The 60,948-nt window shown below is 47.9% G+C and overlaps 2 protein-coding genes across 3 annotated transcripts; one reads left to right on the top strand and one right to left on the bottom strand.

The window, feature by feature from the left end:
* Positions 1–1,269: 1,269 nt before the first annotated feature.
* Positions 1,270–6,351, bottom strand: Ccr8 (C-C motif chemokine receptor 8). The gene is made up of 2 exons (XM_052729924.1): positions 6,047–6,351; positions 1,270–4,199 (listed from the first exon to the last, which is right to left on the bottom strand). The coding sequence occupies exons 1-2, from the start codon at positions 6,081–6,083 to the stop codon at positions 3,124–3,126; spliced, it is 1,113 nt and encodes a 370-aa protein (XP_052585884.1). The 5' UTR covers positions 6,084–6,351; the 3' UTR covers positions 1,270–3,123.
* Positions 6,352–34,414: 28,063 nt separating this feature from the next.
* Positions 34,415–48,877, top strand: Cx3cr1 (C-X3-C motif chemokine receptor 1). 2 transcript variants are annotated; one of them, XM_052724355.1, is made up of 3 exons: positions 34,434–34,545; positions 42,503–42,639; positions 46,055–48,877. In XM_052724355.1, the coding sequence occupies exon 3, from the start codon at positions 46,064–46,066 to the stop codon at positions 47,132–47,134; it is 1,071 nt and encodes a 356-aa protein (XP_052580315.1). In that variant the 5' UTR covers positions 34,434–34,545; positions 42,503–42,639; positions 46,055–46,063; the 3' UTR covers positions 47,135–48,877. The 2 variants fall into 2 exon arrangements, with proteins under 2 accessions (XP_052580307.1, XP_052580315.1); XM_052724347.1 differs by lacking the exon at positions 42,503–42,639 and having other exon boundaries at positions 34,415–34,545.
* The last annotated feature ends 12,071 nt before the right edge of the window (positions 48,878–60,948 follow it).

Genomic DNA, 60,948 nt, shown 5'->3' with positions numbered 1-60,948 from the left:
GTGGCTGCTGCTGAAGCCCAACATGACAGAGACCTAATGGGTCTTCATGAAAAAACTACCCTTCTGATGCCAATGGAGATTAAGAGCCCAATATCGCCAGCTTTGGCAAGCATTAATGTAAGCCTAGGAACTGTAGCCATGAGATTGGATTCTCCAGAAGAACTGCCAGCCTAAGTCATGCTGGGATCAAGAAAAATGGGCCTTGGCGGTTCGTGTTCCTGGAGTTGTATCCATGCCAGTAGATGTTCACACACTCCAGAAGAGAATTTGACATTGCTGCTACCACTGTTGCTGTTATAGCAGTGGCGGCCACCGCTGCTACTGTGTCTGGGATTACCATTTCATAATTGCTTACTACAGCTAGCACAGTGGAGACCCTGGCAACAAAAGTAGCTACCACAGTTAGTTAATCTTCCATTCTATTGGGCATGATAAATTTAATTCAGTAGTTATATACATCTTGATTGGCTTTGAAAATTATAAATTTATAAACTCAAGTTTCAGTTGCTTTTGTGGTACTATCTTACAAGGACTCCAACATACAGTATGGCTCATTAAGGAAGGGAATGGCTCAGTTGCCTTTAGCCTACTGGCTATGGGTGAGATAGGACCTCTATTGGTCTTTTCTGTGTCGAACACACAGATTGTAAGCCCAGTGCCACTTTGAGATCTTTGGCAGCAGTTAATTCTGCAGCTCACACATGACTGAGCCTGTATGATAATGAGTATTCAGAGACGGGTAATGCCTGGGGGGCGCTCACCAACCTAAGACAGAGCACCTGTGGGGCCTGGGCAGGCATCTCCATGACGGGTAAGGTGACCTGCTGCTGTGCCACGCAACCCAAGTCAGAAGCTCATTATTTAATAAAAGGGGGACCTGTAAGTCCCTGACCCCCGTTTTGGGTAACTGTTGCCTTGCTTTTGGATCTTGACCTTGATATCCTCCCTATGCTAATTCCCTGCCAGGTTCCACCCTCCTGAATGCTTAAGGGAAGTTCCTTGTCTGTGTATCCTGAATAATGGGCGTTAACAGCTTAGATGCAAGATTGTAAACATCGGTAGCGAACTTCTGCCCTCTGGGGTTCTCCCATTGTGCTGTAAGCCTGTATTTAAGACCTCCTCCCTCCTTCCATAAATGACACTCGGCATTTAAAATTATATATATATATATATATATATATATATATATATATATATATATATATATATATATATATATAAAATTGAATGAAAAAAAAAGATTCATGCAACTCTTGGTGGACTGACATTTTCTTCATTAATGTGGCCACTGGTAGCTAGCTGCCCATGCTTCTGCAAAAAAGACCCATATCCCTGTAAGTTCACTGATTCATAAAAGCAACCTGAAGGAAGTAGACCAAAGTAGAGAGAGAAAGAGAGAGAATACAGAAGCCTTGAGCAGTGTGATCAGTCACTGTTATCTTCACAGAAGCCTTGAGCAGTGTGTTAGCTACCTGTTATCTTCATGTGTGAATGAAAACCAGATCTTGCATCATAAAATAATTCTCCAAAATTTTCAAAGAAATGAAATCTTAGATGCATGTTCTCTGGGAACGGTTGAAGTAGATACTGTATGAATGTTGTGATTTAAATGAGAATGGCCCCCAAAGGCTCATATGTCTGCATGCTTAGTCCCCAGTTGGTGGACTGTGTGGAAAAGACTAGGAGGTGTGGCCTTGTTGGAGGAGGTGTGTCACTGAGGTTTTAAAAGCCCATGCCAGGCCCACTTCTTTCTCTCTTTCTGCCTGCTGCCTTCAGAGCAGGATCTAAAGCTCCCAGCTACTTTTCCAGCACCGAGCCTCCCTTCCTGCTCCCCGGCTCCTCTCTGTGATGGTCATGATTCACCCTCTGAAACTATAAGCAACCCCAACTAAAGGCTTTCTTTTATGAGTGCTTTGGCCATGGCGTCTCTTCCCAGCAATAGAACAGTGACTGAGACAGAGGTGGAAGCCAGCTGCTCAGATTTCTGGCTAAGATCAAACTTAAAATGCATAAAATGCACCCCAAAAACAAAGTACTCAGAGGGAGCTTTGTAGCATTAAGTGAATATTTAGGTAATAGAAAACCGCACCCCAGGGAGCCCACAGAAAATAAAGCCCAAATGAAACAGATGAAAATAAAATAGAGATCAGTGGGCAGGAAGTGAGCGGAAGTCGCTGTGGCCAAAGGCTGGTTCCCTGCAAAGACTAACCAACTGATGTGTCCCCTAAAACTCACCTAGGAGAGAGACAAACCCACAAACGATCATATCAGGACCGGAAAGGGACATCCTCACACTGAAAAGATGTTCAACAAAATTAATTATGAAGATTTCATGCTAATGTATTTGTGAACTTAAACAGAACAACAAAATTCCTTACAAATCACAAGCAGGTAGAAAAGCTGAATTTACCAGTCTCTGTCTGGTAAATCAAATGCAAATCTTTGTACAAAAATCAAACCTTCAAAGAGGAAGTGATGCCTTTTTTTTTTTTTTTAACAGAAACTGTTTCAGAGAATAGATTTTAAAGGGAATATTTCTCAATACATTTTGAGAAACCAAACCTGGCCAGACCATTATAAAGTGAGAAAAATTACAAAACATTACTTCTCATGAACACAAGCACAAAAATCCCAAAACTAAGAGGTTACTTTTTTCAAGGAAAACAAAAGTACTTTATCTCTTTTAAAGAAGGATATGGTGGTGCACGCCTTTGATTCCAGCACTCGGGAGGCAGGCAGATCTCAGAATTTGAGGCCAGCCTGGTCTACAAGACAAGTTCCAGGACAGCCAAGGGTACACAGAGAAACCCTGTCTCGAAAAACCAAAAACCAAACAAACAAAGGGTGGTGCTCTAGCATTTAGGGAAAAACCAAACAAACAAAGGGTGGTGCTCTAGCATTTAGGGAAAAACCAAACAAACAAAGGGTGGTGCTCTAGCATTTAGGGAAAAACCAAACAAACAAAGGGTGGCGCTCTAGCATTTAGGAGGCTGAGGCAAAAGGGTTGAGAGTTCAAAGCCAGTGAGATTCTGCCTCGGTAAACCAGGAGAGGGAGGAGGAGAAGCGGGGGGCGGGGGAGGGAGATTGGGAAGAGTGATGGAGTTTGAACCTGTGCACACCCTCCTACAAGATGTAGTCCAGGGTAGAGGAGTGGGAAGAGCGCGGATGTGAAGACAGCTGCCTTTCCCACGCCCCCGCCGGCATTTGCCTCCCTATGTAGAAGAAGATGTGGCTGCAACTCTTTTGAAACACATCTTCTAGGTTCTTCTTAAACTTTTCTCCTATGAAGGCATAGATGACAGGGTTCACACAGCAGTGTGTGAAGGAGATGACTTCCGTGACATGGGTGGCCAGAGCCAGCCTCTGGCTCAGGGCACATCCGTCCAAGACATGCATGTCGTGCAGGGACGTGAGGAAGAGAACCACGTTGAACGGGACCCAGAAGAGCAAAGACGCAATGACGACGATGAGCACCAGCTTGACGGCCCTGGTGCTGCTGCGGTTCTGGCATCCCCGCAGCTGGTGCAGGATCTTGGTGTAGCAGAATAGAAGGATGGCAAAGGGGAGCAGCAGGCCCAAGGTGTTTACTTCAAAGTGAGCAAAGAGCTTCCACCTCAAAGACTGATTGTCATAAAATGGGAAACATTGTAGAATACCATCGTCAGAGGCCACTTGATAAAATACCAGCAATGGAATGGTGGCCGTGATGGCAATCAGCCACACCACCAGGCTCAGGGCTGTGCCCACTCTGGCCGTCCTCACTTTGATGGCATAGACGGCATGGACGATAGCCAGGTACCTGTCCACGCTCATGAGGGTGATGAAGAACATGCTGCTGAAAAAGCCAATATAATACAAGCCAGAGACCACTTTACACATGACGGTCCCAAACACCCACTGGTCCAGCAGGTAGTGAGTCTGAAAGGGGAACGAGAAGACAAAAAGCAGGTCCGAAATGGCCAGGTTCAGGAGGTAGATGTCTGTAATACTCCTCAGCTTCTTGCAGGCCACAAGGACCAGGATGACCAGGCTGTTTCCCAGAAGGCCCAGCACAAACAAGATGCAGTAGAAGATGGCAAGATGCAACCTGCTGCCTCGGAGGAGGAACTCTGTGTCACAGGGCATGGTGAAGACGTCAGGGTAGTAGTCGGTCATGGTGACATTGGGTTCCAGGGTGTAATCCATCGCGGCAGGAAGACCTGACCAAAGAGGCATAGGAGGGATGCTGAGGAGTGTGTTCACACGCTGAAGCCCTTAGCACTCCCCTCTCCCCTCTCTGGGGCTCAATATCAGGGTGTTAATGGGGCACACATGCTCTACCACCAAGCCGTATTCTCCCTAGACCCTGCTTCCTTTAGACAGGGCAACTTGCTACATAGCCCAGGCTGGCCTCCAGCCTCAGCCTCCCTGGTGCTGGTATTACAGGTCTGTACCATGTACCACCTTGCTTGGCTCCTCTCTCCCTCCCTCCCTCCCTTCCTTCCTCCGTCCCTTCCTCCCTCCCCTCTCCCTCCTCTCCCCCCTCCCTCACTCCCTTCTCCCTTATTTTAACTAATTTATTTATTTATTTGTTTTTATAATTTTGAGATTGAGTCTCACTATGTAGCCTTGGCTGCCTTAGAACTCCCTCTGTAGACCAGGCTGACCTCAACTCACAGAGCTCCGCCTGCCTCTGCTTCCCGAGTGCTGCGATGTGCCACTATGCCTGGCTTCTCTTCATGTTCTATATCCATAAACAATATACAGGCAGGATGTGGTGACACATGTCTTTAGTCCCAGCACTTGGGAGGCAGAGGCAAGTGAATCTATGAGTTCAAGGCCAGTCTGGTCTACATAGCGAGTTCCAGGACAGCCAGGACTACATAGAGAAACCCTGTCTCAAACAAAAAAATATATATGTATATACAAATATAATATTTGTGTATTAATTCATAAGTTACATAAATGGTTTTATATTTCACTTTGGATGTATCCCATGGTATCCATGAATTTAGTTCATTCTTTCATTGACCCCAGAAACAACTTAAAATGCAATAGGAAAAATGATCCCAGCTACACTAAATATGAAAAGCATCAGGTTTGCCAGAAGTAAACCTAATAAAGGCTATAATTCATCCCTAATCCAAACCAGGGCTGGAGAAGAGCCAGTTCTTTAAGGTGCTTGCTGGGCAAGTGTGGAGACCTCAGTTCAACCAAAACTTACGTGTTGTGGTGGGTCCCTGTGATCCCCGTTCTGGAGACAGAGACAGGCAGGTCTCTGAGGCTCTGGCCAGCCTGGCCTGCTTGGTGAGCACAAAGCCAACGAGAGATTCTATCTCAAGAAACCTGAGGGATGGCACCAAGGCTGACCTCTCACTGATATGGGCACACATGCATACGTATGCACATATTCAGGCACACACAAAACAGAACAATATAGAATAAAATTATAGGGCCTGGGGGTGTACCTCACTGGCAGAACAGACACTTAACAAGCACAAGGCCCTGGGTTCCATCCCCAACACCACTACACACAAATCTGAAAACTTCACTGGAAGAAGTGTGATTGAAAGGAAGCCTTCTGTGTAGAAGGGCTGACCCCCAGATCTTGTCTTGCCTGACTCTCCACTCTTTCTGTTGTTGTTGTTGTTTTGTTTTTCGAGACAGGGTCTCTCTGCGTTGTTTTTGGTGCCTGTCCTGGATCTCGCTCTGTAGACCAGGCTGGCCTCGAACTCACAGAGATCCGCCTGGCTCTGTCTCCCAAGTCCTGGGATTAAAGGCGAGCTTTCACTTCCTCCTGTGTCCTGGAGAGAGCAAGGGGCATGCGTGCTCCTCTCAGCCACCAAAACATAAACCCGAATATGGGCTCAGGCTTTGGAAACATTCAAATTTTTTAGAAATGATCTGGAAAATATTAGGCTTTTCCTGACCTCTCTCTAAGGAGGTAAAAGCACCCCTGCACTGCCTCTGTGCCCTCACCCCAGGACGGTTCTGAGGTTTCAGAGCTGCCCACTCTCCGTAGGCTGCATGTCTGCCATGTGTCGACTCCTCTGTCTCATTGGCTCACCTGTATGTCTTGCTTCAGCCAGTCTGAAGGGTGACATTCAGAACTATCTCTGGTTTTGGGGACAGTTCTGTTCAGCCTTCAGAGTGGTGGCATTGCAGGGATGCTGCTGCAGCGTGCCAGGGTGCTGCTGCAGCGTGCCAGGGTGCTGCTGCGGTGTGCTAGGCTGCAGGTGCTCTTCTACTTTCAAGCTTCGGTTGATTCTACCTCAGATCCGGGGCAGAGACAAACAGAGGTCATCAGACTCCTCAGAACGGTGACGTGGGGGTGAGGTGGGGGGAGGGATCTGTCCAGAACAGATGATTAAAATAACACCTGTAAAAGTGAAAAAGCCCTAAGGCTGTTCTCTAGAATAGAGCAGGAAAGAAAAGCCACCACTGTTAGGTCTCAAACCCTGGGACAAACGCTGGGGTGCCTGTGTAACATACCAAAGCAGACCTGGGTGTTCTCCCAGCATCCCTCATTCCCTACCTGTTCCAGGGTTTGGCTGGCATACCCCACCCTCTACCTTAACTCTCCAGCCCGGGGTTGGGCTGCCCTTCCCCCAGCTACCCTCCCTATATAACCAGCCATCTGGTCACCTGGTCTCTTTCCGTCTACTCTCCAGGCCAGTCTCTTTGCCCAGGCCTCCGCTCTTAGTGGGCAGCTGCTCTCCCCTCCCCCCCCCTTACCCCCGTCCCTTCCTCCCTCTCCTCATATGGCCCAGCTCAGGATCATGTCCACTCTGTCCCTTTGGTCAACAACAAACTCTGTCCTTCTCCATACCTAGGAATACCCTTGTCCTTTCCTTTTTTATTTCTTTTTTTTTATTCAACCACCACCACCAAAAACAAACAAAAAAACTACCACACCATATCGTTTATAATAGACTATTTAGAAAGCAGTTACAGACTTTAAATTAAAAAATACAAAAGCTGGGATGTAGCTAGAGTTTTTCTGCCTGGCCCACAGTCAGGACAAATCTCTCTCACCTGCCAGTCCCACAGCCGCTCAGACCCGACCAAGTAAACACAGAGACTTATATTGGTTACAAACTGTATGGCCGTGGCAGGCTTCTTGCTAACTGTTCTTACAGCTTTAATTAATCCATTTCCATAAATCTATACCTTGCCACATGGCTTGTGGCTTACCGGCATCTTCACATGCTGTTTATCATCGTGGCAGCTGGCAGTGTCTCTGACTCAGCCTTCCACTTCCCAGCTCTATTTTCCTCCTTGTCACACCTACACTTCCTGCCTAGCCACTGGCCAATCAGTGATTTATTTATTGACCAATCAGCAACACACTTGACATACAGACCATCCCACAGCACTGGGACATCGCTCAATTGGTAAAATGTTTGCTGTGTAAGCATGGAGACCCAGCTTTGTTCCCCAGGACCCAGGTTAAAAACATCAAGTGTGGTGGTACATGTCTGTAATCCCAGCGTTGGTGCAGACACAGCAGGAGCCCCAAGATTTGCCGCTCAGCCAGCTGAATTGTTCAGCTCCTGCCTCAGAAAAATGGAAGGTAGAGAGCAAACAAGAACGACACTGATGTCGGCCTCTGGCCTCCATGCACACACACACACACACACACAAAAAAAAAAAAAAACATCTTTTTTTTTCAAGACAGGGTTTCTCTGTGTAGCTTTTCACCTTTCCTGGAACTCACTCTGTAGCCCACGTTGGCCTCGAACTCACAGAGATCTGCCTGCCTCTGCCTCCCGGCACACATAATGTTTTTACAGCATTATGGCCCTCTAGTCCCAGACAACCCAAATAGCTGGAATTATAAATGTATGCTACCATGCCCCTAGGCTGCTTAATTCCACAGTGGCATCTGACTAGTCAACATCCGTCCTAACCCCTGTGCTCTCTTCTACGAAGCAACAATCGCTGGCTCTTCAGGGACAGAACATGTACCCAGGCCAGTGGGGTAACAGGCACCAGCTGGACGACAATGTCTTGCCTGGCCATCAAGAGCCAGGGACATAAACAGATCCTTGATCAGCCAAGCAGTGGTGGCACATGCCTTTAATCCCAGCACTCAGGAGGCAGAAGCAGGCGGATCTCTGTGAGTTCGAGGACAGCCTGGTCTGCAGAGTGAGATCCAGGACAGCCAGGGCTACAGAGAGAAAAACCAAAAACCAAACAAACAAAAAACAAAAAAACCAGACTGTCGATCAACCTACCCCGAGACAGACAGGTGACCCAAGAAGGCCACAGAGGCCTTGCCCATCTAGCTCACGTGCTGTAATGGATAACAAATGATAAGCTCTCCCCATCCTGCCAATCACAGATGAGGAGCAGCAGGGAAGGCGAAGAGAGGTGCTGGACTCGTGGGGTGGGGGTGGGGTGGGGGTGGGGTGGGGTGGGGTGGGGTGGGGGTGGGGTGGGGTGGGGTGGGGGCGGTTCTAACAGCCCACCTGGCAGGATCGGAATCGCTGAGGAGACAATGCTTCTGGACCTGTCTCTGAAAGATTTTCTAGGTGATATCAATTGAAGTGGGAACTCATCCTAAGTGTCCTGGGACCAAATGAAACAGACAAAAACAAAAACCCTTTCTTCCTGTCTTAGGGACCTTACTTTTCTGTTGCTGTGGTTAAATACCCCAACAAAGGCAACTGAACAAAGGCAACTGAAGGGAGACAGTGTGCACTGGGCTCACAGCCCTGGTTCAGTCAGTTCTACAGAGAGACCAGAAAGCCATGGTGACTGTGTTCACAGTCAGGAAGCCGAGAGCAATGCATGCTGGGTAAGTCACTTTCTCCTTTTTATCCAGTCCAGGATCCCAGTCAGGGAATGATGCCACCCAGTGTGGGTGTCTTCTCATCTGGATTAGCTAATCAAGGTAATTCCAGATCTCATCAAGTTAACAATGGAGATGAACCACCACACTTTCTTTTCTTTTTTTTTTTTTCTTCCTGAGCTGAGGACTGAACCCAGGGCCTTGCGCTTGCTAGGCAAGCACTCTACCACTGAGCTAAATCCCCAGCCCCTCCACACTTCCTAAAGTTGCTTTATGGGTTGTTTTGCCACAGCAAAGAGGAAAGCAGCTAATAAATACCAGTAACAAGGAAGGTAAGATGTTCCCTCAGATGGGTCACACTGTGCCTGTGTGTGTGTGTGTGTGTGTGTGTGTGTGTGTGTGTGTGCACGTGCCTGTGTGTCTGTGTGCGTGTGTCTGTGTGCACGTGCCTGTGTGTCTGTGTGCGTGTGTCTGTGTGCACGTGCCTGTGTGTCTGTGTGCGTGTGTCTGTGTGTGTGTGTGTGCCTGTGTCTGTGTGTCTGTGTGCATGTGTCTGTGTGTGTGTCTGTGTGTGTGTGTGTGTGTGTGCGTGTGTCTGTGTGTGTGTGTCTGTGTGCATGTGCCTGTGTGTCTGTGTGTGTGTATCTGTGTGTGTGTGTGTGTCTGTGTGCATGTGCCTGTGTGTCTGTGTGTCTGTGTGCATGTGCCTGTGTGTCTGTGTGCATGTGCATGTGTGTATCTCTGTGTGTGTGTCTGTGTGTGCCTGTGTGTGTCTGTGTGTGTGTGTGTGTGTGTGTGTGTGTCTGTGTGTGTGTCTGTGTCTGTGTGCATGTGCCTATGTGTATGCGCATGTGCGTGAGGAGGCAGGAGGACAACCTTTACTGTTGTTCTGTTTTTATTAGGTATTTTTAAACTTATTTATTTTGTGTGTATGCGTGCTTTGTCTGTTTGTATGTCTATGCATCACATTTATGCCAGTGGAGGGTATCGGATCCCCTGGGACTGGAGTTACAGACCATTATGAGCTGTCATGTGGTTGCTGGGAATCAAACCCCAGTCCCCTGGAAGAGCAGCCAGTGCTCTAACCACTGAGCCATCTCTCCAGCTCCATCTACTCTTGTTCTTGTTGTTTGTTTGTTTGTTTGCTTGAGACAGGGTTTCTCTATGTAGCTCTGGCTGTCCTGGAACTCACTCTGTAGACCAGGCTGGCCTCGAACTCACAGAGATCATCCTGCCTCTGCCTCCCGAGTGCTGAGATTAAAGGCGTGCACCACCATACCTGGCTACTCTTGTTCTTAATGTGTCTTCTACCATTTGTTTCCGTTGTTTTGAGGTGGTCTCTCCCTGGCCTGGAACCCCCTCATTTGGATAGGCTGGCTGGCCAGTTACCCCAGGGGTCCACTTAACTCTGCCTCCCAGAGAGCTAGGATTGCAGGCACGTGCTCCCATGCCTGGATTTTTGTTTTTGAACATGAGTTCTGGGGACCAAATGCAGGTCCTTGTATTTGCATGGCAGACATTCTACCACATCTCTCTCTGGCCTCAGGACTTAGATGCCACTTCAGGTGACAGTGCAGTCCTCTCGGCTTCTGTTTCGTGACTGTGAATCTAATTCTCCAACTAACGGACAGATTTGCACAAGGTCCTGCTGGGCTAGGGAGGGGACCCAGTTGTCTTCACCCTGGCACACCACTGATGAGGTTGGACTCATGGTTTCCACTGTCAAGACAAGTATCAGCAGCAGCAGTGAGTCCTGAGTTCCCAGTCAGCTCAACATTGATACTTTCTCATCATAATTGATGCTGTCTTAAAGGCTGGGGCTTTCCCCAAGCTTGGTTAAAACATCTTGGTGAGGAGAATTATATAGGTATGAATTCAGGTGCCAGAAGATGCTTCTAAAGGATAAACCCGTGAGTCGGAAAAGACTAACTCCCTCATTCTGAGTGTTTAAGTCCACAGAAATGAAATGAATCACTCCAATAACACAGTACGTTGGGGCGAGGGCTAGGAGGCAAAATGCATGCTGAGCAAGTGTGGGGTCCTCAGCTTGGATTTCCGTAATCCACATAAAAGGACTAGCGCAGAGCATCTGCCTGTGATCCCAGTCTGTGGAGGAGGCAGAGCTAAAGGATCCATGGAGTCCTGCAGCCAGACATTCTGGCAGAAGCAGCAAGTTCTGGGTTCAAACCCGTCGTATGGTAAACATCAAGAAAAGACACAGATGACACTGGAAAAATCCTTTAGAATTTTCTGTAATGAAAATTCTCAGAATTGAAATGGAGTGACTTATGCCAATCCTGATGAAAAATAAAGGGCTAGATATGGCTCAACAGCTAAGAGCATAGGCTGCTCTTCCAAAGGACCTGGGTTCAATTCCCAGCACCCACATGGCAGCTCACAATTGTCTTCAATTCCAGGCCAGGAGATGTGACACCCTCTTCCAGCCTTCTCCAGCACCAAGCACGCATGTGGTGCACAGACAGACATACAGACCGAACATCCGTTCATATAAAATAAATGTTTAAAACAAAACAAAACAGGGGGACCATCTGGGAAAGATGAATGAATGAATAAGCCACGAGGCTGTGGAGGAAGCATTCTCACTACATCTGACTATCCCGAAGCCACTGACACAGAACTTCTGCCATAGATTGAAGAAATGTCTCAGCAGGTAAGCGTGCTCTCTCCGAAATCATGAGGACCAGGGTTTGGATCCCAGCTCCCAAGTAACAAGCTGATGTTCCTGAAACAGCTTGTAGCCCTGAGAGGACTGATGTCAGCCCACCACAGAGATCACAAGTCCCAGGTTCTGGAAGAGACCCTGCCTCAGAGGAGGAGGTGGAGAGTGGTAGAAGTCACCTGATACACTTGTATGACCTCTACACAATCAATACTCAAACTAGCAAACACACGTACAGACACACACAATACATACCACATACCACACACACACACACACACACACACACACACACACACACACACACACCACGCACCATACACCACATACCACACACACACACACACCACACACCATACACCACATACCACACACACACACCACACACATGCACACACCACATAGACACACATCACACACATACATACACACCACACACCACACATACACAAATAAACTATTTTTAAAAGGGATTTATTTTTATTTTTATCTATTCATACCTAAGAGTGACTACCACATATGTGTAGTATACACAGAAGCCAGAAGAGGGCAGAGGATCTCCTGGAGCTGGAATTACAGACCCTTATGAAGTGAGTGCTGGGAACTGAACTCGGGTCCTCTGAGAGAGTGGCAAGCCTTTTTAATGGCTGACTGATCTCTTCAGCTCTAAATAAAATGAACCTTAACAATAAACTTCTGCCCAAATCACGTTTCACATAATGCCCCCCAAACCTTACGTAGAAAACATCCACCAGGACACCTGCCCATCAACTATGGGTTTGGCCTCAGACTGGCACCATCATTGGGATTAATCCTTGGAGCCAGGGATTACTGTTTAAAGTATCTTACATAACTTCATTTTTGTGTTTCAGAATGTTCCACGCTTCAACCTTGTTGTATAAAGTGGTGGTTGGCATGGATCATGCCCCACATTGTGACAGTCTGCTCTTCTCAGATAAGCACTCTTTTTCTTTGGCGTATGCCTCTCTGTTTGCTATTTACAATGACACTCCACCTTCCAACTATAAATTCATTAGCATTTGCCTACCAGAATTTGCAGACAGAAACCTGTATTTAACAAAAGCTCTTACGGAGAAAAATAAAATACAATGAAAAGCTCATGTGTTGTCAGTAGTAAAACCAACCTATCAGGAGAGTCTTTGCCTTAATTTTCCACAAAAGTTATAGAGGCTCTCTACAGCCACAGCCCGAGAAACTACCATCTACAGGGGCATTTCCACTTACCATTGAAGACACGACCACAAAATTACAAGATTGAATGGGGAAAAATGCGGTTAATGGCAGGATATTTATATTTTTAGGTACTGTTTCAAGAGCTTTATAACAATACTGATTACATCTCTCACCTTTGAGGTGGAGCATAGTGGACTTTACTGTGGTACCTGGTGCCTGTCCTTCATGGGGCCTGGATAGAAACTGAGGAGGGGAGATTTTGACACTCACTTATTCCCAAGATTCATCTCCTAACACTCTGATTCAGTTTTATTTCTGTCACCATGACATAATACACCAACACAAAGCAGCCTAGGGGACTGTCATAGTCAGTGTTCTATGGCTGTGAAGAGACACCATGACAACAGCAACTCTTAGGAAGGAAAGAATTTAGTTGGGGGCTTGCTTACAGCTTCAGAGGATTAGTTCACCACGTGGCAGGCATGGTGCTGGAGAAAGTATTTGAGAGCTTTATGAGAAAGAGAGAAGAAGACAGAGAGAGAAAGACAGAGACAGAGACTGGACCTGGCATGGGCTTTTGAAGCTTCAGAGCCCACTTCTAGTGACATACCTCCTCCAACAAGGCCAAGCCTTCTAATCCTTTCTAAACAGTTCCACCAGCTGAGAACCAGGCACTGAGATATATGAGCCTATGGGGCCATTGTCCTTCAGACCACCACAGGACCAAGAGCTCTGCTTGGCTCACAGTTCCAGCCATAGTCCATCCCTGTAGGAAGTCACAGTGATGGGCTTAAAGCAACTAGTCACATCACAACCAGGAGGAGAGAGAAATGGGTGCATGCATGCTGCTGCCTTGTGCTCAGCTAGCATTCTTCTCTTGTTCAGCCCAGGGAATGGTGCCACCCACAGTGGGCTGTGTCTTTCCATATCAGTTAAGGCAATGAAGACAATTCCCCTGGGCAGTGGTAGCACATGCCTTTAGTCCCAGCACTCGGGAAGCAGAGCCAGGTGGATCTCTGTGAGTTCGAGGCCAGCCTGGTCTACAGAGCGAGATCCAGGACAGGCACCAAAACTACACAGAGAAACCCTGTCTCAAAAAACCAAAAAAAAAAAAAAAAAAAAAAGACAATTCCCCAGAGACATGCTCACAGGCCTACCTGGTCTGGACAAATACTCACAGAGACTCTGTCCAGGTGATTCCAGGTTGTATCAAATTGACAATAAAGCTAGCCACCACACAACCCCTCTTTTCCCTAACGCTTATGATCAGAGAGTAAAAGAGATGAAATTATATAGTTAGCCCTTAAGCAGTTTCTTATCATAGAAGGAAGAGTAATGAAGAAAAGAGGGAAGACCGTTTCAAAACCCAAAAAAATATTTATTGTAAAAAATACCTAATTAAAACCAGGCATGGTGACACATGCCTATAATCCCTGCACCTCGGAAGCTGGGACAGAGTGCTTTCAAGTTTGGAGGAAGTAGCTTGGGCTCTGTAGTACATCTCCACCTACACTGTGTAGCTCGATGCTATCTTAAACAAACGAAAATTTCAGATTAAGGTGTCATGAGTACTATGGTTGTGTCTGTACCAGGCATGGATGTGTTGTTGCACATCCCAGGGTGAAATGGTCAGGAATCATGGGGTGTGCTAATTTCCACGCCAAAGGATTGTTTAGAAGATGAGCCATCTCCTCTCAAGAGATGTAGAACTGAGTATGTGTTAGTAATTGCGCATTAAATCTTACCCCGAGGTGACCTTCCGAATTCCTGTAGGTGAAAGTCTTATGCTTCTAGAAGGACACACAAAGAAACACTGGAATGCTCACACAAAGAGCTGTAACCTCAGCTTCCAGTAGTAACATTTTCATGATCTTGCTTCATTATTTTCTCTCTGTGCTATAGAGATTTTTCTGAGTCATTTGAGAAAAATAACAGGTACCTCCTCCATGTTCCTTCATCCCTTCACCAATTGTTTTGGTAATGTCTTTTTTTGTTTTCTCAGCATTCAATTTAGGGTTACCAGATGCCCATAACAGAGTACCTTTATTTGATTTTTTGCTGGAAACTACGCTCCCACCTTTCTTGGTGTCTAAGCATTGCCCAAATCACAATAGGAATATTATGCATACAGATAGAATGGCATTATCTCATTTGGAAGAAAATGAAGGCAACAGGATTCTATCACAGTTCAAAAATAAAACCAAACACAGAACTACATGCAATGTGCATTTCCTGTCACATATGGAAACTTTAAAACAAAAAAGGGTCGAGCATGGCAGTGCACATCTTTAATCCTGGCACTCAGGTGGCAGAGGCAGGTGGGTCTCTGGGAGTTGGAGCCCAACCTGGTCTACAGAGTGAGTTCCAGGACTGCAGAGGCTGCATAGTGAGGCGTTGTCTCAATAAAACAAAAAATAAATAAAATAAAAATAAAAATTTCAAGAGCCAGCAAGGGTAAGAAGGGACTTCCAAGGACGAGGATGAGACTCGGAGAGCCTGTTGTTTTGTGCAGTTAATGTGCATTAATAATTACAGCGGGGAGCTTTCGGAGGGTTGGTCTCAAGTTCTCGCCACTGTTGATTATACCAAAGGGAAGACGCTGCGAGACTTTAGGGGATTTTGGTCTCGTTGTCTGTGAGTGTCTCAGGAGAGGATCCACCCAGGCTCTCCACCACAATGCACAGCTGCGTCTTGTGCATGCACCTTGCACACAAACCTTCCCTGTCTGCAGATACTTCAAAACAGCCACACAGCACTCTGTAAGGTCTGTCCTGGCCTTTATGTTGGCTCAGCGGTCTCACAGCTGGATGGTGGTGGTTAGGGTGGAAGGATACTTTTATCAAGAGGAGTGAGGTATAGGGTTGCAGATGAGAAGCGGTACTAAGCCAGTGGCTTTTCTTCATTGCATGTGTAGAGAACCCAATGGCTTTGTTCATGATTTATATTCTACACATATATAACAATTATGACTCAAACACGTTCTCAAGGTCTCTTAATTTTACCCATTTCTAGGATCATGAAGAATGTTAAAAATGTTGGTGCTGAGGTCCCCTCCTCCAGATGGATGGAGTCTGAATCTCTGAGCTTCTCTGGAACCGTGTGCATGTGCATGTGCATGTGCATGTGTGTGGTGACATATTGTGTACCCTAATAAATTTGTCTGAGGATCAGAGGACAGAGCCAGCCACTAGATTAGACATAGAGGTCAGGCAGTGGTGGTACACACCTTTAATCCCAGGAAGTGGTATCTGGGCAGAGAAAGTTATACAAGGCATGAGGAAACAGGAAGGCTGAGGATTTCTTAGAGTTAAGAATTAGTGGCTGGCTGCTCTGCTTCTCTGATCTTTAAGCTTTCACCCTGATATCTGGTATCAGGTTGTTTTTTTTTTTTATTGAAAGACCGTCTAGATTGGAACAACATGTGTGTGCATGTGTGTATGTGTGTATGCAAGCACATACCTCCGTGTGTACGTGTGTGTGTGTGTGTGTGTGTGTGTGTGTGTGTGTGTGTGTGTGCGCGCGCGCGTGCACACGTGTGGAGGACCGAGGTCCAGTGTCTTCCTCAATCTCTACCTTATTTTTTGAGACAGAATATCTCATTGAACCTAGAACTGGCCAGCGAGCCCCAGAGCCCCTTCCACCTCAGCCTGCCCAGTGCTGGGGTTGCAGCTCTGAGTTACCACACCCTGCTGGGCAGCAGGTGGAAGGGCTGAGGAGAAGAAGAATTCGTAATAACCCTCAATCAACTCCATTTCCAGCTCTGTGCCCACTCTCCACTGCTGGTGCCACTGAAGTCTGATGATCAAGCCTGCATCTCAAGAAAGCCATCCCAAGCCTCACCATGCAGGCAGAATCATTTTCAAAAGAGAAAGCCACAAAGATGGCACCTTTTGAAGTTCCAAGTCTAGCTTTGTCTGTCTGGACTGTCTTGTGGGCAAGCCGAGAAACTGGAGGAGGAGGCGGAAGGGAGAGAGGAGGAGGGAGGCTGAAGCCCAGAGCGGTGACTGAGTGGGTGAGATGAAGAGATGGAAGAGGAGCCGATAAAAGGGAAGGCATGCTCCACCAAGCGCCATCAATTGACAAAGGACTGGGGAGAGCAGAGAAGAGACACAAGAGATTCAGGGAACTCCACACTTCCTGCCATCTCACTCTCCCACTCCCCTAAAACCGCGCTCTGCCTGTTCCCCGCCTGCACCCACACAGCAGCTTCTGCTGAAACTCAGCGATAGTGATCTTAATGCCTCTGTGCGCCTTGCTGGGTGAGTCCTCCCGGCTTTAACTCCTTTATCATCTCTGTGATAAAATACAGACAAACGCAACGATAATGAAGGAGCTTGGTTCCCAGTGTAGGCACAATCCATCACGGTGGCTGTGAGTTCTAGTGCTGTCAGCTTGACAGGATCAGGCACCACCTGGGGGAGGAGCCCCCAAACACGGCTGTAGGGAGTTAGCTTGATTGTGGAAATGGGAAGACATGCTCACCTGCTCACCATGGGGCCAGTGGGACCACCGTTCCCTGGTTGGGATCCTGGACTGTGTAGGTGGCGAAAGGGGCTGGGCAGCGGTGTGTGCTCCTTGATCCTGGTTGTGGATATGGTGAGACCAAACCCCTGCCACCTCAACTTCCTTGCTATGATGGACCCGGGAACCCCGAGCAGAATCAGCCCTCTGTCCTTTGAGTGGCTTCTGTCAGAATATTTTATCACAGCATCAGGAAAAGAAGGCAAGAGGATAGGAAAGGATGGTAGGAGGAGTGTGAGGCAGGTGGTCACCGTGTGTGCTCAGTCAGGAAGCAGAGAGAAGCAAATGCTGGTGCTCTGCTTTGTATGTACATATGTGTGCATGTATGTGTGTGTGTGTGTGTGTACGTACATACGTGTGTGTACATATGTATGTATGGATGGATGGATGGATTTTTGCTTTGTTTTGTGCTGTTTTATTGAGTCCCAGCTTACAGCCTCTGTTTTGCCTGTGTCCTGAGATCCCGAGTTAAGGTGACTCAAAGGCAGTGGAGAAATTAACTGACGGGGGAAACTTCAAGCACACAGCACAGGCTGTGGCAAGGTGACCGGTGTCCTTTAGCCGCATTCTAGAGAGATGGTCAGCAGCAAACCGTGACGCAGAAAGAAGCGGGAAGTTTTGATTCGGCCAGAAAGGGAGCTGTTTGAAGTGGTGGACAAAGAAGACTTCAGTGTTAAAGAGTTTGCAGCCATGAACAAGAAGCCAGGTGAGCCGGAGGGATGGCTCAGTGGTTAAGAACATTGACTGTTCTTCCAGAGGACCTGGGTTCGATTCCCAGCACCCACATGGCAGCTGTCTGTAGCTCCAGTTCCAGGTGATCTGACATCCCCACACAGATATATATGCAGGCAAAACACCAATGCACATAAGAAAAAAGAAAAAGCCAAGTGGTCTGGAGGAATAGCTCAGCCTGGTTAATTCCCAGCATCCACATGGCAACTCACAACCATCTGTAACTCCAGTTCCAGGGGATCTGACACCCTCTTGTGGCCTCCGTGGGCACTGCACATACATGGTGCACATACACACATGCAGGCAAAGCCTATACACATAAAATAAAACCTGAAGAAAAAAAGGAAAGGTCAAGCAAACTGGTACAATAGAAAGGGTCCCTTGAGTGCATTTAAGAAATTAACAGACCTCCGCTTATCGCCGGCACAAGGTGTAAAACTGCATAAGCATTTGAAAGATTTCTATTTTAAAAGATTGCTGAAAAGGCAGGCTGTTTGAGCAAGGTTGCCAAGGAAGTATTTTCCCTGGCTCTCCTCCAGACATTACTGGCTGCAGCAGCTATGGTCCAGGAGTCCCGACTATACACAAGCTAAGCAGAGGTTGTGCTTGGCTTTGCCCCGTGGCGCTCTTTCCACAGCCATGAAGAATGCATGACTTACAGAGTCATGAGCACTTGCATCCAGACTTTTAAAAATATTTTAAATTGTTTCATTTATGTGTGGCTATGTGCCGCATGTGTGTGGGTGCCCTGACAGGCCAGAAGAGGGCTCCAGACGCCTGGAACGGGAGTTCCAGGTGGTTGTGGGCCACTGACAAGGGTGCTGGGAACTGAACTCAGACAAGCAGCAAGTGCTTTCAACTGCTGAGCCATTTCTGCAGCCCCTGCATCCAGATGTTTAGTGAAAGCCTCTGGTGATGCCAGCCAGTGTGGAACAGTCCTAAGTCTGTGGTGATATAGTGTGTACCCCAATGTATTGTACGCCCTAATAAACTTATCTGGGGATCAGAGGACAGAGCCAGCCACTAAATTAGACATAGAGGCTAGACAGGGGTGGCACACACCCTTAATCCTATCACTTGGGAGGCAGAGATCTGTCTGGATCTCTGTGAGTTCAAGGCCACACCGGGAAGAGAGTCAGGCAGTGGTGGCACACACCTTGAATCCCAGCACTGGAGATCTCATGTCTCTGCTTGGAAAGCGCACACACCTTGAATCCCAGCACTGGAGATCTCATGTCTCTGCTTGGAAAGCGCACACACCTTTAATCCCAGGAAGTGACATGGCTGGGGGGAGAATGGTATATAAGGCATGAGGAGACAGGAACTAAACAGCAGTTCAACTGAGACCCTCAGGGTGAGGACTCAGGCTTTCAGTCTGAGGATTCATGGAAACAGGAACTTGCTCTCTTTCGGCAGCAGAGGATTTCATAGGGGTAAGAACGAGCGGCTTGCTCTCTGCCTCTCTGATCTTTCAGAATTCACCCCAATATCTGGCTCCAGGTTTTTCTATTTATAAGACTCTTCAGTGATTTGAGCTACACAAGTCTGTAGGGAGCCTCTGAGAAGCCAACGCATGAAGCTGTGGGAATGAACTCCAGCTGCAATCTGGCCTTCTGTGGATGATCAACTTGTTTCACAGAAGCTTGTGGTGGAGACCATCCCATCGGTCCGTTCTCAGCACTGGGGTTCTGAGTTAGGGGGCCCTGGTCAGAGACCATCCCATCGGTCCGTTCTCAGCACTGGGGTCCTGAGTTAGGGGGTCCTGGTCAGAGACCATCCCATCGGTCCGTTCTCAGCACTGGGGTCCTGAGTTAGGGGGTCCTGGTCAGAGACCATCCCATCGGTCCGTTCTCAGCACTGGGGTCCTGAGTTAGGGGGTCCTGGTCAGAGACCATCCCATCAGTCCGTTCTCAGCACTGGGGTTCTGAGTTAGGGGGTCCTGGTCAGAGACCATCCCATCGGTCCGTTCTCAGCACTGGGGTCCTGAGTTAGGGGGTCCTGGTCAGAGACCATCCCATCTGTCCATTCTCAGCACTGGGGTCCTGGGTTACGGGGTCCTGGTCAGAGACCATCCCATCTGTCCATTCTCAGCACTGGGGTCCTGAGTTAGGGGGTCCTGGTCAGAGACCATCCCATCTGTCCATTCTCAGCACTGGGGTCCTGGGTTAGGGGGTCCTGGTCAGAAGCGCTGTGTTTGCCTCTTCTCCCTGCTTTCTTCTAGTCATTTCTGTTTGTTCGTTTTGGTTTTCGAAACAGGGACCCTCTCCAGAGCCAACCAGCAGAAATTCTCTAACACTCAGCAGGCCTCCCACTCTCAAGTACTTGAATTTCAGGCAGGAGCCAGTATTTAGTCTTTTTTTTTTTTAACAATTTCACACCTTCATTTGCTGTTTTAATAAATTTTGGCCCCAGGTGCCTTCTCTTTGAATTGAAGCTGTTGTGAAGGAGGCTGTTTTCCTGATTTCTTTCTCAGAATAGTTGTTACTGGTAAATAGAAAAGTTGCTGGGTTTTGTATGTTGATTTTGAACACTGATATGTTGCTAAAATTGTCTATCAGATCTAAGAGGTTCCTTCCTCCCCCTCCTCCCTCCTTCCCTCCCTCCCTCCTTTTCTCCTGATGTTCAAGGTCAAGAAAGCTAACAAATGTCACAATTCATTGAAGTTCAAAACTACTTGCCCAGTACCAGTGAAAGAATTCTGTTTGGGACTGTACTAGGCAGACTACTGCGGATGAAAACCCTCAACCTAAACAGCCTTTTATAACTTTTATAACTAGTTCACATCCCAACACTCCCAACAGAACGCTAAGGCTACCCTCTGGTGTTGGAGGGGCATGCCTCCAGCCAGTGACAACTGCCAGGCGCTGGAAATTCACAGACAAGTACCCAAGTCCTCCATGGGAGCCAGGATGACAGACAGCTGAGGTCACAAGCATCACCCTGTTTCCAGATGACTCAAGGGCTCAGCAGAATACCAAAATAGCTTTAGCTCCAGAACACAAGAGAAGAAATAAAAACTACATGACCCATGAACCACCTAAAGGTTAAACCATGCCCTTTTCTTGGGTAGAGGGAAAATGTAGAATAGAGGGGATTTCTAGACTTTAATATGTTTTAATTTTTCTAAATGTTGCACACAAAAAAACCCCAAAATATAGTTTCTCAACCCCCCACAGTCCTGTTCTCCAGAATCACAAAGAGAGCTGTCAACTACCCCTCCCCTTGACAGGAATTACCATCAAAATTTCAAAATCCTATGTTTATCCTGTTCTTTCCATCCTGGTGCCTGAAGCCACAGCTGCTGTCCCTCTTAGTGGCTGCTCACACTTCCTGTAGCCTGAGAAGTAGTGTTGGCTAGATGAAGGGCTTTATGTATAAAATTCTTTATTCTCTGCAAAAATATTTATTTATTTATTTATTTATTTATTTATTTATTTATTTGATGTGTGTGTGTGTGCACTTAAATGTATGCATGTGCAGCACTTTAGTGCAATATCTGTGGAAGTCAGAAGGCACTGGATCCCTTGAAACTGGAGTTACAGATAGGTGTAAGCCAGCATGTAGGTGCTGGGAACTGAACCCCGGTCCTCTGGAAGGTCAGCCAGTGCTCTTAACTGCTGAACTGTCTCTCCAGCCCTAAATTTTTAAATTTAGAGTATTCTGATAAGTACCAATTACGAAATTGTAAGTCCAATAACGCACAATGTCAAGATCCCTTAAAACTCATATTTCATATTCTCATTTTGCATAAAATATACTTTAAGGTTGCTTGACAGGCTGCTAAAATCCCTCTCTGTAAGAGATTGTCCAAGCCGGGCAGTGGTGGCGCACGTCTTTAATCCCAGTACTTGGGAGGCAGAGGCAGGCGGATCTCTGTGAGTTGGAGGCCAGCTTGGGCTACAGAGTGAGTTCCAGGACAGGCACAAAGCTACACAGAGAAACCCTGTCTTGAAAAACCAAAAAAAAAAAAAAAAAAAAAAAAAGAGAGAGAGAGAGAGATGGTCCAAATATAGTCAGTGAGAAAAATGTGGGGAAAGGCTGAAGAAAGGTTTTCTGGCTAGCATAAAAGAAGTAGCAAGGCCTTCAGGACTAGGTGATTTGCACTACTGTGCTATATGGTCAGCCTATGCTATATTACAAAAGCCTGACTCAAAAAACTAAGGAATGCCTGGTCGCCCAGAATGGGTGGTGAGACCCCATTGCTGAAGACAGCTCCGTTGCAGAACACGGAGAAGCCACACTGGAACAGCACTGAAGCTTCACACTTTCTGTACAGCCATCGTGGAAGCTGCTTTGCAGGCAGGTGGGGAAGAAAGATCAGCCACGGTCTTCCCCAGTTTCGGACCCTACATGCTACAGTAGCAACTTTCCACACAAGAGGTGCCTACTGATACAACATGGTGCATCTGTTATCGGGGTAACCCACTAACTTACACTTGGATCTGATGCCTGCGCCACAGAAGGAAGTGCATGCTTGGTGCTGTGCACCTCAGAAGGCCTCAAAGGCCCATGACTCAGGAGGTCAAAAGCACAAGAGGCGAGCACACAACTTGTGTTTCACTAAGTGAACGTGTCGCCAAACTGCCTTCCAAGTATTTATATCTATACCATAGACTAGGGCAGTTCTCGGCCGTCATCCGGGAAGCTTTCCTTTGCAGGAGGGAGCAATTAATGCAGACTCGTGGATGGCCAGGGTGCTGAGGACAAGAGACTATTGGGTGTTCAGAATTAAACGGGACGTTTATATCACCTCCCTCAGAAGACATCATGGGAGACGGGGATAAAGAATGTAAGAGTCGGAGATGGACAGAAGAAGGGTGGTGGGATACTGTCTTAGGGCATGGCACAGCCCTTGAACTTGTTATCTCACAGAAGCTGTGGTTGCCTGCAAGGGTCTGCACAAGGCTGAGCCTAAAACATTCAGTCATAGATGGGCTCCCACCTCGCCTAAGAGAAGTCCTTGAAGAGAAGTCATTGTCTTCAGAAGCCACTGTGAGTCAACCATGCCCTGATGATAGCTTCACATCCATGTCCACATGAGTGGCCCTGATTAAGTGGGTCATGTGAAAAAAAAAGAAACAATATAAAAAGACAAGGAAGAGGGATGGGGACTTGGTGTGGGGAATGGAGGTTGTTGACGGAGGGATAAGTAAGAGAGTTGGAGGGACGAGTGTGGTCAGAATCCATTACATATGCATGAAATTATCAAAGAATAAGTTAATTTAAAATAGAAAACAAAACCTAAGAGCACGGTGGAGCACTTGCCAAGCATTTGCAAGGCTCTGAGTTCCATCCCCAGCACGCACGTGACAGTGGGTTACATGTGATGTGTATTCAATGAAAACTCTGTTTTCTTTCTTTTTTTGAAAAAATCTTCTGAGTTGAAAGAAAAGTTTGAGCTTTTTAGATTTGATTTCACTCTGCAACAATGGGCTCTTAGAGTTGCTTCTGTATAAAGGAGTGGAGTCCCACCTGTCAAGTTATCGCTGCAACTCGCCTTTCACACCGGAGAGCAGAAGGGCCTGTGAGCCTGACTTGAGTTCTCTTAGCTTAACCTCATCCTGCTGCAATTCAGACACTTCTCATCTTTTTAAAATCTTTATATGTGTATGTGGTTGTGTGTGTGTGTGTGTGTGTGTGTGTGTGTGTGTGTGTGTGTGTGTGTGTAGGCCAGAAGTCTACTTCAGGTGTCATTGCTCAGGATCCATCTATCTTAGTGTTTGAGGCAGGGTCTCTCACTGACCTAAACTCACAGAACAGGTTAGACTCTGTGGCTATTGAGCCCCAGGGAAGCTCCCATCTCTGCCTCCCCAGTGCTGGGGTTACAAGCATGTGCCACCATGCCCAGCTTTTCACCTGGGTTCTGGGATGGGTCTCAGGTCCTCATGTTTGTGCAACAATCATTTATGAACTGAGCCATCTCCACAGTCCACCCCCCTTTTTAAAAATCTTTTCATTGTTCCCTGTCCCTAGTAAGTTAGAGGTGCCACCGTCTTGTCATTTCTCACTCCCGTTTCCTTCTCACCAGGACACAGGTGCGGCTGACATTTTGAAATGAAGATCAAGGCAAGTTTTACCTTCACTAGGCCTGAACACATGTTATGAGCTCCCAGGATGTACCAACTCCCAGCCCTGATCAATCCTGTGGTAAAAGAATCCACAAGAAAGCCTGCTAGCACGAAAGACATCTCAACCTACAAGACATTAGTCACGGAAGACGTGTCCCACCACCTCTTCTGTGGTCTAGTGATAAGAAGCAAGTCATGGGTACTGACCACACTCAGCACAGGACATCGCTTAAGGGTGTGAGCACCAGAAGATGAGGCTGAGTCTTCCCCAACAGCCGTCTTCTGTAGATGTGATTCTAAACAGTCTTATTAAACAAGAAACACAGAGCCAAATAAAGAGTTAAAAGCCCAAGAGGTCAGAGCACTAGTGAATAGCCTTTAGCTTACCAGCCGCCGCCGTCCTTCCCCTGAGAGAGAGACCTTCTCCTGTGTGACGTGTCTTTTTATTGCTGTTCTGCCTTCTCATTGGTTCTAAACCCAACCACATGACTTCCTCCTCACTGCCTGTCTATACAGACCTCCAGGTCTCTGTGGTTGGTACTGGGATTAAAGGCGTGTGTCTCCATGCTGGCTGTGTCCTTGAACACACAGAGACTGCCTGCCATGTAATTGGATTAAGGGCGTGTGCCACCACCGCTGGACTTCTGCTAAATGGCTTGCTATTAGCCCTGACCCCCAGGCAACTTTATTTATTAACATACAAATAAAATCACATTTCAGCACAAATAAAATGTCACCATAGTCTTCTGAGACTGATCAGACACATTCCAAGGAGTCCTCATCCTGTATCTCAAGTCTCCTAATCTTTCACACATTCCATCTTGTGTCTTTCTGTACAAAAGTCAGGCCACACCAGCATCAGGACCTACGTAAAGTCCATCCCTTCTTCATCTGTGTTTAACCCACCACTCAACTCATTTATTGAGTTCATATTTCCAATCAGTCTGTGTAATTTATTTCTGGTATATCTATTTGGTTGTTTTCTTTTATTCAAACTATAGTTGATGATCTTATATGTTATTATATTTCAATACCTTCCTGTGTTTCCTTGAGCATTTTAGTTTTTTGTTGTTGTTTTTGTTCTGTTTTGTTTCTTTTGGGTTTTTTGGAACAAGGTTTCTCTGTGTAGCCCTGACTATCCTGGAACTCACACTGTAGACCACACTGGCCTTACACTCACTGCCTGCCTCTGCCTCCCAAGTGCTGGAATTAAAGGCATGTGCCACCCCCCACCCTACCCCACCCCCACCCTGGGCTCATTTTATACTCTTTATTTATGATGTCTACATCTGAGATGGGCCTGCTGTTAAGAGTCAGTGCTTTTCTGATTCTTATTTGTGTCAGCCTGTTCTTGTGTGCTTTGAACTTCTGACTGTGAGTTCATATTCTTAGGACTTTTGCTTAAGTCATGCCAGGCATCTTCAGCTTACTTCTTGTGGTTTCAATGAGAAATGTCCTCCATCGGCTCCTGTATTTGAACACTTAGTTCCCAGTTGGTGACACTTGTTTGGGGGGGGTCGTGTGGTTAGGACAAGGAACCTTGCTGGAGGAAACATCCCACTGGAGTAGCCTTTGAGAGTTCATGGTGTCACACCACTTCCCCGTCTCGGCATCATGGGTTGAGAATGTGATGCCTTGACTTCTTTCTCAGGCTGCCCCATACCATGCCTTCCCTGCCATTGTGGGCTCTCCCTCTGGAAGTTTAAGCCAAAATAAACTCTTCCATAAACTACATGTCATGTTACAAAAGAAAGTCACTGATACCTCCCTCCAGATCCAGGTTCACACCATGTTTCCCACTCCATCCTTTGATAATTTAGACTGTTTTCCCAACTGACTTCTTTGAAACTCATCAGTCGTATCCCCTTTCTCTCTTGCCAAAAGGTCACCTTGCTCGATTGGTTCCTGCCCCAGGACACCCTCTGCTCTCAGTTTCTGGAGACCTCTCCCTCCCTTTGTCCCTTTAAGTTTAAGGTGACACGTTGGTTGCTTTTGTCTTCACTATGGCCAAAAACTGACAAGAAGCAGCTCCAGGGAGGAAGAATTGGTTTTGGGTCATTTTTGATTCAAGGGGTGCAGTTCATCCTGCTTGGAGGCCATGGCAGTGGCAGCAAGAGGCTTGCTTGCTCACATCTCTGTGGAGCGGGAAGCAGAGATAGGAGAATGCCATTGTTGGCTTTTCCTTTTTTACTTTATTCAATCCAGGACCTCAGCTCAAGGGATGGGACCTCTCATGTTCAGAATGTTCCAACCCCTCCCAGGTTACTCCTCTCTGGAAATACACTTATAGACACATGATCTGCCCCCCCCCCCGCAAAAAAAAAAACCTCTTGTAAAATATGGGCATGGGGGAGCATGTCTGTAGCTAGAGTGTGGGGAGAGTGACCAGCCAGACTAGCCACTTTGAGCTCTGGGTTCAATGAGAAAACAGGGGAAGGAGCTGGAGAGATGGCTCAGAGGTTAAGAGCACTTACAACTCTTGCAGAGGATCCAGGTTCAGTTCCCAGCACCCACATGGCAGCTCACGGCCATCTGTACCTCCAGCTCTGTGGGGAGCTGATGGCCTATTCTGGTCTCTGTGGCACTGTACAAATGTGCTGCATGTATATACATGCGGACAAATATTCATACACACAAAATAATCTTTATTTATTTTTAATTTTTAAAGATTTGTCTTGTTTTATATGCATGATGTCTCACCTGCATGTTTGTCTGTGCCCTGTGTTCCTGGTGCCCGTGGAGGTCAGGAGAGGGTACCAGGTCCCTTGGAACCGGAGTGACAGATGATTGTGAACCCCTGGTTCTGGGAACTGAACCTGGGTCCTATGTGATAACAGCAAGCGCTGAGACTCTCCAGCTCCTAAATAAATCATAAAAAAATAAAATAAAACAAGGTAGTGAGCAACTGAGGATGCCTAATGCTGATTTCTGACCTCCACATGCACATGGGTACACACACCACAGAAATATGGGCATTCATACACAAATATGTACACACATAAAACACACACACACACACACACACACACACACACACACACACACACACACACACACACACATACTGTAAGGAACACATGTAAGGAAGGCCTAGGGTGAACAACCCTGGTCAGGAGTGATAAGCAATAGAATGATGTAAGTAAACCACAAATGGAGTAGTGATAAGCTATAAGCTATGTGTGGAAGTAGGGACAAGACTAGAAACCCAGCCAGGAAAGAATATAAAAGATGAAGCCTCAGACCCGACCAACAGAGCTTGTCAGGCCCTCGCGCGAGATGACTCTCCTCTGCCAGAGACGTGAGATCCTGTCCCCAGTGTAGACATGGCTGACCTGAGGAAGGCTGACCCAAGATCCAGAGGAACAGATGTGGCGAGTCCGGACCTGTATACCTGGAGAGATACTCCTGCTTCCATTTGGAAGACAGGATGAATATTGCTTGTAATCTTACCGTGTGAATAAATGAGTGTTATACCAAGTCTGAATCAAGAATGATTATTCCTCCCCCATAACTGGGGTATGTGCTCACTACACACACACACACACACACACACACACACACACACACACACACACACACACACACCAGGGCTTGCTGTGCCTACAGAGGCAGAGATTTGTCCAGCAGAACTAGAAAGGACAAAGGGCTATGGTTGAGAAAGAAAGCACACAGCCATCATGTCTACCAGACAGGCTGACTAGTGTCCTTAGAAATGTCTATTGTTTGTGGGACCTGTTATATATGGAGTGAGGCATCCCGAGAGTGAGGAAACTCTCACCATCCCAAAGGTTCCTTGAATCTAGTTTTTTGCCCAGAGTCCCCCACCCCCCAGGTAGGCTTTGGGGACCACAAACTGAAGATGACCAGACACAGAAAAAATACTGAGTCAGGTGGCAGCTAAGTAACAGAATGGCCTTCCTAAACCCCCTTCTCTCGGGGCCAGCATGAAGTTCCAGACCTGCTGATTCCTCCTTCCTGTTGAGGAGGACTGGCTTTCCCAGAGCCTCTGCTGGCTGAAGCAATTGGCTCTGAGAAAATGGCCGTGCTGGTTTTAGTGGGTGCCTTTATTCTGAGTTCCCATATAAAAATGTTTCAGTCAACCATGGGCCACGTGTTCGTTCATTGACAGTACTAAGAGATGATATCTGCTAGTGACGCAGGTCCCTCTCAGTTTGTGTCAGGGCTACCCTGTGATGTTCAGATAATGACAGAATTCTCCAGTGACATCTTTCTCAGGTAAAACCCCTCTGTTGAGGAACGCATGACTGTACGCTATATATATCTTCATAGAGAATAAGAACTGTTGACTAGGAATGGAAATTGAGAACTATTTTTAAAACACTCTTTGGTCGTTCTTCCAACCAGCCCCAAAACTGTGCAAGAGCTGACTGGGCACATGTCTCTAACATGGCCTTGCAACCTCTCCAGCTCTAAACAACTGAAGTGCTAGCCCTCTGAATGTCATGTGACCCAGTTCTAGTGGCTGCACAGAATTCTCAGGCCCTTAAAATACATTCTTAAATGAATGGTTGTTTTGGGAAAAGCCAAGGGAAATCCTCATCTTGTCTAAATGCAAATTCGGAGAAGAACACTGGGAAAATGACTAGTCCCTGAGTCCCCTGGGCCCTTGACGTGCAGCTCACAGGCTGATGGCTGGAGGCTGGAGGGACCTCAACTGCACAGGGCAGGCTCGCTGGTCTAATTCTCAGCTCCAGGTCTTGCTGTAAGGGCCCTTTTTGCTGTGCTATTCAGCCTGTCTCAGTCCAGGCCTCAGGCAGAAGTTTACCTCATCACCTCAAGGGGGAGCCCCAAGACTTCCAGATAGGAAATCACTGAGGGAAGGTGGGACCGACCAGGCCAGCCTGTTGAGTTGGAGAAAGGGCCTTCTGGAAGGAGTGTTAGCCACCTATTCTGTCTGCAGCCCCTGAAGGCATCTGCCCTGAAATTTACCTTGTTCCCAAGGCCAGATGTTGCATATGTAAATTTCTGATGTGGGTGACAGGTGGCCTCAAGTTATCTCTTTAACTTCCTCCAGCCTCCTATCTCCTCACCTGAAACAAAAGGTTGAAAATTAAAGCTGCAGGTGCCAACCAGGGAGCAGAATGGAGGGGGACAGGGAAGGTGGGAGGAGGGACAGGGAAGGTGGGAGGAGGGACAGGGAAGGTGGGATGGGGGACAGGGAAGGTGGGAGGAGGGACAAGGAAGGTGGGATAGGGGACAGGGAGGAAGGAGAGGAAGTGGGAACATGAGCAAGGTGCAAGGATACAATGAAAACTTGAAACCCATTATTTTGAATGGTTGTTATAATCTCAGCACTCGGGAGGTGGAAACAGGAGGATCAGGAGTTCAAAGTCATCCTCAGCTCCATGGGGAATTCCAAGCTGGCCTGATAAAGACATCTGACTGGATATTTTAATTGCTAGGGCTACTGTGATAAACCATGACAGTCTGGGGCCTTAGCAGCAGCACTTGTTTCTGGTGGATCTGAAGCCTGGAAGTCCAAGCTCCCATGTCAGCAGCCTTGCTTGGCTCTGAGACTGTCACTTGTGGCGTGCATATGGCCCCAGCTCAGGAGCCTCTGCACATGCACCTCACAGGCTGGCCTCAAACATGCCATGCAGCCCAGGATGACCCTGAAGTCATCCATCTCCACCTTTGAGTGCTGGGATCCCAGGTGTGAACCACCACACACACACCTGCTTGCATGGTGCAGGAGATCATGGGATTCCAGGTGTGACACACACACACACACACACACACACACACACACACACACACACACACACACACACCGCTGCTTGCATGGTGCAGGAGATCATGGGATTTCAGGTGCTCCCCCCACACACACACACCTGTTTGCATGGTGCAGGAGATCGTGGGATTCCAGGTGTGCCCCCCCCCAACACCTGCTTGCATGGTGCAGATCAACCCATAGCAAGCACTATACTCACCGAGCCACATCCCAAGTCCTAGGTTTTCAGATGGAGACCCTCATGCATGAGTAAAGGCTCAGAGCAGCTGGGAGTGAGGATGGATTGTGAAGGGGGCTCTGAGACACCAGCGGCTCCATCCCTGGTCTGATGTTCGGCATCTCTAATTACAGGTAAGTTCTGACTTTGCTTCTGCTTTCAACTGTATGGCATAACTGAGAATATAACAGCAGTCTGACCCGTACCGTTTACCCTTATTTACCTGCTTAAAACTGAATTTCAGTAAATCACACTGCAGGTCATGACTTAGCCTCTTGGTGTGGGAGCACGGGGCACAGTTCAGGGCTTCTCCACTAAGATTTGAGATTTTCTGTTTTTTACGAATAGTAAACAGGGCTTTTCAGAGACGTAGAAGAAGACTGTCTGACAGGTTGGAGTAGAAAAGGCCACTGTCACACGATCCTTGCTGGAGGATTGGGTGGAAACAGGGACTGGGCTGCAGGGAATGAGGAAAGAGGACCCTGAGGGAAGGGGCAGCTCTGCGTAGCTCCCCGACAAGGGAGGCATCCATCGTGCTGCCCGGTCCCTCCTGGCGCCCAGGCCGAGTCTCTCAGGCAGACAGTGCTCCTTCCTCTGAGTCCCCAGCTTTCTAATCTCTCCACTATCCTGTGTCATTTCTAAAACTTACACTAATCTTGCCTTGATTGTTTTCGGGTTGTGGCTGCTGTTTCGAGAGCAGACCTCATTCTGTAGGCCAGGCTGGCCTCCAGGTAGCAGCAATCCTCTGACCTCAGCCTCCTAAGTGCTGGATCCCAGGTATGAGCCACTATCCCTGAGAATGAACAAGTAAGTCAGGTCGATCACACAGGTCATACCTACAAGAGGACCTTGTAGTGGTGGTGCTTAACTATTAGTAAATAGTTGCGGTCTGTGGTGGTTTGAATGGGAATGGCCCCCATAGCTCATATGTTTGAACACTTGGACCCAGGTGTTGAACTGTTTGGAATTAGGAGACGTGGCTTTGTTGGAAGGGGTGCGTCACGGGGAGTGGGGACTTTAAGGTCTCAAAAGTCCTCCCCAGTGTTCTCCACCTCCTCCTTTTGGATCAAGATGTGAGCGCTCGGCTGTTCCTGCCTGGTCCCTTCACTCTGTCATCATAAACTCTAACCCCTGAAACCATAAGCTCAATTAAATCCTTTCTCTCCTAAGTTGTCTTCATCACCGTGCTTTATCATAGCAATAGAGAAGTAACTGAGGTAAGGGGTACGGGGCAGAGCTGGGAATGCAGCTCAGCAGTGTCTAGCTGAGTATGGCGGCATGTGCCTGCTGTCCTGAGGGCTTGGGAAACTGACCTAAGAGCTTAGAAGTTCTAGCTTGGAAGGCTGAAATGAGAACTTAGGTGTTCCAGGCTAGCATGGGCAACACAGCAAGACCCCAATCTCAAACGCAAGATGAATAGTTAAGTGACAACTGATGATTTATTTTGGAATAAAAGTACTTTTGCTAGCTGGGCGGTGGTGGTGCACGCCTTTAATCCCAGCACTCGGGAGGCAGAGCCAGGCGGATCTCTGTGAGTCCGAGGCCAGCCTGGGCTACCAAGTGAGTTCCAGGAAAAGGCACAAAGCTACACAGAGAAACCCTGTCTCGAAAAACCAAAGAAAAAAAAAGTGCTTTTGCTTTGATTTGTAATCGACCTTAGTTCTTCCACCTCGAATGCTTTCACTCAGAAATAACTTAATCAGAGGCTGGAGAGGTGGCTCAGTAGTTAAGAGCACTGGCTGCTCTTCCAGAGGACCTGGGTTTGATTCCCAGGACCCACATGATGGCTCATAACCATCCGTACATCTAGTCTCAGGGGACCTGGGATCCACTGCCCTCTTCTGGTGTCTTGGGGTCCAGGTATGCATGTGGTGGTGGACATACAGGTAAACACGTATATACATAAAATAATAAAAATGTTTTTTTTTAAGAAATAATTTAATCAGTGTGGTGATAGTGTGTCCCCCAATATATTGTACACCTTAATAAACTTATCTGGGGTCAGAGGACAGAACAGTCACTAGACAGACATAGAGGCCAGAAAATGGTGGTACATACACCTTTAATTCTATCACTTGGGAGGCAGAGATCCATCTGGTTCAAAGCCACACTGGAAACAGCCAGGCATGGTGACACACGCCTTAATCCCAGGAAGTGATGACAGGAAGCAGAAAGGTATATAAGGCATGAAAACCAGGAACTAGAGTCTGGTTAAGCTTTTAGGCTTTTGAGCAGCAGTTCAGCTGAGAACCATTCGGATAAGGACACAGAGGCTTCCAGTCTGAGGAAACAAGATCAGCTGAGGAGTTGGTGAGATGAGGTTAGCTGTGGCTTGTTCTGTTTCTCTGATCTTTCAGCGTTCACCCCAATACCTGGCTCCCAGGTTTGATTTTATTATAAGATCTTCTAACAATTCGTGCTACAAATCAGTGGCTGGGAAGAGACTCAGTGGTTAAAAGTGCTTACTGCCTTCCAGAGGTCACAAGTTGGGTTCCCAGTACCCACGTCAGATGGCTCACACCTTCCTATAACTCTAGTTCCAGAGGATCAGTGCCCTCTTCTGGATTTCATTTATGCTGTACACAGTATGCATATGTGGCACAACCACCACACACACACACACACACACACACACACACACACACACACACACACACTGATGAGGTATTGTTTGTTGCCTTCAGGTCCCAAAAGCAGACTTGCTTCATTTGTCACTCTAAAATGGAATGGTCCATGAGCTGAGTGCCTCTCCTAAATATTGTGTTCCTCAGTGAGTGTGGGTGTCCACCGGGGAATAGGAAACAGGCAGGAGTGTGCTGACACTCATCACAGAGTTCTATCAGCTGTGGCACCCATGGAAAGGACAGGCTGACTTGTCAGCCCACAGCAGGTGAGGCAGGGAGGCGAGCACTCCCAGCACACGCACAGGGAAGGGTGTGTGTGTGTGTGTGTGTGTGTGTGTGTGTGTGTGTGTGTGTGTGTCTGGGGGGGGGGAATGTGTGTGCGCTGGTGGAAGAGGAAGCGGTTAGAATGCGGTGGGAAGTAAAAGGTTGTTGAGAACGAGCTCACAGACAGACCAGGGAGCAGAGGAAGCGCCCTGAGTGTTAAACCTGGAGAGCTCGGGATTGCTCTCTGCGTACTTGGAATGCTGAGGTGAAGACAGACAGACAGAAGGGATTAGTGGGCACAGGGTACTCTCCAGGCCCCAGCTGGAGATGGAGTTGTGTCAGAAATGAACACTGATGAGATTGTTTCACAGGAACTGTGGGAGAATCTTGGCCAGATTCCAGGCAGGAGCACAGGGGAGAGCTGAGTGCAGCTGAGGACATGGCTCGGCTGGTAGACTGCTTGCCTAGCACATATGAAGCCCCTGAGTTTGATTCCCCAGCACCTCATAAACCAGACGTGGTGGAACATCTCAGCCCTTGGGAGGTGGAGGCAGGATGATGAGAAGCTCAGGTCATCTTCAACTATAGAGTCATTTAAAGGCCAGCCCAGGATACGTGGGACGTGTCTCAGCAACAACAAAATGAAACAAAACCAAAGAAGGGGCTGTAGAAACAGCTCAGTGGCTAAGAGCACATACTGCCCTTGCAGAAGACACAAGTTCAGTTCCCAGCACCCATGATGGGGAGTTCACAACTGCCTGTAACCCCAGCTCCAGGGAGATCTCAGTCCTTTGGCCTCCATGAGCACCTGCATTCACATTCACATATGCATAATTGGTAATAAAATAAACCTTAAAAAAAGTTTAGCAGAAATGAATGAGAAGCATGGTTGGGAGGGTTTGGAACAGCAGTGGATCTGGGAGGAGGTAGGCGGAAGGATGAACATGATCCACATACCAAGTGTGAATTTCCAAAGAATTAATAAAAATAAAAAACAAAAATCAAGAGCTGACACGGGGCAGAGTGAGGACAAGGAGCTGATGTTGGGTACCCCAGACCTAGCTGCTGGGGCCTAGGGAAAGGGCCAGTGTCAGAGTCTGTGAGGGCTCTTGGCCTCTGCAGGGGAAGGTGGGCAGATGGGGTGCCTGTGGTGGGCAGGCACTTTAGTGTGGTGCTCCTACCTCAAAAACAGCCTCCTGAGAACCTCCCCACAGTGTGTGCCTCGGCAGGCAGGCACAGGCGGGCAGTAGACCTTGCTGAAGTGAAAGGTCAGGGAGCCTATGCCCAGGGCTGCCCAGTGGGTACCAGATGCTTTCTAAGATGGATGGAGAGTTGAGGGGCTCTCACAGCTTGCCTGAGACCCCTATTAATGAGAGCTTGAGGCCTGGCTTGTGTTCTGCTGGCCTCCAGAGCTGCAGACTGTCATCTCGCTGGGGATATATGACACAGCCCCCAGCCATCCCCAGGTCTGCCCCAGGCAGCAGCCCCTTAGACTTGAAATGCAGGCTCCCTTGTGATAACTGGTCCAGCCTGGAGCTTCTGAGCTTGCTTGCCACAGCATCTGTAGATAGGCTACCTCACAGGAAACCAGATGCTATTGGCTAACTTCACAAATAAAGATGCCCTCAGAGAGAGGGAAGTATTGGCGTCTGGTGGAGTTTGTGTGGGACTGGGGGACCGACTGGCATTTCCTGCACAAGTTCCGTTCCTATCTGCCCAGGTAAGTGCAGAGGACTCCTCCCACACCTGGGGTGAGGCAAGTCAGGCCAGCCAGGGACCTGATGTGTTTGCCTTCTGTGTCCATTTTCCTGAAGATGCAGATAAAACAGGGGTGGGGTGTGGAGGATGGGAAGTCTACAATTAGACCTTTTGAACACTCACAACGTGAAGTGTGAGCAATTCCATTTTAGGGTTGTGGAGAAAGGTTCAGGCTGAACACTACCAGAAAGGGGCGGAAGGAGCCGATACAAAATCACATTTGGGTAATAGGAAATATTGGTGCTCTTAAAGATTAAAATTCATACTGTCAGTCAGACTTTTTGGTTCATGCTCTAATCCCAGCACTTAGAAAGCTGAAGCAGGAGAATTGCTATAAATTTGAGAGCAGTCGTGAGTTCTGGCCAGCTTGGGCTTTAGTGTGAGACTCCATCTTAAACAAACAATAACAACTACAAAAACTAGCGTTGATGGTTTTTATTTCTTTTTTTAAAAAGCGCTTATTCTTCAGAGACCCACATTTGAGTGTTTATAGATGAAATTAGCCGTCTAATTTAGCCATGAAGTAGGAGCTAGATGAAATATTAACTGTGAGTTGATAATCCCGAGAACTGAGGGGCAGGAGCTCAGCGGTTCCCCTGCGCTGTATACAGGCTCCAGCGTATAAAAACAAAGTCGCTATGCTGAACATGTAGCTCAGGTGGCAGAGTGCCCGCCCAGTGTGCAAGAAGCCCTGAGTCCAGTCCCCAGGACCACATAAATCAGGCATGGTGGCTCGACCTGCGATCCCAGCACTCAGGAGGTAAAGGCAGGAGGGTCAGGAGCTCAAGGGCATCCATGCTCCATAGGAATTTTGAGGCCAGCCTGGGCTTTATGAGACCCTATCTCCAATAACAATACTGATGATAATGATTCGAAATGACTTCAGCATTTTTACTATAAATATGCATTTATATGGAGAAAAACTGAAAGAGTATTGCCTGAATTCGCAAAGTTGCATAGTTTTATGGATTATTTTTTTTCCTTTTCTCAAATGCCATTTTGGTAACTTCTCCAGTTGTTATAATGAACGTTTATGGCATTTATAATAAACTGGGCACAAAGTCTTTTCTCAGTTTCATAAATGCTCATAACCATGGCTCAGGGCTCAGTCATCTGAGCCACTAGGAAATGTGGCCTTTGGAAGGAAACAGTAAGAACAGACCTTTTCCTGCTTGACACAGACAGACCCTTCCGGACGCCCCTGAGGACAGCTGCAGCTGGCTTTTCCTCAGTGACTGTGTTGTCTTCTGGCAAACACAGATCCCAAGTGCCTGCAGCCTTGCTCTGGGCGATTATAGCCAGAGTCCAGAGAAAGGCTGAGAGTTGAGGATTTTCCTCCTTCCTCCCTCCCTCCTTCCCCCTTCCTTACTCCCTCCCTCCCTCCTCCTCCCTCCCTCCCCCCTTCCTCACTCCCTTCTTCCTCCCTCCTCCCTCCCTCATCCCTCCTCCCTTCCTCTCTCCCTCCTTCCCACCAAATTCCCCTAATTTTTTTTTTCCTGTCTCCACTACTTGAAATACAATACTTGAGGTAGGAAGAAATTCAGTTCAATGTAAAGACACTCAGACCATAAGAAAGCACTCTGCTCAGGCACAGGTCATGAGAGGACCTGAGCCTACTGAGAGGAAGCAGGACGGAGCAAGCCCTGACCTGTTGAGCCCCGGACACCTATGAGAGTCAGCAGGGTGGGGGCAGTGACTGGACTCAGGGCCTTCTGGAAAACAGAAACGGCCCCGGGAGGGGGTGTTCAGTGACTTCTGGGACAGAGATAAACAAACGTCATTTGCCACAGAGATGGCCCCTGGGCAGCAGGAACAACCCCATACCCAAGGCTAGTCTGGTGAAGCAGTAAGTCTATAGGGTCACTGCAGGAGCATGCTCTTGAGTTAGCCCAAGCTCACCCCAGTGGGGTGCCCACTCATGAAAGCTGCCTCCTGAGAGCTCCTTGCACCCACTGTAGGCAGCTACAGGAAGTAAGACTCCTCTCCTTAGAGACTGCCTGCAGCTCTTAGAAGCTTCCTGAGAGGAAGTAGGAATCCTGCAAGTTTACCTGAATCCTGTGCACCTGCCTCCTCTTTCCCTCGCCCCTCTGCTTGGCTTAGGTTTTATGGAGGATGCTGGGGCAGAAAATAGTTCCAGCCCAAATGTAGTCTGACTAACCTGGCCTTCACACACCCCTGTTTCCTGGGTAGAACCTACCCAATCCTGTTCTGCTTAAAACCTGCCCTCCCTGCACTTTGGCTGACCCATTGCAGAGAGAGGCCTTGGGACATAGTCCTGACCCGGCCCTTGACAGTGCTGCACATCACCGACCATGCTGACCCAGCTTCCTGATTTCCAGTGGTGGGACCCAGGCAATGGAGTGCATTGTGAAGGTTAGGGAGTGGTGTATAAAGTCCTGCACACACTGACTGGACCTTCTTTGGTGCTTAAAAACAATATGGGCCAGCACGGTGGACCAGGCACCTGTTGCCAAGCTTGACTCCCTGAGTTTGATCCCGGGACATGCATGGTAGAAGGAAAGAACCGACTCCCTCAAGATGAACTCTGACCACATGTTGCAGCATGTGCAATTACGTGCACACATACATATAAATAATAAGTAAATAAATAGATTTGCTTTTAAAAACAATATATGTCTGCTACTTCAGGGAAAGTGAAGCTCCGTGACTTTAGGGATCTTAAAATCACTGACGACTTTCAAAGGAGGCTGTTAAGGACCCCAAAGCACAGGAACAGGAGAAAAGACATCATGCTAGAGCTGGTCCACTTCAAAAACAAGTCCTAGTTCCTTCCTCTCTCAAGCGAGCTGTGCCAGGATGGCCATGTCAGGCATGGTCTTCCCAAACCAACTTTTCTTGTGGTCCAGAACATCTACTTGTACCTCCCCAACCCAGCCTCCAGCCCAGAGTCCTAAGCCTGAAGACTTCCAAACCAGGCCCTTAGGGATGAGCTTCGAACTCACACACTGTTCCAAACCAGGCTGGTGAGGAGTGGGACCAGGGTGATGGAGCCAGGGCGATGGAGCCAGGGCCCTAGCCAGCCTCGATCATACTAGTGCCCAGGAGTCTCAGAAGCGGGAGATGCTTATGTCACTCACGTCATTTCCTGCCAAGAAAAACCAAAGGAAGCCTAGGGTTTCTGATTGAATCTGGGGTCTACCTCTCCTCCTGGGGGCTCATAATATGCTACCCGCCTTGCAAGCTCCAAGGCCCAAGTTCCATCCCCAGAACTCACATAAAAACCCCTGGTGCAGCAGTGCACACTAATGATTCGAATACTGAGGAGGCAGAGATGATCCCTGGGGCTCATGGGCCAGTCAGCCTGGACTCCCCAGAAACTTCCAGGACAATGAGACCTTGTCTCAAGAGAGAAGGTAGAAAGTGCTGAAAAATAGCACACATGCATGAGTAGGTACACATACACCAAACACACTTACATCCCCATACTCCCCACACACACATATCATACCTATGCATAGACCACACACATGCACAAGTAGGTACACATACACCAAACACACTTACATCCCCATACTCCCCACACACACATATCATACCTACGCATAGACCACACACATGCACAAGTAGGTACACACATACCAAACACACTTACATCCCCATACTCCACACACACACACATTCACACACATATCATGCCTATGCATAGACCACACACATGCACAAGTAGGTACACACATACCAAACACACTTACATCCCCATACTCATCACACACACACACACACACACACACACACACACACACACACACACATATCATACCTATGCATAGACCACACACCACATGCACAAGTAGGTACACATACACCAAACACACTTACATCCCCATACTCCCACACACACACACATTCACACACATATCATACCTATGCATAGACCACACACATGCACAAACCACATATACACATAACACATCCACACACATGCATCCACACACCGTACACCACACCATGAAAAGAACCTTGCTAGGACCCCCACAGCCTCCCTCACACCCTTGCCTGACCACAGTCTCCTTTCTACGTGTTAACACAATCCTGACTTACACACTGTTTATTTCCCTGCTTTTCCTTCGTAGCTTGACCCCCATCAAAGAAGCGATCCCTAGACAACACGTTGAAATAGAATGGTTTTAAATTCCTTTATTACATTAGTAGTTATGTGTGTGCATGCATGTGCAGCTATGTGTATCCCAGTGTGTGTGTTGAGGTCAGTGGGCAGCTCCCAGAGTCAGTTCTCCTCACCAAGTGCGTTCCGTTCACTCCACGGACTGAACTTGAGTCGTCAGACTTCCCGTCAAACGCCTTCACCCACTGAGCCAGCTCACCGATTGGCTGGGTTTTTGTTTTTGTTGTTATTTGTGTGGGTTTTTTGACAACAAATACTTTGGGGGGGGGCAGGTTCAAGACAGGGTTTCTCTGTGTAGCTCTGACTGTCCTGGATCTTGCTCTGTAGACCAGGCTGGCCTTGAACTCACAGAGATCCACCTGCCTCTGCCTCCCGAGTGCTGGGATTAAAGGCGTGAGCTTAGCTTTTCTTTCTTCCTTCCTTCCTTCCTTTCTTCCTTTCTTGTTTTTGTTTTTGGAGACAGGGTTTCTCCGTGTAGTTTTGGTGCCTGTCCTGGATCCCACTCTGTAGACCAGGCTGGCCTCGAACTCACAGAGATCCACCTGTCTCTGCCTCCCAAGTGCTGGGATTAAAGGCGTGCGCCACCGCCGCCACCGCCGCCACCGCCACCACCGCCACCACCTGGCTAGCTTTTCTTTTTTAAAAAGTAAATTTTATAGCCCAGGGATAGTGGTGCATGCCTTTAATCCCAACACTCAAGAGGCAGAAGGATCCCTGTGAGCTCAAGGCCAACCAGGTCTACATTTCGAGGACAACAGCCTGGGCTACATAAAGAGACTATGTCTCAAAAACAAAACAACAACAAAAGCTACACTTTATTATACAAAACTTTGCAAATAATTTTTTTCAAATCACACACCAAAATTAATCTGACCCAAAATTTATGCAGCATAATGAACTCATATACAATTTGAATTGGAATGGATATAGTTAGTAGCCTGGTGACCTGTACTTATCTGTAAGGTCAGGCCACACCCAAATTCCCCAACTAGTATGTTCATCCCAGGCTCTCCCTCCCTAGACCTTTATCTTTATCTTTGTTTCTCAGACAATAGGAGCCATCCTTAGGGGAGATGTCACATGTACTGTAGAGGTTGGTGACCCCTATGCTACATCCATTCCCAGCCTTCTGGGTGGAAAACAGGCATCCACATCTCTCCACTGCAGACAGAAGCTGTGTACTCAACATTCCCGGTTTCCCTAGAGCCTGTCTGTGAGCGTGAGAACTTGCTCATGCACTCTACGTGACTTAACGTGAGCTTGGTGGCTGGCACCTTTAATACCAATAGTCAGGAGGTTCAGGCAGGGGGATTACAATGAGTTTGAGGCCAACTGAGGCTAAATAGGGAGTCTGGGTCAGTATGAGTGATAGTATGAGACCCTCTCTTATTATTAAAAGGCTGTTCTGCCAGGCGGTAGTGGCGCACACCTTTAGTCCCAACACTCGGGAGGCAGAGCCAGGCAGATCTCTGTGAGTTCAAGGCCAGCCTGGTCTACAGAGCAAGATCTAGTACAGGCACCAAACTACACAGAGAAACCCTGTCTCGAAAAAATCCAAAAAAAAAAAAAAAAAAAAAAAAGGCTGTTTCTCCATTACTTAAAAAAGTGTTAAAACATTTGTTTTTAAATTTTCGCAGTTTATTTTGATAGAAATAAACAAATACCACATAGTGTTTTAAAGAGGAAAAGGGAGGAGAAGTGTCAAACCCCTAATAATGGCATGTTTCGAAGGATGTAACTCCTTTACCCAGGGGCTTCTGTAGTTTTTGCTTAGATTTCCCTTGGTGGTATTTTTTGGCTTGTACCTTTGATGTGGGCTAAACCCTGCTGGGTAACGCTGTCACGATACATGAGCTCACAGCTATAGAAGCAGAGGTCCATCAGTCAGCTAACTTGCACAGAAAACTGGGTGGAAATTGTGAAATGTCCTTCCTGCTGCAGCCCCTGCTCCCTCTGTGCCCTGAGACATGTGTGCTTAAAAAAAAGAAAAAGAAAATAGGACTGCCAGAGACTGGAGCCACAGCTCTGTCAGCAGAACACTTGTTCTGCAAGCCTGGGACCCGAGCTCAGTCCTCGGAACAAACTAAAAAGCCACACTGAGCCGGGCGGTGGTGGCGCACGCCTTTAATCCCAGCACTCGGGAGGCAGAGCCAGGCGGATCTCTGTGAGTTCGAGGCCGGCCTGGGCTACCAAGTGAGTTCCAGGAAAGGCGCAAAGCTACACAGAGAAACCCTGTCTCGAAACCCCCCCCCCCAAAAAAAAAAGCCACACTGAGGGGCCCAGGAGAGTGAAGATCTAAAGAGAGACCCTGGATTTAAAAATCAGTAACCAGGATGTGGAGGCAAAAGAGAGGGGCACATCATAAAAAAATGCCAGCAAGAAGAAAAGAACTTGGCCACCTAAGGGGAAGGGAAGTAAAGAGACAGGGAACTGATTGGAAGCCGCCGGTGAAAGTGCCCCCACCCCACGCACAAGGGAAGCTAAGAATAAGGGGGTGGGCATGAGAAAGGATGACCAGGATGGACAGTGAGAGTGAGAAGGGAGTTTTAGAAAGTGGGTCACACAGAAATCATTTCTGTCTGGATCAAGAGCAGTGGTTCCCAACCTCCCTAACGTTGAGACCCTTTAGTACAGTTTCTCATGCTGTGGTGACCCCTAACCATAACATTATTTTGTTGCTACTTCATAACTATAATTTTGCTACTGTTAGAAATTGTAATGTAAATATCTGTTTCTTGATGGTCTTAGGAGACCCACAGGATGAGAACTGCTGATCTAGAACATTCCAAGCTCTGCTTCTGGGCTCAACTCAGACTACACAGTTCAATATCAGTTAGTAAAACCTCAGGTTAACTGCCATGGGGCAGGCCTATGACCTCAGGCTGGCCTTTGCCTCATTATGTAGCCCAGGCTGGCCTCAAACTGAAGATCAGCCTGGATTCCTGGCTGTACTCTCTCTGCTGCCAGGAAGCCCTATCTTCAGGTTCACCTCCCAATCCTCTAACTATCTCAGAGGACCCAGAAGAAAAAAAAAAAAGGCTTGCTCAGATCAGACCAGAAGGTTCCTTTGCTCTGGCTATGAGGTTGGAGAATGAGTCAAGCGAAGGGAGTGTTCTTCGCTGATATGAGGTTTCAGCTCGAGTGGAATCCTCATGCTCTGGGGCTCATCTGCTGACACTGGGTTTGAGCCGACACAGCCTACAAGCCCAGGTAGATAAAAGAGATGTACAAGTGTGTCACCTCTGACTCATGCAGCTTCTCATAAGTTGCCTAGAAGACACAGACACTGCTGAGATTTCTGGCACGAATGTCTGTCCCACCAACAGACATGGCCACTGTGATGAGTGAGAGAGAATCCTTCCCACACTGTTCCAGCTGTGGAGCCTGGCCAGGCCTGCTGGGGCCCCACATGCTGAGGCTTACCTTAGTCCTCTAGGTCTTGCTTTTACTCATTCACTGGCTCACACATTCATTCTGCCCACCGGCTACCTGCAGGACTGTCAGGTCTAAGGGCCCAGGACCCACAGCTACAAAAGATATCTGCATTCCCTGCACAATTCTCCAGATGGCAGACAACTGGAAGGTGGCACTTTCTTGGAACTTGTCATTGTATTATTACTTACTTTAGCTTTTCATAAAATCCATATTTTTGTTGATTTTTAAAATTGAAAGTCAATCAATTAAAATATTTTCCAATTGGAGAATACTTACATGGCTAAGAAAAACATCCAAGTGTGTGTGGTAAAAACTTCATCTCCTTTTCCCTCTCCTTTAGCCTCCAGGATTGATGCCCTACCGCTAGCTTATCCCTCCGGAGAGACTCAGACACACAATCTCTTCCAACCTTTTCACAAATGGCAGCGTCCGTGTCCATGGGGCCTTACATGGATCTCGGGGTTTGTCCTGAAGCAGGTTTGTCTTTCAGATTCACTGTGGTTCAGTTCGTTCTGTCTGGACTGAACAGAGAGCGTCATAAAGAGCGACTCTCTCTCCTCCACTTTCAAAATAAGCAGGAAATGGGGTACTTTTCATGTCAGTGGAAAAAAATAATATTTTTAAATACCACATTTCCACAGTGCCCAGGGTCCGACAATACGTGAGACTCCACAGCTAGCTCGGATGTGTCTAAAGGTTGGAAGGACTCTGCAAGTGTCTGCTAGGAGTAACACATTGGAACAGGCTCTCTCCTTAAAACAGCTCATGGTCAATCAGGAGATGGAACCCAGTCTTGCAGAGGGACCCCCCCACATCAAGCCCAAAGGCTCCAAGTTCACCCTCTATTAGTTCACAGAAGCTGTGGGGCTGGCAGACAGAACCCAGGCACATAGAGGCAGAACAGTGTGTCCTGGTTTGGGCTCCTCTTGAGGTCAGCTTTGCTAACTTTTCACACAGGGAGAAGGAGGAAGAAAGTGACTTCCTGGGGTCCCTCATTTATGACGTCTAAGGGTCTGCTTTCATATTGCCGCATGGCACACCTTCCCGTGTTAGGGAAGATAAGCCTCGTTTACAAGCCCCAGGGGCTAAGTAACAATTCCTGCTCGCTTATCTGTCAACTCTATACATATGAAATTACATGGGGTTTTTTTTGGGGGGGTATTTATTTATTTATTGACTTACTAGCTTATTTTTGAAACAAAGTCTCAAATATCCAGGTTGAACTGAAGCTTACTATGCAGATAAAGTGAGGTAAGGTAACCTTGAACTCTGACCACCTGCCTCCATCTCCCAGTTGCTGGAATTACAAGCATACCCTAGCAAGCTTAGTTAGTGCAATGATGCAGACTGAACCCAAGGCTTTGTGCTTTCTAGGCAAGCACTCTAACCACACAGCTGTGTCCTTGGTCCTGAGGTGACAGCTGCAGAGATTAGAGAGCCTGTGAGGCAGCGGCTGGTAATGACCAGCTTGAATGCTGCTGAGAAACGCGACAGCAGAGGTTCTGTTGTTACCTTATTATACCATTATATATTAGAAAAAAGGTCCTGCAGCTTGGAGCAAAGAACGCGTCTGCTTTCCCTCCATCACAGTGTGAGTGGTCCAGAGCAGACAGCCCGGCCCAGTCCACCACACAAGAGGCTGGCTGAGATGCAGAATTCACAGGCAGGTGATACAGGAAGGAGCCGTGGGTGGGACCATCTTGAGCAGGGTGCAGTGGGTTTGGAAACTTCTGTTAAAACCATGAGCTTTGCTTTCCATTTCAATGGGGAAAGGGCAATGGCATTGAGGAAGTGTGCTCTGAGATGCCTTCAGACTTCTGAGGGTTCTGTCTGCGGTTTAAGAGACAGAAGAGGATGCCCAGAGGAGCAGTATGGAGTGAGCAACCAGCACATCCTGGCTGGGAAGCAAACGGGAAGAGGACGCGTCTTATTACCCAACCTGTGAAAAAATGTCCTCTTTTCCCATTCTTGCCCATGAGGAAATAGGAGAAAGAATAGGGAGTAGGTTGGGGCTGGGAACATCCTGATAGCTTAGACACTCAAACCAAGTACAGCAGGCTGGCTGAACCCATCCTCTGCCTGGGGTCAGCTAGCCCTTCTGTGAGCACAGAGCCCGGGTCACAACAAAGCTTCCTCTCCACCTCAGGCTGTGAGATGGCCAACCCAGTGCTATTGTGATGAAGGCATTTCCCACACAGTATTAAACCTAAAGTCCTGGGTACCATGAAACAGGAGTGTGGAACTACACTGGTTATTTTCCTCATGGCTGGTGACCAAATACCGGACAAGAAGAGGCTTACGGGAGGAAGAAGTTACAGGCTCTGCTGTGAAGGACTAGGCTGAGGCTGTCTGTGATGGCGCTCATTATTGACTCCAGGCTGCAGGCTTTTTTCTCTGAGGAAAGCATCTCTGTGATTTAGCAACATTCGAGCATTCAGTACTGAACACCGCCTGACAGCACTTTCTGAGCTCAGCAGGCGTGAATCTTCCTCCTCTAGAGGACGTGGCTTACCATTTGACAGGATTGTTCTGGTAGCAGGTGGGAGGCCATGGTGGCGGGGGTGTCAGCTGCTCACAATGCACCTGTAAATTGGAAAGCAGAGTGATGTGCTGAAGCTCGGCTCATTATCTCCTTTTCTGTGAGGTTTAGGACCCAGCCCGTGAAATGGCTCCATCTACATTTAGAGTGGGGTGTTTGTTTGTTCTTCAAGACAGGGTTTCTCTGTATCGCCCTAGCTGTCCTGAAACTCGCTCTGTAGACCAGGCTGGCCTCAAACTCAGAGATCCACCTGCCTCTGCCTCCCAAGTGCTGGGATTAAAGGCATGTGCCACCACCGCCTGGCTAGAGTAGGTCTTTCTCCCTTGTTAAAATCCCTCACATGGGGCTGGAGAGATGGCTCAGCAGTTTAGAGCACTGGCTGCTCTTCCAGAGGACCTGGGTTCAATTCCCACCACCCACATGGTGGATCCCAACCATCTGTAACTCAAGTTAAGTTTCAGGGAATCCAACACCCTCTTCTGGTTTGGACATCAGGCACACACATGTGTACACATAAAATAAACAAATCTTTATAAATATTATAAATAAATGAATCAAATCCCTCACAGTTATGCCATGATTTCTGTTTCCATGGTAATTCTAAATCTCATCAGAGAGTGAAGAGATACAAGTGCAGTCAGAGTAGCCCCATGTCAGGGTAGCCCCCATGTCAGAGTAGCCCCATGTCAGGGTAGCCCCATGTCAGAGTAGCCCCCATGTCACGGTAGCCCCATGTCAGGGTAGCCCCATGTCAGAGTAGCCCCATGTCAGGGTAGCCCCATGTCAGAGTAGCCCCATGTCAGGGTAGCCCCATGTCAGAGTAGCCCCATGTCAGGGTATCCCCATGTCAGGGTAGCCCCCATGTCAGGGTAGCCCCATGTCAGGGTAGCCCCATGTCAGGGTAGCCCCATGTCAGGGTAGCCCCAAACCACTTGTAACTCCAACTCCGGGGGATCCAATGTCCTCGTCAGGATTCAACAAGTACCTGCATTCACACATGTACCTTCCCACACACAAACACACATAACACATAATTTTGAATAAAATACATTTTTTTTTAAAAAAGCAGCCAGTGTGGTGTGGGCTCACGCCTTTAATCCCAGCACTCAGGAAGCAGAGGCAGACAGATCTCTGTGAGATGCAGGCCAATCTGGTCTATGTATTTCATTCCAAGGCAGTCATGGCTGCATATTGAGACTCTGTTTCAAAAATAAAAATAAATGTTTTAAAAGATAGCATGAGTGAGGGTGAAATGTAGTAAACCACCAGTCAGTGTTTGTTTCTTCCTGTTTGCTCCGGACAGCCAGAGAGAACTGCAATCCTCTAAGGCTAATGTCTCCCCCTCTGTTCCAGGACCTCGCCATGCCCACCTTCTTCCCTAAATTGGACCCAGAATACGAGAACTTTGAGTATGATGATTTTGCAGAAGCCTGTTATGTAGGTGACATTGTGGACTTTGGGACCATCTTCCTGTCCATTTTCTACTCCCTCGTCTTCGCCTTTGGTCTGGTGGGAAATCTGTTGGTGGTACTCGCCCTCACCAACAGCCGGAAGCCCAAGGGCATCACCGACATCTACCTCCTAAACCTGGCCTTCAGTGACCTGCTCTTCGTGGCCACCTTGCCCTTCTGGACTCACTATGTCATCAACGAGGAAGGCCTCCACAATGCTGTGTGCAAGCTCACCACTGCCTTCTTCTTCATCGGCTTCTTCGGGGGTATATTCTTCATTACGGTCATCAGCATCGATAGGTATCTGGCCATTGTCCTGGCCGCCAACTCCATGAACAACCGAACAGTGCAGCATGGTGTCACCATCAGCCTGGGCGTCTGGGCAGCAGCCATCTTGGTGGCGGCACCCCAGTTCATGTTCACAAAGAGAAAGGAAAACGAATGTCTGGGTGACTACCCCCAAGTCCTCCAGGAAATCTGGCCCGTGCTCCGAAATTTGGAAGTCAACATCCTGGGCTTCGCGCTGCCCCTGCTTATCATGAGCTTTTGCTACTTCCGAATCATCCAGACCTTGTTTTCCTGTAAGAATCGCAAGAAAGCCAGAGCCATCAGACTCATCCTGCTTGTGGTGGTGGTCTTCTTCCTCTTCTGGACACCCTACAACATCGTGATTTTCATGGAGACTCTCAAATTCTACAACTTCTTCCCTAGTTGTGACGTGAAGAGGGGCCTGAGGTTGGCCCTCAGCGTGACAGAGACAGTGGCGTTTGGCCACTGCTGCCTCAACCCCTTTATCTACGCCTTCGCTGGGGAAAAGTTCAGGAGATACCTGGGACACCTGTACAGGAAGTGCCTGGCTGTCCTGTGCGGTCGTTCCGTCCACGTCAGCTTCACGCCAGAATCTCAGAGGAGCAGGCAGGATAGCATCCTGAGCAGCTTTACTCGTTACACAAGTGAGGGAGAGGGCTCTCTTCTGCTCTGAAAGGGTCTTCATGAGCCTGACTCCACTCAGAACCCAGAGTTCTTGACTCTGACCCACTGTAATGAGGACAGACCTATTTTTCCTGTTGTGTCTTATGTGCAAGAAATATGTACCAGATGCCGACAAAACAGCCCCACAGTGTTTTTGAAAATTTTCTGTTCAGTTCTTGAAAGACACACACATCACTCTTAGTGCAAATGCTGATCATCAGGGCTTACAAGAGACAAAGGTTCTAACCCAACTAATTACAAAAGAGTTGGTGAGGGTTATCCACATGACCATGTGGATAAAGGAGTGACTAAATACTCAGACTGAGTGGAAATCAAGGATTGAATCTAGCTAGACCATCCCCTCTCTGACCTTCAGATCTTTGAGTAGTGACGGGTAATCCAGGTCCACATTCCATAGCTTTATCATCAGAGAAGGACCTCATCTCTCTCTGATTTCAAGGTCAACATTCCCAGGGAAGGGCTTCCATTGGCCAAGTTGTGTCCCGTCCCGTCCCTTGACTAGGTAGTGGTATTGAAAATAGAACTGATCTAAGATATTGTTGGAATCTCAAGGTTAGAGATTGAGGGAGACTATTTCTATAAATTGGAGGATGGGAACAACCCTGATGAGACAGAAAAGGAGTCTGGGACTGACTCAGGCTCTCCCCTCAATAACTAGCCTGTGTCTACTGCCAGCCCAACAATACCTAGATCTGCAGAGCCACAACTATGTCTCTGCTGCCAGTGCAAGACCCAGGCTATGAGAGCAGCTTACTTTCTGTCCCCCATCCTGAAAGCATCACTTATGATCTAACCACAGGAGTGCCTTCACGCCTGCATTTACTGACTCGGGCCTCATTTATAGTCTGACTGAGAATTCCGGGACAGTATAGTTTTGTAACTTGCTTTTTTAAAAAAAACTGGATTCCAAATTGCTCTCTGTTCCTGTGTGGCACTGTAATAACCATTTTAGAAGTCTTTCCCAGATGGTGGCCTCATTGAGGAAGTTGTGGCATGTGGCTCATTGTGGTGTGTCTGATATCTCCTTGGCAGTCTACATGTTTGTTTCAAGGATGACAGACTGAGTCATGTCTCTCACAGGCTTGTCCAGTGTTTTAACATTGCAACATGATGCTGTCTTCTACAAAGGTCACAATTGAGAACCTCAAAATTGAGTTTCCAAAGTGGGGGGACTGGAAAGATGGCTCAGTGGATAAGAGCACTGGCTGCTATTCCAGAGAACTGGGGAGTGGGCGATTCAATCCCAGTACCCATAGAGTGTCTAACAACAGTCTATAACTCCAGTTCCAGGTGATCCAACACCCTCTTCTGGTTTCTGAGAGCACCAGACATGCACATGGTGAACAGACATACATGCACATAAAATAAGTTAAAAAAAAAAACTTTAGTTTTTCAAGACAGGCTCTCTCTGTGTAACCCTGGCTGTTCTAAAACTGTCTATGTAGACCAGGCTCACCTTGAACTCACAGAAATACACCTGCCTCTACCTCCCAAGTGCTGGGATTAAAGGTGTGTGCCACCATGTCAGGCTTAGTAAATAAACTTTTTAATTTCAAAAATATCTTTTAAGTGTCTTAAGTAAATTTATGATTTGGTTTTGCTCTATATTCACCGCTGTCCTGGGTCACACAGTTAGACATACCTACACTATGTCTAGCTTACTTGTAATTCTGTCAATAAACATTTGGTGTCCTTCCTGTTTTTAGCAAATACAAATCTCACAGCACTCTAATCTGTGGAATTTTCTTTTTCCTGTTCAGTTATTTCTATCAGATAAATTCTTTGCCATGGGAATAACTAGACCAAAGGGTGTGGGAATGTTCCAGCTCTTCTCTCCAAGTATATACAATTTAATCAAAAAGCAAAACCCACCCACCCCTTTAAATGGCAACATTCATGAGACAGAGGCAAGTGGATCTCTGTGAGTTCAAGGCCAGCCTGGTCTACATATCGAGACAGTGACTCAAAAAAAGAAAAAAATACAAAGTTCTATAGGGAAGGCCAACTAGTCCTCAGTCATCTTGACTTATTGGGCAGTGATGAAGTCCGTAAGTCGGTCAGAGGCAGCCATCTTGTCTCTCGGCAGTACCGCCTTGACTGCCAACCACAGGAAGAGCTGTTTCAGCTTTCTTGAAAGTTTTTAACCCTGATGGATTGATCAGTGGTATTTATGTGTGTGTGTGTGTGTGTGTGTGTGTGTGTGTGTGTGTGTGTGTGTGTACATGTGTTTGTGCACACAGAGGAACTCAGAGAACAAATTGCAGAAGTCAGGGCTCTCCTTCCATCATGTGGGTCCTGGGATCAAACTCAGGTTGTGAGCCTTGGTGGCAAGCATCTTCGTCCGCTGAACCGTCTCTCCAGCCCCCACTTAGTTTTTGATGCACATGTATGACCTCCATTTGATGACAGTTGGTTACAAACTCTTTTTGAAGCACGTTTCTATATGACGTAGGAGCTGAGCTCCACAGAAGTTTCCAAGGCAGTGAGACCATGCCTCTGCCCTCCATGATTTTATATTTTGGAATAGAGTCTCACTATGTAGCCCTGGCTTGTCTGGAACGCAGAGATCTGTCGGCCTCTGCCTCTGAGTGCTGGGATTAAAGATGTGCGGTGGGGCTTGATTTCTGTAGACAGAAGAGGCTTGACCATGATAGCTCAGAGATAACAGCACAAGCCCCGAGACTGTACAGATAAGAGCGTCTCCGGGTAAAGAAGGGTCTGTGGTGCCAGGAGGGATGGATGTGAATTCCTGTGAGGGCACAAGGCTCTTAGAACATCAGCTAACCGCACAGCTGGAAGGACATTTCTTGGCCTAGCACTGCTGTCTGTGAGGTTAACTCAGCTAGCAGAGGTTGCCCCCACCCCCCCACCCCGCGCCCCCGCCTCCCACCCCCACCCCCACCCCACCCCCCCCCCGCTCCCGGTGTCCAAGCCTTTGCCCCTTCAATGCCGGGTCCTCGTTCCAACTGTCGAGTCGCGAGAGTTTTCATTAAAGTTGAAACTGTTTCTGGACTCCCAATGCGGGGAAGAACGAATTCTTCTGGCCTGAGAAACAAAAGTTAGGGAAACAAATATTTTCTTTTCTACAAGCAAACTAATTGCACTGAGCAAGTGAGATAGGTCAGCAGATAAAGGGGCTTGCAACCAAGCCTGTCAACCTGAGTTCAATCCTCAGGACTCACGTGGTGCAAAGAGAAGCAACTTCCACTTAGCGCCACACAGATGCTGTGGTACGTGTGCTCTCACACACACTTGCAATAAAAATAAAATAATAAATCAGTATCCTGTATTCTTTCATTCATTTTGCTGAGCAGGACAGGATGGGATGAACAAAAGGAATTCACTGAAAATCCCCACATGGTAAGGACACATTTGAAGTTACTGGCTGTCAGCACACAATTGGGTCAGACCTACTGCTGCCTTTGAGCTCTGACTTCCAAAGTGCAGGAGATGGAAGTGCACTCTGGAGGCAGGAAATGTGTGACACCCCAGCACACTACTCTAAGTCTTCCAACAAGTTCCTTACCCTCTCAGAGCCTCCACGTTCTTATCAGACAGAAAGGAACACAGAGCACTCCCACCTCCTAGAACCATGAGGGTTATTAAGACAATTCTAGATTCGGCTATGAAAGCTCAGGCCAAGTGTGACCCTGTTTTTCCTGACTCTCCCTTTCTGCAGGAGGACACACCTACTAGCTTGTCCTTGCCTCTTTGTTTTTCTTAGGGTCAGAAGTAACTGGGTCCAGATGCACGCTTTGGTTAAGCTGTCTTTTTTTTTTGTTGTTGTTGTTGGAGCTGAGGACCAAACCCAGGGCTTTGCACTTGCTAGGCAAGCACTCTACCACTGAGCTAAATCCCTAACCCCTGGCTAAGCCGTCCTTTGTGAGGGGTTGGTTGGGGCAGTGTGTGTGTGTGTGTGTGTGTGTGTGTGTGTGTGCGCGTGTGCATGTGTGTGTGTGTGTGTGTGTGTGTGTGTGTGTGTGTGTGGTCAATCTCTGGTTTCATTCCAGGAGTCATCCACCTTGATTTTTGGGACAGTCTGAGTTTCTCTCTTAATGGCGTTTCACCAACTAAGCTAAGCTGGCTGGCCAGGAGCCCAAGAGACCTCACTGTCTCCGACTCCCCTGTACAAGGACATGTGCACACCAGTCTTTCACACTTGGGGTCAGACCCAGGTCCTTGAATTTGCACAGTAGGCACTCTACTGACTAAGTTACTTCTCCAGCCCCAAAATGCACTTCGTAGCTAAGGGAAAGGTGGCCAGTCGGGACCCATGGTAGACTCCTGAAAAGGCAGAGCCTAGCCTCAAAGCGTGCCCTGCTTTCCTCCCTCATCTTGATCACAGTACAGCCCATCAGGCCTCTAGGAGCAGAGGTAACAGAAAACCGAGAAAGAGAGTCTGCAGGGGCCTGGCCACGGAAAGGCTGAGGCGTGTGGCCTAGACTGTGGCTTAATGGAGTCAGTCTGTGCGCACAGGTGTGGGCTGTGCTGCAACCCTCAGTGACATCACTGTAGTTAATGACAGATGGCATGCACACAAAGAGTCATCAGTAAAGGACGCAGGATGCCCAGAGGCAAATGCAGTCAGCAGCCTTGGGAAGGGCCCAGACCTCAGACAGACACAGTAAATGCCAGGGAAAACTATGCCCAGGTGCTGTCCAACATTCGAGCTGAATGCCAAATGCACTCACTTCAGTCCAAGCTCACTCAGGGACTGTGTGTGTGTGTGTGTGTGTGTGTGTGTGTGTGTGTGTGTGTGTGTAAGGTACATGCACCTAGACACTCCCCTGCCCCTGACTGAGAAGTACCAGAACAAGAGTGTCCATGTGTCCCACATGGAGTGACAGAAGACAAAGAGGAAAGGATCGTTGACTCCTCAGACTGTGGCCTTGCACTCAGAAGGCCTGAGGAGAGGGCCAGGAGAAGCCGGGGCAGGAAGGTTGTGAGGTAGTGTTGGGAGCCTGAGGCTGACACCGGGGCTGGTGGGGACGGAGCTGTGGGAAATGAGGACTGGGAGGGGCTGTTTGTCAGAGGTGTGAGTGGGGACAGGGAGAGTGCACCCTTGAAGGCCAACTGCACAGAGATAGGAGACAGCTAGGAGGACCCTCAAGTGCCTGCTGTCTTCTGTGCCTCCTTCGCCGTCCTCCTTCACTCCTGCATCCACCCAGCACACCTGCAGCGGGAGGGTGAGCTGCAAAAGTGTCAGGGAACACACTTCTTAGGAAACAGGGCAGCTGGGGAGATGTGGGGAGCCTTCAGGTCAGGGCTCTGTGCATGTTACACGAGCGCTCTCTCTCCAGGTCCCTTTTCTCTTTCTCATTAGTCCTTTCCATCCGCCCCACGGCCATGCTGAAGAAGAGGAGGGAAAGGGCTGTAGAGGACGCAGGAGAGTGGGAGAGGAATGGTGCCCTGGCTTGGAATAGGAGCGTGAAAAGTCTGGCTCCCCTGCAGGCCCCAGGTGCTTGGAAGACCAGAAACCTGAGCAGCCCTGTTTGCGCAGCAGGGCAGCAGGGTGAGCGGTGTCACTCCCCCAGCACTGGCCTTCACCCATCGCCCTTGCTCCCAGAAGGGAGAAGCACCTCATGCCACTACCCTCCTGCTGCCTGGCGGCCGGCGGGCGGGGGCAACAAAGCCGGTTTTCACTCTTGCCACCTGCTCATCCCCAGTGCTGTGTCGGCATTAATTCCCACTGTCAGGAGGAAGCTGAGGAGGCTCACACTTCTCCTTTGGGGTTTGTGTTGCAAAACTCTCCCTCCCTCCCCACGTTGTAAGTCCTGTTTTTACTCTCACATCTACACGCAGAATCCCAACTGCACCTTTCTAAAAATGGACAGATGAAACTGTGACTCACCCACAAATGAGTTTCTGGGGACCAGAGAGAAATTGATCAAGAGGAGTTGGTCCAGTACAAGCACTGCCCCGAATAATGGGACTACAAAGAGCTAGAGGACAGCTAGTCCCCCAGCCTCTTTTTGTTTCTAATAGAAGGGACCAGGCTCAGGGTGGTGTAGTCTAGGAAATATGCACACCAGGATAGTACCGATGAGCAATGTCAGTATCCCAGCACAGACTGGGTCAAAGAACAGAATGACCAGGGCTGGGGAGGTGACTCGGTGGGTAAAGGACTTGCTGTGTACGAATGAGAACCTGGGTTCAGCTCTCCAGCATTCATGTAAAAGCTGGGTGTGGTGGCATGAATCTGTAACTCCAGAGATGAAGGGTAGAGACAGATGGACAGGGGACTTGATAGCTGACCAGGCTAGCAAAGTGGTGAGCTCCAGATTCAGTGAGAGACCCTGTCTCAAAAAATAAGGTGAAAAGTTGTAGTGCAGACTGGAGAGATGGCTCAGGATTTAGGAGCTGGGTTCAGTTCTCAGCACCCTCATGGCAGCTCACTTCTGTCATTAACTCCAGTCCAAAGGGATCCAACATATTCTTCTGATCTCTATGGGCACTGCATGCATGTGGTGCATAGATTTACATGCACGCAAAACACCCTTGCACATAAAAATAAATTAATTTAAGAGAAGAGCCATAGAGGAAGGAAGATTTGGGATATCAACCCCTGCCCTCCACACACTTATGGGTACACATACACACATAGACCCCTCCACATGTAGACCCTTACACACACACCTACACACACATATAGACTCACTCATGCGCACACAGACCCCTACACACACGTATTTATATATACATATATACAAATACATACATATATACACATATACATATACACATACATACATAATTATTTTAAAAGAAAGGAGTAACAGCATTCATGGTAGCACACGCCTTTAACCACAGCACTCACGTGGCAGAGGGAGGTAGATCTCTGTGAGTTTGAGGCCAGCCTGATCGACATAGTGAGTTCCAGACTGCCAAGGCTACAGTGAGACACTGTCTCAAAAAAAGAAAAAGAGCCGGGTGGTGATTGTGCATGTCTTTAATCCCAGCACTCACGAGGCAGAGCCAGGAGGAGTTCTGTGAGTTCGAGGCCAACCTGGTCTACAGAGCAAGATCCAGGACAGGCTCCAAAACTACACAGAGAAACCCTGTCTCGAAAAACCAAAAAAAAAAAAAAAAAAAAAAAAAAAAGAAAGAAAGAAAGAAAAAGGAAAAGGAAGGAATGAAGGCAACTTCAGCCAGGTCATGTACGCCCTTGGATGTCCAGCGCCCCTACAGTTTTTAAGGATCAGTTAGTCTTTCTAAGTTAAGGTCACACTAGGTGGCATCAGCTGTGTCCTGACATGCTATCAGAGTCCAGGGAGATAAGTTCAGATTGACAAAGCCAAGCCCGCGATCTTTCCAAGTGCACTCATTCCCGGACAGCGTCTGTAACTGTTTTCCCCAGCTCTCTAGCTGTCTAGCTAGGAGTATCTCTGGGTGGGTTCCCCTCGTGTCTGCTCTGAGGGTTCTCTCCCTGCTACTGATGGAGAAGGCTAGGAAAGAGGGAAAGGGGTCACCAGAGACTCATGAGGAGTTTCAGACACCCAACCTCAAAGAAAAGAGCTAGCCTTCTGGAACACTCTAGCTGATCCACCCTCTGCTCACACCTCAATTTGAGATCATTTATTTCATTTCTATAACAGACCTCAGGATTGTGGATTTGTGATGTTTTCTTCAAAAGTTGTCCTTTGGGGCTGGGAAGGTAGCTCTGATGGCAGAGCGCTTGCCCAGCATGCACAAATCGTGTGTTCAATCCCCAGTATTGCATAAACCAGGCATGGTGGAGGGAAAAAGTTGTCCTTGCAGGCTTGACGAGATGGCTCAGTGGGTACAGTGCTTACTGAACGCGCACACAGACCTGAGCACATATCCCCAGCACCCATAGAAAAGCTCTGCATGGCAGCATACGCTTGGATTCCCAGCTCAGGGAAAGCAGAGGCGGTCTGGTAGCCAGAACCCTCTGGCCAGCCAATCTAGCTGCATCGATGAGCTCTGGGTTCAGTTAGAGGCCCTGTCTGAAAACTGAGGTAGAGAGAGCTTAAGGAACACACCAACATCAGTTTCTAGCCTCTGCATGTATGTCTAAGTGTGTGCACACTTATCAGCATACACACATGAACACACACACACTGACACACACTGAAAGTTGTCCTTGAAAAGAAAATGTTGCCATCTAGAATGGCCCAGTCATGTACGGATGACTATACTGATTAAGTTATGAACACACTCTCTTGGGACACCAGGGTTGGTTCTGTAACTCAGCTACAGTGAACACTGCCTGTGGGTGTCTCATAACTTAGAAGCCTTTGGGCAAGTACCTGGGAGCGTCACTGGGTATTCTTTTTTTCTTTTTGGTTTTTCAAGACAGGGTTTCTCTATGTAGTTTTGGTTCCTGTCCTGGAGGATCTTGCTCTGTAGATCAGGCTGGCCTCGAACTCACAGAAATCCACCTGCCTCTGCCTCCCGAGTGCTGGGATTAAAGGCGTGCGCCACCACCGCCTGGCCAATTTTTTTTTTTCTGGATATTGTTGAGTCAGGGTGACTTGGCCTTTCAGTCTCCCGAGGTGTCACCTGGCCGCTCCAGGCTGAACGGGATCCATCTCTCTTCCTCTCAAACAAGAGTCCTTGACCTGCTGGTGATTCTCATTTGCAATCCCAGAGCTCAGAAGACTGAGGGAGGAGGGCTGCCAGCAGTCTGAGGCCAGACCCAGCTAAATAATGAGGTCACAGCCAACCAGGGGTGCAGAAGGAAAATGTGTCTCGAATACATAAAAATTCACTGGGGCTGGAGAGACGGCTCAGTCAGTAAAGCACTTGCCCGACAAGCTTGAGGACCCGAGTTCAATCCCCCACACTCACATAAAAAGTCAGTTGTGATTTCATGAGCCTGGGTTCTTTCTCAGTGCTGGGAAGAGGCTTCCTGGGGCTTTCTGGCCAGCCTGTCCGGCCAAATTGGTAAGGTCCAGGTTCAGTGAGAGACCCTGACTCAAAAAATAAGATGAAAACCAATTGAGGAAGATGCCCATCGTCAGTGTCTGGCCTACACACTTGCATACACACACACACACACACACACACACACACACACACACACACACAAAGAAAAGAAAAATTAGCTTAAGTGAGGAGTGGTAAAAGACTGTCCCCCAAAAAGAAACCATATTGAAAGTCATAGAGGACAGCCGGGACAGTAGCTCAGTTGATGGAATGCTTCCCCAGAATGCCTGAAGCCCAGGGTTCTGTGAGAGCCAAAGTTACATTAGTTTTAGTTACTATGCCTAAGAGATCCATGAAACAAAAATGCCTCTGATCTACAAGCCCCTGTCCCAAGGACAGATAGTGCCTGAAATGTTGAAGGCTGTTGTTTATGGGAGACAAGTCACATGTTTTCACTCCCCTAAACAAGTTTGTTTGACCCATCTGCACCAGATGTGTTTGATCACATGTGGGTGGGGGGTATGTAGGCAGGAAATATGTCAGGATGTATGCTTACACCTGATTGGACCTGATGGGAAATGCAATGAATTATGGATTTTCCTTCTGAAGCCCTTGCAAAATTTGATTTGGGGCCATTTTTTTCTGGGAAACCAGAGATGGACCTGGACAGAGCCCATCCACCTAGCCAGTATTTAATTAACGCTTCCTTCCAATTTGGCTTTAAATTGCGGTAGTGGTCTTATTCTCAACTGGTGGTATTAACAGTTCCATCCCTAGCACCTCATAAACCAGGCACTGGAGTGCAAGTCTGTGATCCGAGCACTTTGGAGGTAGAGGCAAGACCAGGAGCTCAGGGTCATCATTCACTACATACTGAGTTCAGGCTCCTGCTGGAGTCCCTCAGACTGGAATCCTTGGTGTTTATCACTGTCTGGCTGTAGCTAAGGAAGACCACTTTAGGGAATGAGAAGGGCACAGAGCAAAGCAGAACCGTAAGATGATGCAAACAGATCACAGACTGGGTCCCACCACACCCAAGCCTCTGACCTTTTCACTATGGAGGTCAGTACACTCCCTTCTTTATTTACTTGGGTTTCCATGATGTGCATTCTGAAGCATTGGGCAATGAAGCATATGAAATGTAATGTTGCTCTTTGACAGCTGCTTTGGAGACTAGAGCGGCCCCTCCACCCTTTCCTCTAAAGCTGTTGTTAACAAATGATTTATCCACACACCGCACCCACAGAGGCATTGGCCTTCCTGGCTCATGCTCAGTTCTTTCACTTTAAAAACAAAGATATCCGGGGCAGTGATGGCACATGCCTTTAATCCTAGTGCTAGGGAGGCAGAGGCAGGCAGATCTCTGTGAGTTCGAGGCCAGCCTGGTCTATAGATAGAGTTCCAGGACAGCCAGGTATACACAGAGAAACAATGTCTCAAAAGAACGAAAAAGAAAAGATTTACTTTTATTATTTCATGCATGTGTGTGTGTGTGTGTGTGTGTGTGTGTGTGTGTGTGTATGTGTGTCCATGTGGGTGTGCACATTTGCTAGAGGGTATCAGATCCCCTGGGGCTGGAGTTACATCAGTTGTGAGCTGCCCACGTGGGTGCTGAGAAACTAAACACTATAAGAGCAGCAAATACTCTTAACTGCTGAGCCATCTCTCCAGCCACGCACTCAAGCACATGTGTGTATGTGTGTATGTGTGAGAGTGCGTGTGTGGTGTGGGAGTGCTTGTGTGAGTGTGTACGGAATGTCTGTATAAGTGCACATTCACATTTGTACATGCCTATGGAGGTCAAAGGTGGTGTTTCTTTTTTTTTTTAATTCATTTATTTTTATTTCATGTGTATTGGTGTTTTTGCCTGCATGTATGTCTGTATATATGAATCCAGTCCAGATTCACTAGAACTGGAGTTACAGACAGTTGTGAACTGCCATGTGGGTGCTGGGAATTGAACCCAGGTCCTCTGGAATAGCCACCAGTGCTCTTAACCACTGAGCCATCTCCCCAGTCCAAACCTGATGTCTTCTTCACTCTCTCTCCACCGTATTTGGAGACCATCTCTCTCACTGAACCTGGAGCTTGCCAGTTTGACTAGGCTGTCCTAGTCAGGGTGACTGTCGCTGTGGTTAAACACCATGACCAAAAGCAAGCTGGGGAGGAAAGGATTTGTGTGGCTTATGCTTCCACATCACTGTTCCTCATCAAAGAAAGTTGGAACGGAACTCAAACAGGGCAGGAATCTGGAGGCAGGGGCTGATGCAGAGGCCATGGAGGGGCGCTGTTTACTGGCTTGCTCCCCATGACTTGCTCAGCCTGCCTTCTTACAGAACCCAGGACCACCAGCCCAGGGGTGGTAACACCCACAATGGACTGGGCCCTCCCCATCAATGCTAATTAAGAAAATGCCCTGCAGGCCTGCCTGCAATCCAATCTTCTTTTTTTTTTTAAGATTTATTTGTTTATTAGGTATACAGTGTTCTGCCTGCATGTATCCCTGCACTCCAGAAGAAGGCACTAGGTCTTACTATAGATGGCTCTTAGCCACTAAGCCATCTCTCCAACCCCCTACAGTCCAATCTTATAGAAGCCTTTTCTCAGTTGAGGCTCCCTCCTCTCCAATGACTCTAGCTTATGTGCACAGCCAGCCAGCCAGTCCTGCCCTGAGGATCCACTGTCTCTGCCTCCTCAACACTGGAATTACAGCTGTATATCACCATTGTCTGGCTTTTTTCTGTGGGTACTGCATATCAAGCTCAGGTCCTCACACCTACAAGGCCAGTACTTTACTGACTAAGCCATTTCCCCAAAGCCTGAAGAGATGCCTTTGATGGCTCAGGTCCACCCTAGTCCATCAGTAGTTATTGATGTATTGGTTTTTTCCCCTGAGTCATGAAATCTCAGCAGAGGAGGCCAGCCTGTAACTAGAGCAGCGGATAAACCTTACAAGGGGAGTCTTCAAATCTTGAAGCAGGGAAGCCCAAGAGCAGGATGGGTGGGTGCCCGCCCGCAGTGCCCCTCCCCCACTCCGCCTGCCCAGGGTGTGTTCTCACCTCTCAGGACGTCACACCCACTGCTGTTCAGATGTCCTTGCTCAGGAAGTAGAACCACTCCCTGGCTTAACCCCCTTTCAAAGAAGTGCAAACCCACATAATTCAAGCCCATCAGGCTTACTGCTCCCCCTTCCTCTAAAAACTGGTTTTTCCACTGATTTTTGTTGGTTTGTTCTGAGACAGTGTCTCACAATGTAACTCTGGCTGTCCTGGAACTTGATATGTGGACCAGGCTGGGACTTGAACTCACAGAGATCCACTCCTCTGCCTCCCAAATCCTGGGATTAAAGTGTGTGCCACCAAGCCTGGCCCTTCCATTGTTTGTTTGTTTGTTTGTTTTTCCCACTGATTTTCATGGGCCCGTCTGCTATGGGTCACTATTCTATCTAGAGAGAGGGAAAAAGGAAGGAAGGAAGGAAGGAAGGAAGGGAGGGAGGGAGGGAGGAAGGAAGGAAGGAAGGGCTGCGAACTGCAGAAATATGAAGTAGGAATTCAGCTGACTATGACAAAGCTATACCTGGAAGAAACCAAGGGCCTTCCAGAGGATAAAGCCAGGGCTTAAGGAGTCTTGGTGATGTTGGCTTTTGAATATTAGCTATTTCCTGCTATGAATTTCTGGTGAGCTATTGTACCTTTTAACAGTGTATTTGATCATTCATTGGGCACTATTTCCCCTGTACAACTGAGGTATTGGATACTTCCCCCAACCATGACATAGGCAAGACTTCTTTTTTCCAGGCTTTTGTTTCACCCTTTTCAGCATTGAATCAGATGTCTGCCTTCTGTAACTACCTCCTTTAGCAAATATTCAAGGCCAGGGCCTCCTCCAGACAGAAGCATGTTATCTGAGATACTTCTGAAACATCCAAGGATAGACAGGCAGACAGAATAAGCATTCCAGACCACCTGAATTAAGGTAACTATCCGTAAAGAGACACTGCCTAGGCCAGGCAGGCATTAGGTACATAGCTTTGTTTCTTGTGCCAATTAAGCTTAGACCTTTCTTTCTTCCACAGCCCAAGTGGCACCTCTAGACTTCCCCTCTAACAATACTCAGAACAAAAATGGCTTTTCATTCCAGGTGCATCAAGCTATGACGCAGGCTTCCTAGCTATGGAGTAGACTTGCCCGCCCGACCAGACAGTAGCAGAGCCAGAGATTTGCAGAGTGTATGTGTATTTAAACTGGACAAGAGAGAGAGGAGGGGGATGATGATGAAGGACGATGATGGAAGATGATGATGGAAGATGATGATGGAGGACCATGACAGAGGACAATGATGGAGGACCATGACAGAGGACAATGATGGGGGACCATGACAGAGGACAATGATGGAGGACCATGACAGAGGACAATGATGGAGGACCATGACAGAGGACAATGATGGAGGACCATGACAGGGGACAATGATGGAGGACCATGACAGAGGACAATGATGGAGGACCATGACAGAGGACAATGATGGAGGACCATGACAGAGGACAATGATGGAGGACCATGACAGGGGACAATGATGGAGGACCATGACAGAGGACAATGATGGAGGACCATGACAGAGGACAATGATGGAGGACCATGACAGAGGACAATGATGGAGGACCATGACAGAGGACAATGATGGAGGACCATGACAGAGGACAATGATGGAGGATCTGTGAAGGCCTAGACTAACTTTATAGGCTCAGGAATATGCCATGATAACTCGAACGGATACAGAGCAGTATCCTGCAGACATCCTGTCTGCTCTTTATACAGGAAAGGAAAGCTTAACAGTATGCTGTCTGTGGTTTACGGCCCTTGGAGATATCTAGATAATCCTGCTGAGCAGTCCAGATAATCCTGTTCAGCGGGTTGT

This window comes from Peromyscus californicus, unplaced genomic scaffold (assembly GCF_007827085.1).
Source record: "Peromyscus californicus insignis strain IS unplaced genomic scaffold, ASM782708v3 Scaffold_11__1_contigs__length_118956290, whole genome shotgun sequence".
NCBI lineage: Eukaryota > Metazoa > Chordata > Mammalia > Rodentia > Cricetidae > Peromyscus > Peromyscus californicus.
Note: the sequence above shows the minus strand (reverse complement) of the source record. Positions and strands in the feature narration are given on the sequence as shown.

What these genes read in the sequence shown, in the direction of transcription:
- Cx3cr1 (XM_052724347.1), top strand. Translation starts at nt 34,417, where the DNA reads ATGCTATTGGCTAACTTCACAAATAAAGATGCCCTCAGAGAGAGGGAA. An exon ending in TTCCGTTCCTATCTGCCCAG is followed by an intron (nt 34,546 to 46,054) that starts GTAAGTGCAGAG and finishes CCTCTGTTCCAG; the next exon opens with GACCTCGCCATGCCCACCTT.
- Ccr8 (XM_052729924.1), bottom strand. Translation starts at nt 6,083, where the DNA reads ATGTCACCCTTCAGACTGGCTGAAGCAAGACATACAG. An exon ending in GGCTGAAGCAAGACATACAG is followed by an intron (nt 4,200 to 6,046) that starts GTGAGCCAATGA and finishes CTCTTTGGTCAG; the next exon opens with GTCTTCCTGCCGCGATGGAT.